The following is a 71,923-nucleotide window of genomic DNA, read 5'->3' as shown; positions in this document are numbered from 1 at the left end:
GGGAATGAGTGGGCACGTCTGTCCCGTAGGTATTTTTTGGCTCCTGGTGGATGCCAGGGAGAGGACCCAAAAGTGAGGAAGAGAGAACCAATCAGATAGAGGCACCCTATGGGCTCCCCTGGGTCTGGAGCCCAGTAGGGTTGGCCAGGGGGCAGTGGTCACGTTGTGCTCCCGGGTACAGGGAGGACGGACTCCTGAGCAGAACACAGGGACCTTTATTTCTGCAGCCTTGAGACATAGCTCAGTGTTCAGGTCTGTGGGCCGGGGGCGTCCACAGGGCTCAGGCACGGAGGCTGGGATGGTCTGGCACAATCAGGTTCAGGCATCATCAGACGCCCTCACTTGTGCCCCCACCATATGGAAGAGAGGGCATTCAGGGCCAGAAAGCCCAGTTTACAGACCCAGAGGCTGGAGGGAGACGTGAGGCACCAGCAGATGGGGCTCCTCCAGCCTCCGCAGCCGGCACTCAAGGCCCTGAGCCCCTGTGTGGCCGCGGGTCGAGGCTGGGACCTTCCTGAGCATGCGGGGGTGTGCAGGCGTCCTGCAGGCCCGCTGGGGGCCGGAAAGGTGCTGGTCCGCTGGACTTCTGTTTAATTTTTATAGGAAAAGGCAAATTTTATTAGAAATGTGAGTTAACTTCTAGAAGACTATGTAAAATCGCCATTGCCCCTAGGGAGAGGGGATGTGCGGAGGGAGGAAGATGCGGAATTGACTGTCTGCAGGTTTTAGTCATAGAATAAGTGCATTAAGATAATGGAATTTACAAAGGAGCACCTGGGGGGCTCGGTTGTTAAGCATCCGACTTTGGCTCGGGTCATGATCTCACAGTTTGTCAGTTCGAGCCCCACGTGGGGCTCTGTGCTGACAGCTCAGAGCCTGGAGACTGCTTGGGATTCTGTGTCTCCCTCTCTCTCTGTCCCTCCCCCACTCCTTCTCTGTCTCTCAAAAATGTATAAATGTAAAAACAAATAAAAAAAGATAATGGAACTTACAAAGGGACCGCCAGCACAATAATGGAAACGAGATGCATTATTAGTAAGTAAGAGCAAAAGACAACGTGGGAATCTAGGGAAGCACAGGTGAGAAATGTCTGTGATTGACCAGACACACACGTAACAGGAGGTGACTGGCTGTCCCTTTCCTGGAAAGACACCAAAGTGAACCCACACTCATGAATAGAGAAAATCGATATTCTGATGAGGTCAGCTCTGCCTAGATTGACCTATCAATTCAGCACAGCTATAATCGAAATCCCAACCCACATTTTCCCTGTGTGCGTTTTGTTTGTGTGTGGTTTGCATATGAGCATGTAACCACAGTGTTTATTGAAATGTGTACGGAACAGCAAAGGGATCAGAATAGTCAAAATATCTCGAAGGAATAGAAACAGCCAAGCAGCCCACTTGCCTTATCAGATGTCATGATGTCTTTGTTATAAATCACAGGAATTAAGACAGAAAGGCTCAGGAATGGGCAGAGCTACCAGAGGGACATGACAGAGACTCGAATCAGGGAAGCTTGATCTAGGGGTACCTGGGGGCTCAGTTGGTTAAGGGTTCGACTCTTAGTTTTGTCTCAGGTCATGATCTCAGTTTGTGGGTTTGAGTCCCGCATCAGGCTCTGTGCTGACAGTGTGGAGCCTGCTTGGGGTTCTCTCTCTCTCCCTCTCTCTCTCAAAATAAATAAATAAACTTAAAGATATGTATGTATGTATGTATGTATGTATCTATCTATCTATCTATCGAGAAAGGATTGATCTACGAGGGATTGGAGGACAATTTAGGAAATGAACATGGAGAATTTCTGAGTGTTTTGGGAAAAAATAAAGTGACTGACAGATACTGTCACACACAGGATGGACACTTGTGTGGCATGAGGGTGGCAGGTAATGGAGGGGAGGCTGCCCCACTCCGCCATCCCCTCACGCTGTCCCTGTCACCGCAGCCCAGGGGAAAACATAAATAACTCAGACACCCACTCATGACTTGTCTCCTGGCCACACTTAGAGCAAAACAAAACAAGTGACGTCAATTACCAAGATTTATTTCATTTAATCCAATACATCCACCCAACAGAGTGTAACTTCGACATGAAATCTGTGTCAGAAATATTGCAAGATGCCACTGCTTTGGAGCCTCATCGTGAAATCCGGTGGAATTGGGGCTGAAGAGCTGGGCTCCGGGTCAGCCGGCTGGAAAGGGCAGCGACCCACAGGAAGAGTCCAGTCCCGGAGGCCAGCCCAGGACCTAATGGAAGCCAGGGACAAATGGCAGAATGGCACAAAAGAGGCAGACATATGTAATTGGACCAGTAATAGGGAAGCGAATCTGGTGACACAAGCCACAAGGCACAGACAGAACTTCTCCAGATGCAAATATCCTATTGAATAAGGAAAAACGCTCAATCTCAGCCATCATCAGAGAAATTTCAGCTAGGACAATAGTCAGACACCGCTTTGGCACCGCACCGGGAGGGTGAGTGTGTCCCTGGTTCACAATCCTGTGGCATCATGTGACCGGAGCCTCCTTCAGCCCTCGGGGTGGCTCTCAGCTGGCTCCTCCCCGCCTCCCCGCCGGCCGGGCACTGGCTTGGGATGGGAGCTCTGTGGATAGAACCTTCTTGACAGCCTGGCCCTCAGGATCCTGGGAGCCAAGGGGCAGGGCTGAGCTCCCCCTGCACAAGTGGCCACAGCTGGCGTGCTGACCTGAGAAACGGCCCCCAGCCTTCTGTGGGCGGCCTGTCTGAGCAATCACATGATATTCTCCACCACTCTGGATGGAGTGCACACGACCCGGGGCAGGAGACGGGGCTGTGGTCTGCAGTCGTGTCCCAGAGCCTGGAAGGTGGGCATGGGGAGCTTTTAGTTTTTTTAATTTTACTTATTTATTTTAAGAGAGAGACAGAGAGCATGGACAGGGGAGGGGCAGAAAGTGAGGGAGAGAGAGAACCCCAAGCAGGCTCCTCACTGTCAGCACAGAGCCCAACATGGGGCTCAAACTCACAAATGGTGAGATCATGACCTGAGCTGAAATCAAGAGTCAGACGCCTAACCGACTGAGCCCCCCAGGTGCCCTGTGTCGCATCTGCTTCAATCTCTGGACTTCCGTTTGCGAGTTTGTAGGTCACGCGTCAGGCTCTCCTGCCTAGATGATCGTCTGTGCAGTGTTTTATGACCCGAGAAAGCTGGCCTTTCCCCACATCTCAGTTCTGCTAGTCCCGGCCCCCCGATTATCTACCTGGACTTGAAAACGGGCTCCCGGGCCTCTGTTATCGAGAGTGAGTTCAGCGTGACAAACGGATTGTCGGAGTCGCCTCTTGGGTGACATGTTCTAGTGCAGCGCCTTCCTCCAGATAGCACACTTCCTTCCAAGTTTATTACCAGGTATTTAATCTTTCTTATGATAGTTTTGAAGTTTAGTTTTTTAATTTATTTTGAGAGAGAATGAGAGAGAGAAAGAATGAGAGAGAGGGAATCCTAAGCAGACTCTGAACTGTCAGCACAGAGCCCAACACAGGTTTGATTCCATGAACTGTGAGATCACGACCTGAGCCATGATCAAGAGTGAGATGCTCAGCCGACTGAGCCCTCCCAGGCGCCTCCCGACCACCCCTGGGTTAGAGGTTGACCCCAGGGAGCAATTCGGCCCCCATCACATCTTGGTGAGTGTCAGACTGAGACTCTGTGGCTTTGGGGGTTGGTGATCCTGGTCCCAGATCTGCCTAATGTGGATATGATTGAAGGACATCAGGGTGTGTGTGGCTCAAACACGGGACACCAGCCAGGCGTCGGCCCCTGCCCACTGGAGACGCTGGATGAGCTGCAGATGGTGCTTGGAAGCCTCTGGCTAGCGTGTGGTCTGCCCGCTGCCCCAGCTGACACCAGTTCCATAAATGCCAAGGAACGACTTTTTCAGCAATCGCATGATAAAAAAATCGAAAGCCCAAAACAAACAGTCTTGGAATTTATCTAGACAATTTTGCAAACAAGGCTTCTTTTGGGACACGGATTTACTTTTGTGCAGAAAAATGGACCCCATTAACATCTGGGGGACAGGGGCTCCTCTGCCCGCCCTTCTGACTTTGTCTTTTTCTTAATTTCTCGTATTTATTTATGTGTGATGGGCCGGGGCTGGAGGCTAATGGACGCAAGTCTACTTTTGTTTAGTCTGGTTTGGAGGAAGGACTCGGTGCCTCCCTCCCTCTCTTCCCGGCTTTCCTGCGGATGCACAGATTCTTCATGGGAGGGTATGTAGGTTAGTTTTCAGCAAAGTGTGGAGGTAAGAGAGTCGAGGTGCTTGGCTGGGAGCTGCCAGCAGGCCGTGACGCCGTGGGTCCTTCCCAATACGCCGTGATAACACCAGACCTTCGTGCACGGGATACCCGGCTCCCATCTCTGGGGCCCTGAGAGAGACATGTTACCTCCAGGTAACAAGCCTGGAAAGCATGGCCACTGGGGCAGTTGGACCCAGAGCCCATTTAAGCTGTTGGGCAGGGTTTCAGAGTCGCCCATTTCTTGCTTTACCTTAATCGTGTGCCCTGTGTTTTCCTTCCCTAGCACGATCGCGGCCACGTGTTTGTGCCTTTTAAAATACTCTGTGCGTGTGATCTTCCCACGGGCGATCGTCGCTCTGGTGCTTCGGATATGGAGGGTGCACTGTAACCCATCTTCTGGTGTGTCCTCAGACACTCTGGGCCGGGCTCCTCATTGAGGGTTCTTGGGCCTCCTACGCACCTGTTAATTACCTTATAGATGCCGGACAAGGTGAGTTTTCCATCGCGGGGCCCGGGCGTGTCTCACCACTGTGCTGATGTTTGAGGTTCGTCCTGGGATGTAGAAGGGACTGAACACACCTTCATTCTTTCTGATCTTTAGGTCTGCTGTGTGGGGTCAGACCCGGGTCTGCGGCGAATTTCGGCTCCTTACCGATGCGTTTGGTGCTGTGACCAAAGCAGTCCATCTTCCGGCCTGGCTGGTGGGCGGCAGAACTGCTGTTGTCCATTCACTCCACCTGCCGTGTGAGCTCTGGGATCATTCCCAGCCCACCCTCCACTCTTTGCCATCCCCCCACCCCCCCGGGGATGCAGGGGCCTCTCTGCAGACCCCCTTCCCTCCCGGGGACTCTGCGCTCAGCCACGTGGCCCCCGGGACACCCGCTGTGTCCTCGGCCGGCCCCCTGCCCTGCACAGCGTGCCCAGGACTCATCCTCCCTCCCTGGGGGTCCCCGCTGTTGCGGTAATTATGCTCCATGCATTTTAATTATTTCAGTCATGAGGGTAAATCTGGTCCCTGGTGACCATCAGTTTCTTCCCAGGAGTCAAGAGTCTGGGTTTTTGTTTGTCCTTTTTTTCTTTGTTTTGTGTCTTAAATTCCACACGTAACTGAGATCATATGGCCCTTGTCCTTCTGTGTCAGTTCATTTTCTTTGAATACATATACTCACTTCCTGTCACTTCTGAATTTTTGTTGTGATCAGTAATTTTAGGGACACAAAAATTAATGTCAAACGACGCACCACTGGAGCGCATGCTGCTCTGCAGCTTTGAGCTCCTCGGCGTCGCCCGTGAGTTCTGTTTTCCTCCCGTTCCTCTGTCCCTTCGGATGTGATAAATGCCAGGTCTGGCCGCCCCCCGCCCAGATGGTCCACAGCATCAAGTGCTACACTTCCTTAGGAACAGCACACGTATCTCAAATGTGACATCTCAAAGGCTCATAGAGACGCCGGGCGGCCTTGGGCTTTTTCGGGAAGCGCGCAGAGAAGGTGTTATGCTCTGGGGAACGTTATGCACAAGTTCATGCAGTTTCAGGAGCGCCAGCATTCCTTTCGTGCCCGGAACACAGCAGGCACAACACACACCCATAAAAAGGAAGGTAGAGTTTGCTGGTGAGCCTGCCGGCGGGACGGCACGGAAGGGGGGAGCTTTTAGGAGGGAGGAGAGGTCCATGCAGCCAGGCACCGTGAGGCTGTTTTCGCGACAGCAAAGCGGCTGTCACCAGGAACCACAGAGCATGGGGACAAGGAGCTCCTGCCTCACCCCTACGTTCCTGCCCGCCTGGTCCCCCCAAGGCCAAGGTGAGGGTCCTTCTGGGATTTCTACCAAAGTAATTAAATAACCTTCCACCTCCAAGAAGAGCCTCTCTACCCCCACACCCGCCTCCCCAAACACCCACATATGGAGTCACACTCCTTCTGTCCCTTGGACCCACCAGTCTTTGGAGTCCTCCTCAGTCCAGGAGAAGCTAAAAAATTCTCCATCAGAGAAGTTTGGCTGGTGCTGGATGGAGTCCTAGTGAACAGGCTTGTTCCCAGGAGTCTCGGTGTTTGTGTGCTGACACAGTGGAACAGGTGGCCAGAGGTCCTCAGCCTGGACTGGCCTGGTGTTCTCAGACCAGGGCTGTGCGTTTTGTCTGAGGTGACATGCGCCCCCTCGCCCCCATCAGGTCCCGTGATATGAACACGACTTAGCGCCATGAGGTAGACTTGGCCACCTGGCTTGGGGCGCGCCTGCAGACATTCCCACGGAGCGCTCTGCTGTCCCTGCTCTGCCCTCGCCCACTGGCCCGGGCGTCCATGCCCTCCTCCTAGGAGGTGGGGGGAGTGTTCAGTGCTCCACATGGCGGAAAACCACAACGCTGACTGATGAGTATTTTGCAGGTGAGACTGAGGTGTACCAGCACTGCTTCCTCCCAGTTCTCCCCGTGGCTTGTAGCCTCCACGGTGGGCCTGCCCACAGCAGTTGTTACCGCCATGCTCTTGTGCTGACTCCGTCTCCTTTGTCCTTCCCGCTCATCGAATGGAGCTGCTCTGGATGAGAAAATGTCCATTCTTTTCTTTATTTTTATTTTTTAAATGTTCATTTATTTTTGAGAGAGACAGAGACAGACTGTGAGCAGGGGAGGGACAGAGAGAGGCAGACACAGAATCTGAAGCAGGCTCCAGGCTCTGAGCTGTCAGCAGAGCCTGACGCAGGGCTTGAACCCATGAACTGTGAGACCATTACCTGAACGGAAGTCAGATGCTCAGTCAACCAAGCCCCTCCCCCCCGTCCCCGCTCCCCCCCAGGCTCCCGAGGCTTGGCTTCTTGAGGGGAGTAGACATCTGTCCCCTCAAGGGGCGACTCGGCCCCTCTGGCTGCCTGGATCCCTGCTGTTCTGGCTTCTCAGTCCCGTCTTCCTGGTGCTTCGGCATTGATTCATTAATGCCTGTGCTTATGTGCCCGGGTGTGCCCATGTGTGCACATGTGTGGAGAACTGCTTTGTTTGCAGGAATTTGGAGATTTCCCATCATGTTTGAAAAAAAAGACAACATTTCAAAGATTATGTGTGTGTAATTATGACATCTCTAGAGGCTTAAAAAGTCCACCTCATTGAGGTCACCTGACTCACCATACGTTATAGATACATCACAACTCGCTGTTTTTGTAGTATGTTGATGCGTATGGAAACAACATCGCCGTGGAGACAGTAAACATATCTCTCCTACCCCATCGTCCCTGGTAGGAGAGATTGAAGCTCCCTCTCCACCACCCGCCTCTCTCCTTCTTAGGCAGCCACTGGTGTTCTCTTACCACTGATTACTTTGCATTTTCCAGAATCTTACGGAACCGAGAACATGCACCATGCACGTTTGCATCTGCCTCATTTACCTGACATCCCTGTTTGAGCTCTGTCCCTGATGCTGGGCTGTCTTCTCTGGCATGGATACATCCGTTGCTTATTCATCTGCTGATGGGTGTTTCAGGTGTTCATGGTTTTTGGCTGTTTCTGGTAAGGCTGCTGTGCACATTCCCGTACGAATCTTTACGTGGACATATGCATGATTTCATTTTTCTTGGCCAAATAGCCTAGGAGTGGAACGGCAGAGCCTTGAAGTGATAGCATATTTAACTTTATCAGAAAGAGAGACTGTTTCCCAGCATGGTTGTACCATGTCCATGCTTATCAGCCGTGCATGAGCCCCAGCTCCCCTATGTGCCTGTGTGTCCCTGATATGGCCCATCTTTTTGTTTTTAACCTGCATTCTCCTCAGGACTAATGACACTGAGCAGGTTTTCAAATGCTTGTCATCCGGGCATCTTATTTGACCAAGTATCTGTTCATATAATTGACCACTTTAAAAATCGAGTTCTGGCTCTGTCGATTAACCGGGCTCTTGGTTTTCTCTCAGGTCATGATGTTTGATCCCTGCATCAGGCTCTGTACTAATGCCACAGAGCCTACTTGGGATTCTTTCTCCCTCTCTCTCTTCCCCTCCCGTTCTTTCTCTCTCAAAGTAAATAAACTTGAAAGTATTTAAGGAAATAAAAATTGAGTTCTTTCTGTCTTACTGCTGTGTGTTGAGATTTCTTGTGTATCCTGGATTCAAGTCTTTATCGGACTTGTTAGCAATATTGTCTTCAACCTATGGCTTGCCTTCTCGACCTGTAAAGTCATCAGTTTAGCTAATTTTTATTTCATGTTTCAGCTCATCCAAAATACTGAAGTCCAAATTCTCATTCGTTGCATGAATTATGCATTTGGGGTTGGATCTAAAAACTCTTTGCCTCACCCAATGTCAAAAACATTTTCTCCCTGTGTTTCTTCTAGACGTTTTACCGTTCTAGGTTTAATGTTTAATCCTCTGGATAGAGGCTTGGGCTCTCTTCTCCCCGAGTGACTGTGGACCAGCCATGGCATTGGATCACCCACTTTCCTCAAAGTGCGGCTTTGAGATCGGGTGGTTGGTGGGACCTTGGATGGGGGGAGTGTCCTGTGCTGTCCACTCTCCCAGGTCTGTTAAGACTTTTAGGGACACATAAAGAACCACAGTAAAAACATCAAACATACTTTCAGAGTGGTGTCACTTCAGAAAAAATACACAACTTTTTTGAAAAGTCACACTGTGCATGTTTCGTGTAGGAGCCCGTGGGGAATGTCCGCGTAAGTGCGTGGTGCCCCCCACCCCCCTCGCGACAGCCTGCCTGGCGCCTGCTTTTGCAAAACCCGCCTCCAAGGAGGCTCCACACAGCCTGTCTGCACAGTCCCAGCCGGCTGCGTGCTGATGCTGCGCTCAGGGGGGCCCGTCCGTGGTCTGTCAGCAGACAGGAGCCGAGGTCCAGCAGACGTGGCTCCTGACCCTCCTCCCACTGCGGCCTCCTCCTGTGTGTGCGAGGCACCATGAGATTAAGTGTTTGCATGTTGCTAGAGCAGCTAAATAAAACTCTAATTATTTCTGTAGTGGCATTTTGGCTTGTACGGACACGATAGCAGAAAGCTATCTCCTCCATGCATCTCAAGTGGGACACTGGGATCATTTATATTCTTCTATTTCTGTTTGGAAAGGGGAAGGGGAGGAGGAGAAGGAGAAAGGGGGAGATGGAGGAGGAGGGGAGGAGGAGGAGGAGGGGAAGGATGAGGGGGAGGGGGAGGAGGAGGGGAGGAGGAGGAGGAGGAAAGAAGAAGAAGAAGATGACTTTCATCTTACTTTATTTCAGGTCACCAGTACAACAGCATAATCACGAGAAGAAGGACTTTCTCTGTCCTTGTCTTTCTGCAGGATTTGGCCATGGTTGTCCATATACAGATGACAAATACAGGCTGGACCTGTGCCAGGCAGGTGGCGAGGGGAGGGGGCATTCGCCCCCAGTCTGTGGAGTGTCAGCCCACCCAGCGGCCCCCACGGGACAGTCGTCTGAGAAGGAACCACTGTCGACGTCAGAGCTCAGTCCTGACAGCTGGGTGCCCTCTCCCTGAGTCGTGCGGAGAAGCGGCCGAGCTGGATCTCAGACACGTGGCACCAAATCCAGTGCCCGAACACAAGGACACATCAACTGTTGGGTTTACTTTTGGGCGGCATTTTCTTTTTAAGGACTTATTTCTGAGCAGCAGAAAGAACACCTTTTCTGGGCTCAAAGCATCAGGATTGGAGCACTGTGATTCCACTATTTTGGTGTGGAATCCAGGAGCAGACTTACCCCAGGCCTGCACTTTATAAAATAATCTTTAAATGTACTCCTGACCGAGCTCGTAGCTGGTGGCTGCCGTATGCATCAGGCAGCCAACTGTTTGCGACAAGGTCCGCTGTATGTGGCCAGATTGTTTTCAGTGAAAGCGTGGAATGGTCATAATTATTAATATTCAGTAACATTAGCCATATTTAATAATAATAGCCGTAATTATTGTTTTCTGGGCTCATTCTCCAAGGATAAAACAACCAACAATGTGAAATAATGTTGTTTTAACATCTGCTCATCAGATTCAGTAGAATAAGGAATAAATACATCAAGTACACTGCGCCCCGCAGCACGGAGCCCGCCCCCTGTGTCCTGCCCCATCCCCTGCTCATCTGCCTGCAGTGGGGGCTTCGGGCCTTGTGGGGAGGGGAGAGTTGCTTCTCTGACTTTCCAGTCATGTGGCCCTGCTCGGATCTGGGACTTGTCTCTTGCAGCTCAGGAGTGAGTCGGGTGGGGGCGGGGTGCACACACATTTTCTCCAGAAATGCGTGCTTGGGGCAGAACCCCTCAGCCACAGATCCAACCACAGAATTTGGTGGGGGGAGTGTTTATCACTTTTCAGATTGCCCACAAATAGCAGTAATCAAGTCACCCTGAGTTTTACTCTGTTTTATTGAGGTTTTTAAGTTCCCTCCACAATGCGCCCGGGGACACGTTCCCACCGCCCTGCCTCGGGGATGCAGGGTTGTTTTGAACCCGCAGACTTCTGGTGCTGAGTGGGTGGCAGTCCACACCTCTGGGGCCTCTGCTGTCCTGCAAGCCCGCCTCTGTCTTCCACCCGCCCTGCCTGGCTCCCCTTCAGCTTGGATGCAGATGCAACTTCCACCAGGCTGGGTTTCGAACCGCTGCAGAAGGAGGGTACTGGTGTTCAGATGTTCATCAAACGCTTTTTGAGGGACATGAAGAGGAGGCTTCGGTCGTCAAGGACCCTGAGTGAGCATGGAAGGCTCCAAACTCCAGGCAGCCGTGAGGCCCATGTTCATGGATGGCTGGGCTCGCGGGAGGAGCACACACATTGCACCCCAGAGCTACCGGCTTGCTTCAGGGCGGGGTGCGGGGCGCTGATTTAATCTCCAAAGACGCTCTCCTACTCTGGGCCACCATTACTCAGACACCCCCCACCCCCAGGAGCGTCACCTCAGGACCGTGTGACACGCCCGGGCGAGCACACGAGGTCCCATGTGACATGCTCAGGGAGGCCCTGGAGGGATTTCGTGTGGGGTGGGTGGTAATTACCCAGGCAATTACAGATCTCATCGCCTGGGAGTCCGCTGATCCCACCAGGCACTGACCTCATGCAGCCTTGCGCCCTGATTGTATCTGGTGTGGCCTATTTTCTCAAACACAAGAGATCTCCCAGTCGCATTAACTAATGGAGCCCCCTGTCCTTAATTTATCCACTGCAAATTCTAAACATATCTTGGTCTGTCCGGAGGCTGAAGAGCCACCGCCAGGCTTGTCCCTCTTCTGAGCATGCCCTGAGGTTATTTTCAGGACAGTCTGTAACGTTTACACTAAAACTCCGGGGCAGTAGAGGTGCGCTGAGCTGATCGCTTGGGGAACAAGAATCAGCTGCTTGTGCCCCAAGGGCACGAATCTAAAAATACCAAGTGTGGGTAAGAGAGAATTCCTGACCTGGAGAACAAGCCCCGTCTGGCCCCAGCAGCTGGGATTACCCATTTTATGCTGCGAAGCATTCCTGTCCCTAATTAACAGGGACTCCCCCTCCGTCAGCAAGGCTCATGCCCTGGGGCCCGAGGTTGGAGGTGCGTGCACCTGGCGGCCGGGATCCACCGTGGACTGTGGCTCAGGGGAAAGGGACAGGGGTCTGCTGGGTGTCCCTTCCTCTCGTGGGCCCATTATTTCTGTTACTGCTGTGTCCCTTCACCTACCGTGCTCCTGAAACTTGGGGCTGGAATTTAAACATCTTAAAAAGCCTCATAAATGAACAGACACAAGAGGTGCATATTATACTAATTATGGCAACTCTGCTGTTGTCGACAGGAGAATGCTTTTTAAAAAGAATAAAACCACCTTGGTTCTGCTCAAAAATAGTCTTCAAAGGACAGATCACATAAGCAGACGGTTCCACCCAGGGGACTTTACCTATAGTTACAAAATCATGCCCACGTGTGCCGGGGCCCCAGGGGCTCTCAAACAGCAAACCAGTGAGTCTTGTTTAAAATAAGAAAGTTTGGGGGCGCCTGGGTGGCTCAGTTGGTTGGGCGTCCGACTTTGGCTCAGGTCATGATCTCACGGTACGTGGGTTCGAGCCCCACGTCGGGCTCTGTGCTGACAGCTCAGAGCCTGGAGCCTGCTTTGGATTTTGTGTCTCCCTCTCTCTCTGCTCCTCTCCTGCTCACACTCTATCTCTCTCTCAGAAATAAATGAAACATTAAAAAAAAATAAGTAGGTTTGGGGAAAGGATTTGTTCTCTGGAGAAGCAGGACGGGGGTGTGTTTCTCACTTTATTTTTCTCTCATGTTACCTGATGCAGTTTCACATTCCAGCTGCCAAACATGTTGCATTTTTGAAGGCATTGCTTGTAATGAAAACATTAAAAGTACATGATTCAAGTGTATCAGCAATAATACATACATGGGGCGCCTGAGGGGCTCAGTCGGTTGAGCATCTGACTTCAGCTCAGGTCACGATCTCGTGGTTTGTAAGTTCAAGCCCCACGTCGGGCTCTGTGCTAACAGCTCAGAGCCTGGAGCCTGCTTCCGATTCTGTGTCTCCCTCTCTCTCTGACCCTCCCCTGCTTGTGCTCTGTCTCTCAAAACTAAATAAAAGTTAAAAAAATGAAAAAAGAAGGAATACAGGAGCAAGCGTGTCTCCCGTCGGCCCCTGCTGTCTCTCTGTCATCCCCACATGACTCCACAGTCACCACGAGACCTGAGGACCTGCTTTGTACCCCCCTCCCTCCCCCCCCCCCGCCCATTCCCTCATCAGGGAGAGTGAAGCTTTACACACTTTCCCATCCGGCGCCCTTCAGGGAGTTTCTCTGGGGCATTTGGAGAATACACTCCTGACCAGGTTGTGTTTCATCGTTTCAATGAAATCTAATTACTTAACCACGACGCATAACCTCCTGCTGAATATTTGGGATGTTTTCCAGATATTTTCCACCCCACGGAGTCCCGCTGTGCGTGTGTGTGTGTGTCTCTGCTCACGCGGTTGTGTGTATGCAGGTAATAAGTGGTCAATGGAGAGTGTCTCAGACCAAGGGGGCACAGGCACACCTCCACGCTGCTAGGGCTTCCCAGGGACAGCTGCCCATGTTGCTGGCTGACTGGTGGGTGCACGGTGCCCGCTCCTGCCTCCGAGTGTTTATACCCGGGGTTCCCGCTTTCCAGTAACTTCCAAACGGCATCCCCGAGCCTGCTGGTGTCTGTAGCGTGAGTGAAGCATGACACTTGTCCTTGCTTCCATTCCATAATGATAAGCAAGTTTAGGTCCTTTTGCAAACCTCGAAGCCGCCTTTGGGTTTCCGTTTCTGCGAGTTGCCTGTTGCGTGTTCTTAGCTCCTTTTCCACTGTGTTCCTGCCGTTCGTGCTTCTAATACCCGTAATAGCGCGCCCCACGCAGACACTATCTCTCTCTCCTCCCTTTCTGCCACAGCCGCCGGCATGGAATTGCGTGTTTACACGCCTTCCCGCGTGCGTGTGAGGAGCACACGGCCTGCGGCTCGCCTGGCCCACGCCCTCCCACTCACCACCACCCAGTTGACGTGGCCTGACTTCCCAGTAACGACCAGGCTTCTGTTTGCTGAGGGCAGCTCTAAGTCACAGGACACTCTGGAAGGTGGTGGAAGGAGGCAAGTGAAGGTAGGCACTCTCCTTCCCTAACGGGTGGGAACCCCATTTTCTGCTTGGAGACACCCCTGAGATGGGCAAGGAAGAGAATGTTTTGCTCACAGCCAGCAGCCTGGTCCAGGGGACCAGGGCAGCCCCACAGCCCCGGCCCTCCATGCCGTTCAGACAGGACAGGGGTAAAATCCAGGTAGTGAAATCCCTCTATGCTTCCATCCCAATGGTCAGGCTCCGGGTCACCTTCCACCCTCTGGCAGCACATAGGGACCAGCGGGGACCCAGCGACATCGGATGAACCCAGGTGAGCAAACACAGAAGGCTCTGAAAATGTAACTGCCCCTTGCAGGTCATGAAGGGCCAAACCAAAGCAGGGCGACCGCCTGAGGAAACAACAGTGTAAGTAGGACCCAGCATCTGCTTGCGTAACCGCCAAAATATGCAGGACGCAGTACACATCGCCAAGAACCAAGAACATCACAGCGTGGACGGGAAAAGACAGTGAACTGACGCCCACACCAGGATGAATCAGTCACTGGAATTATCTGACAAGGGTTTTAAAGCAGTCTTCAGAAAAAAAAAAAAAGCTACAGTAATCCATTGGAAATTCTTTTGAAACCAATGAAAAAATAGAAAATCTCCGCAAAAAAATGGCAGTTCTCTATAAAAACAGCAAAACAGCAAAAAAGAAAAAGATAAAGAAAAACCAAAACAAAAGCCCCATAAAAGTCAAAACCGAAGGAAACATATAGAATTGGCAAATAACAGAAATAAAAAGAGAAACGTAGTGAGGGGGTCAGTAGTGGAGGCGGGTGACAGAGGACGGGACTGAGACACGTGGCGAGGATCGACAGAGTTCAGTCGATCTGAACAATAGAGAGTGATCGGCTGAAAAACCTGAGCAGAGCCCCGGGGATGGGGTGGGGGGACACAGTGAGGGCTGAGCTTCTCAGGAGGGGTCTCTGGGGAAGGGAGAAGGTGGGGCAGACGGCAGGTTTGGACAAACGTCAGGGGACAGCTTCCCCAGGGGGCACATCACACACATTCAGACCCAAGTAGGAGAAACCCAAACACACCCATGAATAAACTTTTGAAAATTAAAGTTAAAGAAAAAAGTCTCGAAGAAGCAGGAGGGAAACAACACAGGACTGTAGTAGGGCTGCCTGGGGAAGCTTGGCTTACTCGTTGGACACAGTCAGGGCTCCGAGAGGGCAGAACTTTGTGTAGGTGCCAAAGGGAAAGAAGGTTGAAAACTATAGAGACCTTATGAAGGAAATTGAAGAAGACACAAAGTAATGGAAAAACATTCCATGCTCATGGATCGGAAGAATAAATATTGTTATAATGTCAATACTACCCAAAGCAATCTACACATTCAATGTAATCCCAATCAAAATTGCACCAGCATTCTTCTCAAAGCTAGAACAAACAATCCTAAAATTTGTATAGAACCAAAAAGACCCTCAATAGCCAAAGTAATATTGAAGAAGAAAACCAAAATGAGAAGCATCACCATCCCATACTTTAGCCTCTACTACAAAGCTGTAATCATCAAGACGGTATGGTACTGGCACAAAAACAGACGCATAGACCAATGGAATAGAATAGAGAACTCAGAATTGGACCCACAAATGTTTGGCCAACTAATCTTTGACAAAGTGGGGAAGAGCATCCAATGGCAAAAAGACAGCCTCTTTAACAGATGGTGCTGGGAGAACTGGACAGCAACATGCAGAAGAATGAAACTAGATCACTTTCTCACACCATACACAAAAACTCAAAATGGATGAAGGACCTGAATGTGAGACAGGAAACCATCAAAACCCTAGAGGAGAAAGCAGGAAACAACCTCCTTGACCTCAACTGCAGCAATTTCTTACTTGACACATCCCCAAAGGCAAGGGAATCAAGAGCAAAAATGAATTGTTGGGACCTCATCAAGACAAAAAGCTTCTGCACAGCAAAGGAAACAATCCATAAAACTAAGAGGCAACTGTCAGAATGGGAAACGATAGTTGCAAATGACATATCAGATAAAGGGCTAGTATCTAAAATCTATAAGGAACTCACCAAACTCCACACCCGAAAAACAAATAATCCAGTGAAGAAATGGGCAGAAGATATGAACAGACACTTCTCCAAAGAGGACATCCAGATGGCAAAAAGGCACATGAAACGATGCTCAGCGTCCCTCCTCATCAGGGAAATACAAATCAAAACCACACTGAGATACCACCTCACACCGGTCAGAGTGGCTAAAATGAGCACATCAGGAGACTCCAGATGCTGGCGAGGATGTGGAGAAACGGGCCCCCTCCTACGCTGTTGGTGGGAATGCAAACTGGTACAGCCCCTCTGGAGAACAGTGTGGAGGGTCCTCAGAAAATTAACAATAGAACTCCCCTCTGACCCAGCAATAGCAGTGCTAGGAATTTACCCAAGGGATACAGAAGTGCTGATGCATAGGAACACATGAGCAGCACTCTCAACAATAGCCAAATCATGGAAAGAGCCTAAGTGTCCATCAACTGATGAATGGATCAAGAAGATGTGGTTTATCTATACCCTGGAATACTACATGGCAATGAGAAAGAATGAAATCTGGCCATGTGTAGCAACATGGATGGAACTCAAGGGTGTTATGCTACGTGAAGTCAGTCAGGCAGAGAAGGACAGATACTGTATGTTTTCACTCATAGGTGGATCTTGAGAAACCTAACAGAAGACCATGGGGGAGGAGAAGGGGGAAAATATAGTTACAGAGAGGGAGGGAGGCAAACCATGAGAGACTCTTGAATACTGAGAACAAACTGAGGGTGGATGGGGGGCTGGGAGAGAAGGGAAGGGGGGTGATGGGCATGGAGGAGGGCACTTGATGGGATGAGCACTGGGTGTTATATGGAAACCAATTTGACAAATTATATTAAAAAGTTAAAAACGGGTGATATTCATATCTGGTTAAGTTGACTTTATTTTTTATAATGTTTAATTAACTTATTTTGAGATAGAGAGTGTGTGAGCAGGGGAGGGGCAGAGAGAGAGGGAGACAGAATCCCAAGCAGGCTCTAGGCTCCGAGCTGTCAGCACAGAGCCTGACATAGGGCTTGAACTCATGAACTGTGAGATCATGACCTGAGCTGAAGTTGGATGCTTAACGGACTGAGCCACCCAGGCTCCTGGTTAAGTTGACTTTGGAGCAAAGAGCATCCTTAGCAGCAGAGAAGGAAGCTGTGTAATGATAAAGGGAAGGATCCACAGGGAGACAGAACCCTAAGTGTGTGGCCATCAAACCCAGGAGACACAAGCTGATGGAAATGGAGGAAGTGATGAGTGTAGGGTCTCAACTGGGGACCTGGAGGGAAGCATCCAGGTGGACAGGGTCCCAACAGCCAACGCACTGGCCGACAGGGCCTGCGCGACAGTGGAGGTGAGCAGTGGAGATCGCTGCAACTGCGGATGCTAATTGGCAAGAAGAAGGGGCACCCAATGACGCCAAGAGCTGGGGGAATATTCAGGAAGTGCTCTGAGTGGCACAAATGCCACAGCTCACAGAACTCATGATTCTATGTATGTTGCGCTTTCCACAGGACAGAATTCACAAGGGATGAAAGATTGTCTACCAGGACGCATGGCCGCGGGGACAGTAGGCTGGCACGCAGGATGCTCAGCGTGGACTGTTCAGTGCCTTGACGGCGGTGAAGATGCAGAACTAACCTGCTGGTAAAGTCATGTAGGATGGTGCGTGTGCACGCACACACACACACACACACACACACATTGGGACACACAGACATATACTGGGACCCTCCTCCCCCCACACACTGGGACAGACAGACACACAGACACAGACACACACACATAGACACACCCACCCACACAGATACACCCACCCACTGGGACACACAGACACATACTGGGCCCCACAGACACAAACACAGACACACACACACACACAAACACACACTGGCACACCCAGACACACACCGGGACCCACAGACACACAGACACACACACACACAGACACACACACACACACACTGAGACACACACAGACACACACCGGGCATCCCCCTCCCACATACACTGGGACACACAGACACACACTGGGCCCCACAGACAGACACACACATGGACACACACACATAGACACACCGGGACACACACACTGGGACACACAGACACACACATACATGGGGACACACACACACAGATACACACAGACAGAAACACACACACAAATACACACACAGACACACACACACACACAGAAACACACAGACACACATACACAGTTAGGATTTCTGTGTGTGGCACTGAATGCAGTTTCTGGGTCCATAGTTGTTTTGTCCCCCAGCTCAGGGGCTTTCCTGGCGACCGTCCTTGCCTCCCGTGCCTTCCCTCTCTGCTTTGCTGCAGTGACGGCCCCCAAGCCCACTGTTGACACTGCTGTTCCCGTCTGTCCCCGGGACAGTCCCGAGGGGACACTCTTGGGTCCAGCCTGATGACCTATGTTTGCAGAGTGACTGTTACAGGTTCAGAAGTTTCCCTTCTGGGGACTTATTTATTTATTTATTTTTTGTAAATGGAGGTTGAAGTTTACCAGATGCCATTTCACCTTCCATAGAGAGAAGCCCCCAGGATGCTCCAATTTCTGGTCTGTGCCTTTGGCAATTTGCTACCAGGTCCATGGATCCTGTGAGCTCAGTTTAGTCTCTCGTACGATTGCTCTCTCTGGTGTGTTTGTTGCACATGTTGCTGCGTTCAGCTTGATAATATTCCTTCCCAGCACTGCTGCTGGGCCTGGGTCTCAAGGTGTTTTTGAATTGATTACACATTTGTTTTATTTTAACGTTTACTAACTTATTTATTTCGAGAGAGAGAGGGAGGGAGAGAGAATCCCAACCAGGCTCTGAGCTGTCAGCACAGAGCCCGATACGGGGCTTTAACCCGTGAACCGTGAGATCATGACCTGAGCTGAAGCCGAAAGTTGGACTCTTAACCAGCTGAGCCTCCAGGTGCCCCAATTACACATTTTAAATGAAACAATTTCACTGTTTTCTCGTTCCACCTGTTGGAAGTGACACTCTGTTTCTTCTGTTTAAGGAGGTGCTGCCGACTTTACAAAAGTTGGAGTTGCCCTGATGAAGCCTTGGGGTGGTCGACAGCCTTGTGCTCTCACACTTGGTGCCTCAGGGCCTTTGCATGTCCCAACGTCTCTACTGTGCTCCCTCTCTCACGCCTTATTACCAGTCCCATGGATTTGGATTCCGCCTTCTGGTTAACCTCACACACGTTACTGATGCTATTACTGTCGCAGATGGTCAGTGTTCATTCATATTGTTCCTTGACCTGCCAGTTTCTTTGTTCCTTATTCTTTCTGGTCCCACCCAGGACTGCTCTGCTCGGCCTCACGTGTGTCTGGGAATTTCCCAAAGCATTAGTCTTCCAGGCACATTCTCTCAATGTTTGTTTGCCTCAACGACTTTATCTGCCCCCATTCCTGGGAGCTGTTCTTGTGAGGGCTCTGGTCTGGCCGGCACCTTCTGGGCGCTCCGTGTGCACAGCCTGCCTTGGGCTCCCACGCGGCCCCCTTTGAAGATTTCTCTTTGATTTTTACTGTTCCGTCTGTATTTTTGATAGGATATATCTTGAAAGGAATATCTTGTGTGTGTCGTCTTGGGGATTTGAGAGGATCCTTGAGTCAGTTCTGGAGAATTCTCAGCATTCATCCTTATCCGTCCAGTCCCGGTGGCCCCTTCCCATCTGTCTCCCCCTTGCCCTGTGGGTGCCCTCCTCCCTCCCCTCCTGCACGTTCTCTGCCCGTTCCTTCTTGGTCCCCATGCTGGGTCTCCCTCTGGGACCCACAGTCCTCCCAGAGCAGAGCTCCTGGGAGGGCGGCGTCTTCACGGGCTGAGAGTTTTTCCTTTCTCTTCCCCCCAACTCAAGTGCTGGGACCTGGGCTCCCGTGTCCTGTGAGGGCCAGCTTTTCGCTGCGGTCCCTCAGCAACTGCTCTCCCAGTATGCACCCACGTGTGCGCACACACACACACCCCCCTCTATGCGTGCACACGCACCCCACACAGTATAAACAGTGCACACACCACACGTGGACATGTGCACACACACCACACACGTGCACACATGAACACAAGCAGACACACGTGAACATAAGCACACATGTGCACGTGCATGTGCTGCAGTTCCCGCTGTCCACATGTGCATGCTGCCCCGCACACACGTGGCTGTGCCCAGGCCTGGGGCATTGACACGTGGGTCCCAGCCCTTGTGGGTGGGATGGGCCCACTGACTCCCCTGACCAGAGGACTCCCCACGTGGGCCCCCTTCCCGGTGGTGACGCCAGCTGACCAGGGCCCCGAGCTGTCACACTTGGAGTTCAGCTCTTCCAGGAGAAATGGGAGCCTTTGTGTCCCAGGTCGCTTCCCTGCCCCTTGTGTCTGTCTGTGTCCCCCCTTTCTTTGGACCCACACCTTAAGTCTTGTAGACGCCACGTGTTTACACTGGTGTCACATTTAACCCAGCACTTCCAGCCCCGCTCAGTAGGAAAACTGGTATCAATAACCTAAACCCACTAGAGTTCTGGAAATAGATGCATTATTTCTTTACTTTGTTTTTGTGTATTTATGTATTTATTTTGAGATAGCGAGAGAGAGAGAAAGAGAGAGAGAGCAAGAGAGCGAGCAAGCACAAGCAGGGGAGGGGCAGAGAGAGAGAGAGGAGCAGAGAAAGAATCCAAGCAGCTCTACACTGTCAGCGCAGAGCCCAACGTGGGGCTGAGTCCCATGACAGTGAGATCATGACCTGAGCTGAAATCAAGAGTCAGATGCTCAGCTGACTGAGCCGCCCCGGCGCCCTGCCTTTACTTCGAACGCTCTTTCCATTGCCCTTAGTGGTGCTCAGAATGCCAGTGGGTCACGTTTGGTTCTTTCTCAGCAGCAGACTTGCCTGGATTTGATTTCTGATCCCTGTGGACCTGCCTCTGGCTGGTGCAGTTTTGGGTGTGGCCCTGCCAGGCTTTGGGTCCAGCGAGTGCTCTCCAGGGCAGCTGTGTGCAGGAGCTGAGCAAGCAATTATTGAGCACCAGCTGTAAGCATGGTGATATTTACACACTATGTGAGATTAGAGGTGTCCCAGAGGAGGCTGCCCCTTTGCCAAGGGTATGTTTAGTTAAGGGAACGAGTCTAAGATGAGATTTTTAGAAACTAGCTCAGGAAAGTCCAGGAAAGAATGTGCCAAGCTTTATTATCCTAGGTGCTTTACACACACCGTCAATTTTCACTCAGCAGGACGTGTGCGTGGCTGCCTTCTCTGTGCACGGAGATGAAAGAGCCCAGCATTTTCAAGCCAGTGCCTCTGCCCGGGTCAGACCCCAGCCTCACAGCTGGCTCTGTTTCATCCCTGTCCTCGGTAAAGCCCCTACAACGTGCTCTTCCGTCTGTGAGCCTCTTCTGGTTCATAGTGTTTTCACCCACAGTGCCAGGGCACCTCTGTGCCACCTGTGGGAACCGGGTGTCACAGGAATCCCTCTCACCAGTCAGGAAGCAAATCTCATGGGCTACAAGTTCACTGGGAAGGTCACAGCCTTATAGCTGGACTTTCTGCATGGGGACATTCGGATCCCCAGGTGCTACCTTACACATGAGGACATCAGCTGCAGCCTCTGTGAACCCAAGATTAGGGGGAGCCCCCAGGGCCAGCTTACAGGCCACAGAGAGTCATGCAGCATGGCATGGGAGGTGGACATGCCCTGGAGTTTCTGGGCGGGCTCTGGGCACAGAGCTCCGGGGTCCCCAGCTCTGAGGCTCACTATCTGCATGGTCCTGGTGGGGCGGTATTACTATTCCATTGCCTCATAGGTCAATCAGGGTAACAGTTGTGACACCATAAGGTTTCTCTTTCAGAATTAAGGCCGTCACTGTGTGCAAAGCACTGAGGATGCTGCCTGGCAGGGAACAGAGGGCCGCTGGAGCAGAGGCTTATGCATTAGCCGATGCCGGATCCCATGTCGAGAGAGATTCTGAGTGTGAGCCCAACACACAGACGCTGGGAGCCACTGTAGTTCCTGCACAACACGAGGTGGGTGCTGGCTGCCATGGGCTGGACTGACAGATGGACGAATGGAGGGATGGATGGATGGGCAGACGGATGGATGGATGGACAGATGGATGGCGGAGGGATGGATGGGTGGATGGATGGATGAGTGGATGGGTGGATGATGGGTGGATGGATAGATGGATGGATGGATGGATGGATAGGTGGACAGATGGATGAATGGACAGAAAGACAGGCAGACATATGGATAGATGGACAGATGGAGGGACAGATGGATGGTGGATGGATGCATGGGTGGGTGGATGGGTGGGCTGATGGATGGATGGATGGGTGTGATGGATGGATGGGTGTGATGGATGGATGGGTGGGTGGATGGGTGCGATGGATGGATGAATGAATGGATAGATGAGATGGATGGATGGACAGATGGATGGATGGATGGATGAGGGAGAGGGGGCCCAGCAGGGAAGTGACAGATGCTCAGGTGGATGGCTATGCGGTCCAGAGTAGGGGGTGGGGTGGCGCCCCATCTTCGTGGGACCCTCAGCACTTTACAGCTGCTCTGCTTCCTGTGGGTCAATGACTGATATAACAATGGCCCAAGGGCACCTTGGGCGTGCATGTGGGAACACTTCCTGAGCTTACAAGAGGAACTGTTACTCCAGACAGGCCAAGTTTGGAATCAGTGTTCTTAACATAGTGGAGACTGTTGGCTGCTCTCGATTTCTACTTTTCCTCTTCTTCTCCTGGAACATGACATGATTTTAATTCAAGTGACAATGTCCCAATGGAAGGCCAACCTCTCCTCGTCTCCTCCCTGCCAAGTGTCATTGGTGTGGAGTAAGTATAAGTCACCAAGTGGGGCTCTGAGTACTTTTTCAAGAGGTCCTGTCCCGGCTAGGACATGTGCTCTTTTACCCTCACTCCTTCTTCCTAGCTGGAGCACCGATGGAATGGCTGGGGATCTAGCAGCCATTTTGGAATATGAGGCAAATTAGAAGAACCACGTTCTAAGGACAGAAGGGTCCGGCTTACAGAGAAAATCATGGAGTTGCCCCACCAGCCCTGGACTTCCAACTCCAGACTTCTTTTCTGTGAGAGACTAACCTCTACATTTTTGGAAACTACTTAGAAAAGCTGTATTTTTTCTTCCTTCTGACTTAGCTCACCTTAGGGTGCAGGAAAAGTTTGCTCAGTGTGGCCTGGAATGGAGGAAACCCTCCGAAGCCCAGGGCCACGTCACTGTCAGTGAGTAACTTCATGTTACAATGTGCTTTTGTTACCTCTGAGCCCTGTTCCCTTTCCTGGGGGATGCAGACTCATTACCAGCAAGGCGGTTCGGAGTCCTAACAGAGATACCTGAATACGCACGTGAAATACGTGTATGATACCATGTCACCCTTCTGATATCTGTGTTACAAATGTCCTCCCTCCTGTGACCACTGGGGAGGCAGGCTCACAGCCAAAGAGGGCTTGTCGAAGTTGCACAACCAACAGATATCACAGCTAGCATCTAGGCAGCTCCAGACCAGCTGTCTCTCTTAATCCCTGACAAACCTAGATTCCTCTGTGGAATTGGGGGCTCCACATTGTACGGATGTTCCCCAGACGCCCTTGTGATGGCCTGGCACAGGGTGGATAACCCTGCAGGCCTACAGAAATGTCAGACACACCCACAGCGATCACACTGTTTGATTCAGCCTTGAGGAATGTTCCCAAGTCCGTGTGAAGGACACTTACTTCCCCTCGTTCCTGGAGAGTCCCAGACGGGCACCCTTCCCCTCCACCCTCTCCCACCTATGCCACTCAGTCCTTTCATGGCAGTGTGCAATGCTGAGGGTGAATTTTGTCTTTGCAATTCTGTCTGAGGCCGAGCCAGGCCTTCTAGCTTCGTGAAAGGAAAGGAGCCGGGGGCCCATGTTGGCGCAATGTCTCCTTCCAAGTGATTCTCTACGAGGCTGGAAATGTGGGATGGGGCACTGAAGATAATCTGATTTGTGGAACTGGATTTGGTCATGACGTTAACTTGTCTAGACAATGCACATCTGGCTTGTATATCGCTTGCTATATTTCTCTTGGCATCTTCGAGCCCCTGTCATTGTTTCCATGACGGTGCTCGGTCCATGTGTGGGGCTGGGAGGGATGGTCTGGTGCATAAGGCATGGAGGTCGCTCCTTCGGAGGGCCTGGGTTCACTCTCTCCAGAGCCCACGGGGAGTCTGGGCCATGAGCACAATGTGGGAAGAAGGACCACAGCCATCCGCTCGGGTGGGGAGATCCGTGTCTCACCAGAAGAGGCAGATCTGGGCCACATGAGACTCCAGATAGCTCTGGAGTCCTTATTTTATTCACTCCCTAGAATCCCAGTGAGGTAGGGATCAACCTGATCAATCTGGTTAGGGATGAGCAAGGGGAGGTGTGTAACAGGACCAGTCAAGGTCACAGAGCAGGTGCACGGGGGAGAGGGGTTCCACCAACACTAACCAACACCAAGGGTGCCTCTTATTGCTGAGTTTCCACATTTGGCTCCAGAGACCTTCACGCTGGAGTCTGGGGCCGCCCGTGCCATCCTCTGAGATCAGGCAGGGCACGTCCTAACCTCTGGGCCGTGTGCATGTCAGCACCAGACATGGTCATGACCAAAGGAGTGCTGGGCGAGGGGGCCGTGGGCATTCTAGACGGAGAGGCATCGTGGGGGCGAGGGGGTGCTCATGGTTTTGCACAGATATGAGTGACGCCAAGGGTGTTTCCCTCACCACTGTTCAGCCGCTGTCATTCCTAAGTGGCTTCCGTACGCCCCCAGAGGTACTTTGGTGAGTTCATCTTCCTCGCTCGACTTCGTAAGCGCTTCGAATGGAGCAGGGACAGCCACTGTTATGTCCTGGGTACGATGCTCAGATCTTCTTGATTGTCACCCGTCTACCTTTGTTTGGGCCTCATTTGGCACCCAAGATTTTGCCGGGAAGAAAGAATAGATTAGATTAAGATGAAAGACACAAGAGTTCTGAGCTCAGTGCCAGGCCCAGAGCCCATACAAGGTAGTCCCTCAGCTCTGCCCCCTCTGCATAAAGCTCTCTACCACCACCTCCCTGAGAAGCCGTGCCTTGAACATGTCAGCTGTCACTCCTGTTCTGTGGCTGAGTTTGAGGTGTGCACATCCAGGATCTAGAAGAGGAATCTCCTTTTCTTTGGCAAGAAATCAGAAGAATAAATGCAATCTGCCAGGATGACCCTGCACGTCAGCCAAATGCCCGGACATGTGAGCAAAGTGTAGTTCATATTTGGACAAGATGCCAACAGTCTGCTCTTTTATGTTTCCTGCAGTTTCTCGAAAAGGATCTTAGAAACGAAGGAGACAGTTTGGGCCCATGTTTCACGTCTGAGTGCCTGTGAAGCAGGGTCGGCTCGTCTCTGTGGCCGTGGACCCTGGCATCTCTTCACATTGCATGGATAGCACGATCATCCCCAGGGTCCGGCTGCATGTGCAAAGTGCCAACAAGGTTCAGGCCATCCCTGCCTTCTGTAGGCACACAGGCCATTTTAAGTGCCATTGGAGATAGGAAACGCAGTTTTGCTCGCATGGCATGCCCAACTATTTCCACAGCTGCTGTCCCTTTTTCTTAACGTTTATTTATTTATTTTGAGAGAGAGAGAGGGAGGGGGCAGAGAGAGAGGGAAAGAGAGAATCCCAAGCAGGCTCTGCACTGTCAGCGCCTAGCCCGACGCGGGGCTTGAACTCATGAATTGTGAGATCGTGACCTGAGTGGAATTCACGAGTCAGACACTTAACTGGCACCCCACCCTGGCTCCCCAACAGCTGCCATTTCTAGCTGAGCACCCGTGTTTGCTGGAGACAGACAGCGGCCCTTTGGCTGACTTAAAAGGGTCTGCTCATCTTGTCCTGGACTCGAGGCTCCATATTCCTATGTTTTCATGCATCCAAATTATTTGTTTTTTGAAGCCTAGTTAGCACCCAGTGTGGTGTTGGTTCCAAGTGTGCAACGTGGTGATTCAACACATCCCCACGTCTCCTGTGGTCATCACGACAAGTACTCCTTCACCCCGTCACCTGTCCCCTGTCCTCCCTCCCTCTGGGCTCCATGGTGTGTTCTCTGTACCTACAGTCTGTTTCTTGGTTTGCTTCTCTCTGTCTCTCTTGTTTTCCTTTGTTCATTTGTTTCTCAAATTCCACATATGAGTGAAGTCATATATTTGTCTTTCTCCGCCTGGCTTATTTCACTTAACATAACACCCACATTGTTGCGAGGGGCAGGACTCCATTCTTTCTGATGGCTGAGTAGTATTCCTTCGTATATATAAACCACATCTTTATCCACGCATCCGTCAGTGGGCGCTTGGGCAGCTTTCCCATTCCTTCCCATGTGCCGTGGCGCGAGCTCTGTGATCTCCCTGACCCAGTTGCGTGGCCCCCCTGGACTGAACCAGCCTGCTTGCCCGTGTGTGAGCTGATGTCTGGGTCACGCCGCCATTAGGCTGTCAGCACCTTCGTCTCCACTACCTGCACTTTAGAGAGCACGGCCACAGCGTTTATGGGGGAGAAACCAAAGTGGCAGTACTTCAGTGGAAATCACCACGGTCAATCCAAATCCACAGGCAAAGTCAGATAGACTGCTGATCACGGCACACGGTGTCCTAGGATGGATGTAGCAGGCAGCTGAGGGGAGAGGCTAGGGGAGGCTGGGAGGCTGGGAGGCAGGGATCTCCACTGCCCTTTAGCCCCAGGAGGCCGGCCCAGTGCAAGTGGCCCTTCGTCTTGTGCTCAGGCTGCTTCACAGTTTCCTTTTATCGACTGACAAGTAGGTCAGCAGAGGGAGGCCCTCAGGTGCCTGCACCTGAGAAACCACCTCGTGGCTCCAGCTCCAGAATCTGTTTTACTGCCGCTCCCTCTTTCCATCCCTACTTCTGCGAGGTGCCTTCTTTCCTGGTCACCAGCTTGAAAGCACAAAGATCTGGATGTTTAGGCAGTTTCTAGAATGTTCTCTCAAGGTTCAACAGCAACTGTGGATGTTGTGTGGACGGGTCAAGCCTGAGACAGGGACCGTCCACATGGCCAGCAGGGACGGCCAGCGCTCGAAACCTCTGTTTCAACCTACAAGCAGTGCAAGGGCACTGTGTCCAGGTCCCAAGGAGTCTCAGGAAGTCACGGGCCAGGGAGGCAGCAGAGGCCGGGGCCGTTCTGGAAGGAAACCCAGGATTGGGGTCTGGGCGCCTCTGCCCTCCAGTGCCCTCCACCCGCTGTGGTCACTTCCTCGGACTGGCCTCCTGCCGCCGCTGTGCTGGAAGGTCCAGGGATGGAAAGTAACAGGGAAGCCATCACTGGGTCAGTTTAAGTCCGAAAGGGGAGGAGAGAGTTCTGGCTTGTGGATGATGCCCATCCTCCTGGGAAACCGGAGAGGAATTTCAGAGCAACTATGGCGGTGCAACTTTGCGAGAGAGTTACGTAAAAATAAATGTACACACATAAAAAACTCCCCACGTCCTTGTCAGAATCTGCGGGTCAACGAGGTCGTAAGATGACTCCTTCACCCGCAAAATGATACATGATCTCCAGAGAAGTGAAAAATACATAAATAACACATTTTTAAAAAACTTTATTTATTTTGAGAGAGAGAGAGAGAGAGAGAATTCCAAGCTGACAGCTCAGAGCCTGGCTGGGGGCTCGAACCCAGGAACCATGAGATCATGACCTGAGCCAAGATCAAGAGTCAGATGCTTAACTGACTGAGCCACCCAGGTGCCCCTGGAAGTACATGTTTCTTGAGAAATGAATAGGACCTATATGGAAAAAACCGGATTTGCTAAGCCCCATAAAAAGTCCAGCCTCCTTGGTTACATCTGAGGATGGGCAGGAAGTGCTCCGGCATTAGGGGACATGTTCACTGCACAGGGTTGGTCCCCTCAGTGTGAAGCACAGCAGTGTGGTCCCGACAGGCAAGTGGCACCTGATTCTCTCTGGAGGAGTGTCCTGGTGCAGCTCCCGGCAGGTGCAGTGGCCCAGGAGGGAAGTGTTTGGAAGGAGGGTCCCCGAGGGGGTGGAGGGAGAGGGGGCAGGTGGCGGTCTGGCCCAGCGGCCGGGGAGTGGCTCTGCACACGAACAGATGGATTATGCCACCAACACTGGAGATAATGGTCAACCTTTGCAAATGAATTTATTTGCCATTCCACCGTGCACCAAAATAAACTCTAAGTGGATTGAAGGTTCCAGTTTGAAGACAAAAAAACTGTACAGCAGTGAAAGAAAAACGCATGTTGAAATAATCGTGACGTGATGGGAAATACCTCAGCGTTGCTCAACATCAGAAAATGTGAGATGAACTATATGAATACGTTTTGCAGTGACCATGGGGGATGGGCACAGGGGAGGGCACTTGCTGGGATGAGCGCTGGGTGTCGAACGTGAGTGATGAATCATGGGAGTCGACCCCCGGAACCAAGAGCACACTGTGCACACTGTATGTCAGCCACCTTGACCATACATTGTATTACAAAATAAGATAAAAATAAGAAATAATACAGTGACATGTAACTAAATATAATACATATATAGCAAATATTATGAATATGGGGAAAAACCCCTCACGGCATGTGTACAAACGACCCAGGGTGGAGGAGCTCCTGTGTTTCTGCTGAACACAGAACCTACAGCACAGAGTCTGGTTCCTGAGCCCCGTGGCAGCGGTGAGTGCTCAGTGACTGAGCGCTGTCCAGGAGCAGGCATGCAGGGAGGACTCCCAGACAACGTTCTTGCAAGAGGGAGAGCAGGCTCACCGTCCTTCCCTGCTCCCCCACTTCCTTGTGCTGATGTCCTGGAAGGTGGATGTGATGGCCAGAGCCCTAGTATATGAGCTGTCCCACGAGGCACTCCTGAGCATGGAAGCCACCAGCCGAGGTCAGCGGTGCAGGAAGGTAGGCGGTGGGTGCCAGGCCCCTGGGGCCACCATGGGAGCCGTCTGCTGCCTCCGTCTGGGACTCTCTCTCTTCCCAGAGAATTAAATTTCTGTCTTGGGGGAGCCACTCATATCTTGGGTCTTTCTGACACTCACCAAAAACAGGATGACTAACTGTGGCTTCGTAACCTTCAGGAATTTTTATAAACCACCAGCCCCAAAGGAAATCTCTATGGAAAAACAAGCAAGAACCATGAGAAAAATTCAGAGGATTATCATAAGACAAAAATACCCTTCATAACTAAAAACTTCAATTTCAGGCAGAAGCTTTTCCTCGACCCAGGGTGTAAATACATGTGTAAGTGGTGATTTCAGGGACAGGAAGGACGCAGGGCAGTTATGGGGAGAAGATCCTGTCATGAGCTCTCAGGAGGGCACTTTCCGTCCCAAACCCTTCCCGAGTCCACTTCCTGTTTTGTTTGGCTGTTTCTTCTCTCCCTGGAAAGATGTGATTAGCGCATGTACCCAGGGAAGCAGCACTCGAGGGATGGTGGCGGTGAGAAATAACAGAACATCCAGGGAGTCCGTTAGAGGTTCGTGCCTCCAGCCAAGAGAGCTGCTATTATCCCTCGAGTTGTAGAAGGGAAGTGGGTGAAATAGGGGGATTTTCAAAACGCGTTGTGAAGGTGTGAGATGAAACAACATGCAGAAGGCTCCCGCGCGGCGCTCTGTGGGGAGGAGGCACCGCCTACAGTCTGTCACCCCTCCCTCCCTCCACACCGCAGCTGCCCTGGGCTCTGCCTCCCTCCGCCCTTCAGGACCACGATCTCTGAATTGCTTTCCTGTATTGATTGTTTCCATCTGCATTCGTGCCTCAGCCCAATGCGGCCTGACTTTTGTTCTTATCCCACCATGGGGACCATCCCTGTCTGTCTTTTTGGCTCAATTGTCTCTTGAACTCTCTGGCCACCTGCTCACCCTTGATCTCTGACCGACCCTACCCACCGCTCAAGGATGATAGCCCCGGATCCGCGTGCCCCCAGGGTGCCTTCCTCTGTCCCAGCTGAAGAATCACCTTGTCTGGAGATACGTGGACTTGGACGCTCTTCAAGGGCAGGAGAGAGTGGAGGTTAGCGCCCAGGCCAGCAGCAGAAGGACAAGTGGGTTGGCAAAGTAGGGGAGTCCAGGTCCGGATGGAGATTTAGGGAAAAGCATTCACACAGCCCTCAGGAGTTTCAGCTCTTTTTAAACATTTTAAAACTTTTTAAAAGTTTATTTATTTATTTTGAGAGAGATAGAGAGACAGAGAGAGCATGTGATTGGGTGAGGGGCAGAGACAGGGAGAGAGACAGAGAGAACGCCAAGCAGGCTCTGCATGGTCAGCACAGAGCCCGCCGTGTGGCTCAAATTCAGGAACCATGAGATCCTGACCTGAGTTGAAATCAAGAGTTGGATGCTTAACTGACTGAGCCCCTCAGGCGCCCCTGCAGTTAGGGTTCTTGAGCTCTGGACAAAAGTCAAGGCCAGATCTGTGGATCAGAAAGGAGGTGCACCAGAGTCCCATCCAGCAGGGGGACACGCACACTTGGAGAGAGAGAGAGGAAGAGCAGAAATGAGGGATGCGTCCATCCAGAAGCAGGCTGGGGAGGGTGGCCAAGACACAGGAAACAGGTAGGTGGTGGGATGGCCAAAAGGGAGGACATGAGGCAGAGAGGAGGGCGGGGGGTGGAGACATCAGCTGCGGGGGGCTCCGGCTGAGGGCCTTCAGGAGCAGAGGCAGCGTGGCCAGGCCATTCAGAGCCCCTTAGCTTGGGCGGTGACGCGCTTGTGTCTGCGGGGCCCACAGGTCCAAGAGCACAGAGTGTAAGTGCTTCGGGAGACAATGGGACACCCATTTCCTAAGTGTTGGGGAATTTGGGCCAAGCGTTCCAACTGGTTCATCTTCCCAAGTCCCAGCAGCAAATCTGCGTTGTGTGATTGAAACCATCTGAGACATAAATTCCAGCTCAGAGGAGTGGATATAAGAAGTAAATGTTGCTAAGGAGGAAGCAGAGGCTGGCCGTACCTGGTCTGCGTTTTGCAAAAAGGAGCCGACATCTACCCTGTTTAGTCGGAACTGAACTGGAGAAGGAGAGCCGCCAGCGTCTGGAAGCTTCCATGCCCAAACCTGGTTTGGTAACTGTCGTTACGGCGTTGGGCGAACTACCTGTAAATGTGTTTTACGGCCTGTCGGTGGGGTAATGAATGGCTCACTGCCACCCCGAATGGGGTTTTGTTGCAATAAAATGAGCTAATGAGCACAAACGGGCTGTGATCTGTAGGACTTGTTCCAGGGATCCGTGCATTCTAGGAAAATCGGGGTTTTTCTAGGGATGGAATCTTTGAGACGTTGGGCAAAGTTATTCTGGGAGGTGGGGGTGAGAACTTTCTCTCCTCAAACCACATACTGATGTCTTCGACGCTGAGGGTTTGCATGAGTATCACCAGACAGTGGGACGCGGGGGGTCCTGGAGAGGAGTTAGCAGAATAAGTTTGCTGATCCAGGCTCCTGTGTGAGGTCCTGTGCTCTAGGGACAAGAAAAATGCAAACTGGGGACTCACTGGGCAACTTAATGTTGCATATTATTAAGCAAATCAGTCTTCATCACATTTGGAAATTGGTACAGAAACCAAACCTGGTCCTGTATCCCACGCAATCTGGGGAGGCTGAGTGTCAAGAAAATAATAAATGGCATTTATACTAACCTCCCCCAGAAAACAGAATTCGTGTGAAATATCATTTCAACATTGAAGGAATAAAGAACATCACAGATAGTGTTTAATTTGACTGTAGGTATACGTGTAAAACCTTCTGCAACATAAGGAATGTTACATTGAAATTTATAGGAAAATGCTGTGGTGTAAAGGGTATTCTGCCTAAAAAAGGTATCTTGAGAACAGGTACAAAGCTGAATGAGGCCATTAAACCTCCAAGAACCAGCCCAACAAAGGCTAAGGGGTGATTAATCTCACAGAAGGAAGTAGAATGTATTTATGCGAAGAGCAAATTACTGCCTAATACCTAAGTAATTCTTATGAATTATATTGAGGTGTTGCTTTAGTACAAACCCAAACAACAAAACCACCACGAAGTCATGGTGAGGGTTGTAACTCTTAGGAAGCCTGGGCATTTTTTTTTATAGCACATATACCTTTTAGATAAGGACAAAAAGTAAAAACTAAGGGAAAAAAACACCTACTTGCCTGAATTCTGACAGACACCTGCCACTGTCTAGCTTGGAGGAGAGTCTTACAGCATACTGCATTTACTCCAAGAACGTTTATGAAGCTTTTCTCTGTTATGTGTGTGTGTGTGAGAGAGAGAGAGAGAGAGACAGACAGACAGACAGACAGAGGTGAGTAGGGGAGGAGAGAGAGAGGGAGACACAGAATTAGAAGCAGACTCCATGCTCTGAGCTGTCAGCACAGAGCCCAACACAGGGCTCGAACTCACGAACCATGAGATCATGACCTGAGCCGAAGTTGGACACTCAACTGACTGAGCCCCCAGGTGCCCCAGGAGCAGCTCGCTTTAGATCTACGGAGACGTGACATCAGGTGACACATCCTCTCAGCCAGCCCACCGTGCTGCCCCAGAGGTCATGGCAGCGACAAGGTCCCTGAGTTTCCCTAAGCCATGGGGAGCTCATTACTCCCCCTTGAAGCCGTTCTGAGAGCAGAGCTGGTGGACTGGACCTGTGGCAGAAAGCCGCATGGCTCCGACGTGGCCCTGACATGGCTCAGGATGGGAGGCAGAGGCTAGGGGCTCTGACCGGCCATCTTACCTGCCTGGGGGATGTGGAGACTAACAACAGGCTCTCTGATTCCTGGTCTCTGAAGGAGCAGGAGGAGTTTTGAAATTTCAAAAGCACAGCTTTGCTTAATTTGACTTAATTGCCTTAATTTTACCTTCATTTGACTCCAAGCCGTCATGGAATTTTGTTTCCTATTTTTATATTTGAAAACCATCCGTAGCCTGTCTTTCCCACAGAATACAAATTGAGAGACAAACTCATCCCTAATTATAACCACACCGAGGAAACGTGCCTTTGGCGATGGAGTCCGGAAAAGCCATGTGCGTGTGGGAACAGTGTCGTGGCTGAGCCGCCAGCCCTCACGGCGGGTGACGTTAGCTCACCCCTGGTTGGCGGAATTGAGGGTTTCAGACCAGCTCCTCCAACGCTTCTTTGTTAAAAGCTAGAGGAGGTACCAGCCTCCCCGGGGAAGACGCAGCCACTCAGGTCCAGAGTTACATTTCCAGTGTTTCTTTGTGAGCTCTGTGATCCATTTGCGGCCTGATGACCTTGAACGCGAACTTAGCCGCTGGCGGCCTAATTTCCCTGTTAAGGGAAGCTGGGCATCCTTACTCTGACTGTCTACACAGCAGGGCAGCAGGGAACCGAGTGAATGAGGAGCGTCCGGGCCCTGACAACTGTCCCTGCAGGAGGGAGGGACTGTGCTCCCTCACCGAGGACCTCAGAACCTCAGCAGAATGTCTAATGCTACAAATCTGGACAACAATGGACATGAACAAGGGAACTTGTCTCCTAATCCCAAGTCCAGTGCTGTTTCTATCACATCGTGTTCACCATGACTGTGTCTGGTAGGATCTTAGAAAAGTGACCCACTGGGGGGGCAGATGACATCCCCCCTTCACAGGGCATTGCACAGTGACAGAGAGGGCAGGCTTCCATGACGGGGGCCGGGGGGAAGCAGAGAGAGAGTCATTCCCATTCTTCCTCCAAGAACAGGCCAGGGGCGCCTGCGGGGCTCTGTAGGTTAGGCGTCCAACTCTTGATTTTGGCTCAGGTCACATCTCATGGTTCTTGAGTTTGAGCCCTGAACTGGGCTTTGCACTGACAGCATGGACCCTGCTTAGGATTCTCTCTCTCTTTTCCCCCTCCTTCATTTGTGCTCATTCTCTCTCTCTAAAAATAAAATAATAAATAAACATCAAAAAAAAAAAAAAGAACCACCTGGACCATGTGCAGAATATGGACTTTCCTTGGACCCAGGAGAGCTGAGGTCACAGTGCAAACAGCCAACATGAGATGTGGAGACAGACAGGTGCCCGCAGGGAGACCTGGTCCCTGAGCATTAGCTCCTTGTGCTGATAGCCTGGTGCCACGTAAGGCAGAAGGGAGGTGGGCCTGGTGCCATGTAAGATGGGAAGGAAGCAGGGCTGTTGTCACATAAGATGGGAGGGAGGTGGGGCTGGTGTCATGTAAGACAGCAGGGAGACGGAGCTACAAATTTTGAACGAGCCTCTCAAGGTGCAGCATGAGGGAGCATGGTAGCTGAGATCCTGAGGATTTCAGACATAGGGGTTCCTTCCTGGACCCCATTCACATGCTTTTACTTCAAGGTCCCCAAAACATGGGACACCAGGGGGATCCCGAGAACCCTCTGTGGGGTGCTCTGTGACAGAAGGGACAGCAGCCACGTCTCCACAAGACCTATGGCTCCTGTGTCCTCTGTGGATCACGGAAAGGCAGCACACCTGGCCCGTGAGCACATAGGAAACTGATTGACGTGGAGGAAGACGAGGAAACCAGCTGCCCCCTGGAAAGTCCCAGGACCCAGCACTGGCCCCACGTCACATCTGCAGGAGACCCAGCTGCACGCCGACACTGAGGCTCTGTCGGACGGCAGACATGTGCCCCCAGCCCAGCGCACACCCAGCGGCGGGCTGAGCAGGGGCGCCACCAGAGACGTCTCTCTAGAGCACATGGGGGGCTCCTGAAGATGTGAAGCTCCCACCAGAAGCCCAGAAGAAGAAAAAGTGTGCTCACATCCCAGCATCAAAACCACTGATTTCATTATCTGGTATCCTAGATGAAATACATTGTTTCCAACAAAAGATGATAAGCATGCAGAATAGACTAGAATGAAGGGACACAGGGTTGGCAGGCACAGCTCCGGTGTGGAAACAGTGCCCCTAAATGTGTCTGCTCCTAACCTCACACCTATGAGGCCACAAGACCTCGCTGACAAAGCTGAAAGTAGAAACATGAGCCCATGTCCACCTGGCGGCTGCCACACCCTCTCCACGGCGGACAGAACGGGAAAGAAAAGGTCATCAAGGGTGAAGGGTCTTGGAAAGGCGCCGTCCATGGCTTGATCCAAATGAAGTCACCTCCAGGTGACTCCTCAAGGGTGCAGGGGACATCTTCCAGGTGGCCACGTGTGGGGCCACCAAACACACCTGAAATGAGGTCTGACATAGACTGAGTCTTTTGAAAATGGGTGATGCATTTTCAGGTGACCTGTGGGAGGAAGAGGCAGGCCCAAGAGAAATGTAAGAGACTGTATAAATGAAAATGAAAATATAAGAAGGCATAACACTGACGAAGGGAATTTAAATGGAAATCTAAAGAAATGGAAACACACACTGTAGTCTTTGCTGGGAAGACTAAAGAGCACGAGGATGTCTGTCATCTTCTCCCCATCGGACCTATTTGAGGTGCGCTGAGTGAAGATCTGGTAATGTTTTCTGCCCATGTTGACAAGTTGACTCTAACATTTAAGTGGGAAGGTGGAGGGCTCGTCTGGCAAAGCAGCTCCTGGAAGGGTGCCCAGGTTGCGGACACCACCAGCCCGTCTGAGACGCCCACGGGGCTCCACTTGGCAGAGGAAGGGACACAGTCCTGGGCGGAGAGTGCAGTGCCGGCAAACAACCCCCAGAGGCCAGCCCCCTTGTTTCCACGCAAAGCAGCAGGTCTACCCTAGGGAGGACGTAGCCTCGGGTGTCCAGAGGCTGGGGAATCCGAGCCTCGCTTCCCTCACAGAGGCAGCTCAGGTGCATCACGGACGTACCCGTCAGGCACCAAGTTGAACAACACCTACAAGTAACAGCTGAACATCCGTATGACTTTGCATTTGGGGATCAGTTTTAAAGGCAACATTGGATACAGCACGACCCGTGGGGGAAAAAAGCTGATTTAGATTCCATCAAAAGTAAAACTTTGGCCTTGAAGGCATTGTGAGGAGGAGCCACAGACGGCAGAAAACACCTGCTGGTCACACATCTGATAAAGGGCTCGTTTCTGGGAGGCATAAGAACAGGTGATGCTCAACCATAAGAAGAACAAACAAACAAAACCCAATGAAGACGGGCAGATACTTGAACGCACGCTCCTCAAAGGGGCTGTCGAGAGATAGGAAAACATATGAGAAGAATCGCCACGTTGTTAATCATCAGGACAAAGCAAATGAAACCACAACATGATCACACTGCCTACGTGTTTGGAGAGCTGGAAGGGTTTGTAAGACATGACACAGCCAAGATTTACTCATAACCACCCAAACCTGGGAACAGCCTAGATATTGTCCAATAAAGACTGAATACACATAGTTGGACACATCCACGCTCTGTGAGAAGGAACAGCTATAAATTCACAACAACATGCATGGTTCTGTATTCTAAGGCAAAGAATCCAGACCCCAAAGGCTGGAGGCTATGATCCCTGTTATACATTCTGGGAACAAAAAGTGTTGATGGACAAAGCCCAGATGAAGGGCTGCCAGCGTTTTGGGGAGAGAAGAAGCTCCCAAAGGCACACTGTCCTGTTGGGAGTTGCACAGTGAGCACAGGAGTCCAGCATTTGTGGAAACCGGGGAGCTGTATCCCACAAAGTACATGGCAGGGGGAGGGGGGCAGGGGGTCCCCACCCCAACGAGCAAATCTCCATCGCAGCTGGGGCTCCTACAGTTCACCTCCACTCAGACACCATCTACCCGGAGAGGCAGCGTCAGACCCCCCGGGCTGAGGGCTCAATGCCCCAGCATGGCCCCTCCCCCACCTGACGCCAGTCCACGTGTCACCTGGGTTCTGACCGACCAGCTATAGACTAGAGGCGCCCACGACCCCTCCCTGGGTTTGGTGAATTGGCTGGAGGGGCTCACAGGACTCGGGGGACAGATCACTCACTAGATCACTGGTCTGTTTTAAAGGGACCTAACTCAGGAACGGAGGGAATGGAGAGCTGCCCAGGGCGCGGTCTGGGGAGGGGGCGCCGAGCTCCCACCTCTCCCAGGGACCCCTGTGCTCCAACTCTACGTGCTCACCAATCCGGAAGCTCTCGGGACCCTGTCTGTTGGGGTTTTATCGGGTTTCATTACAAGGACGTCATTGATGATATCATTGGCCATTGGTGACTGACTCAACTTGCAGCCCCTCCTCCTGAGGTCGGGGGCGGGGCTTACAGCTCGGCCCCTGTAACCACCTGGGCGGACTTCCTGGCAACCAGCCCCCATCCTCAGGTGCTTTCCAAACTCTCTCCTTAGCACAAATCATACCTTACTGCTCCTCCACTTAGGAAACCCCAAGGGTTTGGGGAGCCCTGTGCCAGGAATGGGGAGGAAGGCCAAACATATTTTTTTATTATAATCACAATGTCACAGGGGCGCCTGGGTGGCTTAGTCGATTAAGCGTCCGACTTTCGCTTAGGTCATGATCTCTCGGTTTGTGGGTTCGAGCTCCGTGTTGGGCTCTGTGCTGACTGCCAGCTCAGAGCCTGGAGCCTGTTTCAGTCTGTGACTCCCTCTCTCTCTGACCCTCCCCTGCTCACGCTGTCTCTCTCTCTCTCTCTCTCCTAGAAATAAATAAAAATCATTAAAAAAAAAATCACAATGTCACACAGATGTGTGGGTTAGCATTCTTGAATGCTAGGGTTAAACAAACAAGTAACTAATATGTAGAAGATTTAGAACTCTCATTATCAAATAAAGAATTGACAAATTTAGCAATGAAAGAAATATTAGAAGCCACAGTGCCATTGGATTAGTCAGAAATAACAGCATTAAGCATGTGTGTATGTTTTTCTCCCATTTTACTGGAAAATAGTCGGCCGACAGGCCAACATCTCTGTGTACGCTGAAGGTGTTACAGTGTGGAATTTTGACTGACACATAATGTCAGGGGGTCACCACAATGGGGGCAGCTAACACCCGCCTTCTCCTAAAGGTACAAGAAAAAGAAAAACAATTCTTATGGTGATATCTCTTAGGGTCTACCCTCTTAACCTCCCTCTGTAGCCTATGATGTCTCGGTCCATCTGGGAGGCTCACCTACCTGACTGCAGCCAGTCTGTACCTTGGCTCCCTTCTCTCTGAGTCCCCTGCCCCACATACCCTGCGTCCGGTAGCTACGGAACTGATGTTCTTTTCTATGAGTTTGGTTTTGTTTTATTTGGATTCTGGGTAAAAGTGAGATCATCCATGGTTATTTTAGTATCTATTATTAATACTAATTACTTTATTTTGTCTTATTTTTTAAAGTATTTATTACTTTTTGAGACAGAGAGAGAGATAGAACATGAGTAGGTGAGGGGCAGAGAGAGAGAAGGAGACAGAATCCGAAGCAGTCTCCAGGTCTGAGCTGCCAGCACAGAGCCGACTTGGGGCTTGATCCCACAAACCTTGGGATCATGACCTGAGCTGAAGTGGAACACTTAACCAACTGAGCTCCCCAGGTGCCCCACTCCACTTATTTTAGTATATTTATACATGTCCTATTATTTTCAAAATATCTAGGATATATGGTGTGTTATACACACATGCAGAAACACACAAATAGCCTGTGTGCTGGCTGGTTGACATCTTCGTCTCCAGGCTCTGTCCCCTGAGAGCCGACAGGAGGGGCAGCAGGGGGCTCCCAGAGACCCGACCTTACTTCCATTAATCTCTCCTTTTGTACCTACATTTCCAAATCAGTTTCCCCACGTTTACACCGATGCATGGTGCTGATGTATTTCACGGTGTTTGCTTCGTCCGTGTGGAGTGTGTCTCCTTTTCTGGGTGTTTGATGCCTGTAACGATGCTTTCTTACATTCTAAACAAAAACACTGCGTTTTTCAAAATCCTTCAGGAATGGACTTCTCGGTGAGCAGGACATTCCCACCGTAGATGGCATTTTATTGTCTTGGTGCTGCTTTCAGCTCTTTATGATCACTGTGGCTGAAAAGTATTTAATTTTATGTATAAACTGTCTGGTGATCTGACCACTCATGCACATGCAACAGAAGAATTGTAAAGTACTGTCGAATGTTGAAAATAATGCCATCTTAAAAGTTGGTCACTAGAGATGTGCGGTGTAGACAGAAGTGTAGAATTTACTCTCTTTCTCTAGACCATTTTGTAAATACCTTCGCTGTGGGTAGGTATTTCACTGACATATGACATCTGTGTACATATTATAAATTATGCATACCAGTATGTAGGGCGAGTAGACAAAGACTGATTTAGCAACATATTTTGCGGGAGAAATTTCAGTTTATGTAACTTACTCTCATTCTTTCTCAGCAGCTGCTCTGTTTTACGAAAAGTGTTTGTATAACACGATGCTAAATCAACCAATTAATGGGCTAGGTGCCCTCATACACAATCTTGTGCATGTGCGCAGGCAAATTCCACACATCTGCACACTCAGGCCTGAGTCAGCACGCCGCCCCCATGGCAGGCGGTGTGGGCCTTTTCTTTTGCCGCCAGCAGTGGCTCAGATCGCCCTTCTCCCTCCTGTCCTGAGTGTGGATGCTACAGTCACCAGAGATGCCACTTCTGTTTCAGCCAGCAACCCTGAGCTTTGACGAACCCGACAGGCGCAGAAAGATACATGGTTGTGTTTATGAGTCTGTTGTGAGTTTCCATGAATGACTTCCGCAGGAACCATCTCTGAACCAGAGGAGAAATCAGAGACCCGCAAGCGGGGCTGCTTGGAAGTCACTGGCCCAGGAGACTTGACAAGCTTTTTATTATTATTTGAAAGAGAGAGCAAGAGGGGAGGGGCAGAGAGGGAGAGAGAGAGAGAGAGAGAGAGAATCCCAGTTTCCGCACTATCAACACAGAGCCCCACATGGGACTCAATCTCATGACCCTGAGATCATGACCCAAGCTGAAATCAAGAGTTGGATGCTTGATGGACTGAGCCCCCAGGCGCCCCGGTCCAAGTGACTTTGGGCTTTCTGTCCCTCTAGGAGTCCACGAAATGTGTGTGCAAGGAGCTGGTTCTGAGCACTGTCTTCCTTGTGTTCAATGCTCACAAGTGCACGTCTTGAGTAGGGACCAGGTGTGCTCAGCCTTCTCTGTATTTCTGCGAGCCCGCTGCAGGCCTCGGCAGAGCTGTGGCTAATGTTTGCGCGGACTGATAAGTATCGAGTCAGGACCAGGAAGCCTCCCCGCCCTGTGAGCAGTGGCTGAGTGCACGGTCAGATTACTCACACACACTGCAAGGGTTACCAGTTCTGGGGAGAGCAGGTGAAATCAGGCGTGAAAGCCCGGGAGGTGAGTCAGCCAGAAATCACCCCTGACGTCACCCCGATTATGAGGAGTTCCCCGAGATCGCTCAAGTCCTGGCACATGCGACACCCCCCCGCCCCCCGGGGAGCCACGCCTGCCCTACTTTCAGGACTGCTTCGTGGCATTGGTGGTGACGATGCCCACAGCTTTTGCTATTTTGGGGGGGCTGTTTGTGGGATAGATGTGATGTGGAAGAAGTTGTTCTATAGCTGTTTTAGTTAAAAAAAATCTTTCCCCCGGGGCTTGGAGGTCTGGAGGAGACAAAAAAATACTTGAGCAGAACTAATTACCACCTACGACACACTAATGCTCACAGTGTTGTGAGTTGTGCCTGGGGATTCTGGGGGCATGGCAATGGGGGATATTTATAAGTGGGAGAGGAAAGTGGATTTGATTACTTAGAAATACACACTTTCAGTCACCTGGGAAAGGAGGGATCTTCCAGGCATCTGTGAGGAATCAGATGAAAAACAACAGCAACATTAAACTGCCCCAGAAATGTGGGGCTCTCACCGTGGTTCTGGAAGGAGGCTCTGGGAGGTGGGTGTTTTGGGCACCATTTTCAGAAGACCCCCCAACCCTCCTCTGTTGGGATCTGTATAGGTGTTTGGTGGCCTCCTTGGCGTATCTCGAGCTCCAGAGGAACCCTGACCCCTGCCACCAGGGTCTCCTGACCCTTCTTGGTTCTCCTGCTCTGATGAGGCACACTGCCGTTTGGAGGGGCCCCCGCGTCAAGAACGGAGGCCAGTGTGTGGTCAGGGGCCAGTGTAGACGTGGTTCCCCTTGAGCTCGGAGGCAGGTGCCTCCCGCGTGGAGCCTGCAGACGGCTGCAGCTGTACCAACACCTGTAACAGACCGGACACCTCAGGTGACCAGTGTATCCCAGGGCCGGGGGGTTTCCTGCTGTGCAGGACTCTGGATTCTATGACTGAAGTGTCCCGGGGAAGCCATCCCGGGTGGTGTCAGTGTCACACCAGGGAGAATTGCAGAGGATTCAGAGGATGGCCCCACGGTCCTCTGGGGCTGAGGACCCAGCCCAGGGGTCCGTGGGTTCCTGAGCCACATGACTTGTGGGAAGGTTTTGCCGGCTGGCAGGCCATCTCTGGGTCTCAGAGGAAAAGCACTGAGCTTGACGAGCATGTGTGGGCATCAGTCATCATAAATCAGTACACAGAGGCCTTAGTACATACCAGGCTCTGTGGTCTTTCAAATACTCAGTCTTCCTCAAAGGTGCACATAGTTTTGCATTTCAGAGACAGGAAAGTAAGGCTGAGAAATGTGGAAGATTAGGTCTGCGGTCACTGGGCAGCTGGGGCTAAGGGACCTCTGTCTATCAACAGCAAGGGGGACAGTCAGACGTGAGGACGGTTGAAGTTTCCAGGTGCTGAGCAGTGGGTTACATTTTCAAGTAGCCTAAAATTTTTTTAATGTTTATTTATTTTTGAGAGAGAGAGTATGAGTGGGGGAGGGGCAGAGAGAGATGGAGACACAGAATTGGAAACAGGCTCCAGGCTCAGAGCTGTCAGCACAGAGCATGAAAAGTGACATCATGACCTGAGCCAAAGTTGTACACTTAACCTTCTGAGTCACCTGGGTGCCCTGAGTAGTATAAATGTCCTTAGTATAAATATATATAATTATTTATCAGCATAAATAACAGGATTTAGGTCTTCATTGAGGAAACAAAGCAGGGAGGGATCTATCGCCAAGTTGAAGGTGAAACCACATGCCTGAGTGGCTCCCTTGGAGGCTCACTGAGCAGCGCTCCTCATGGACACTGTGGGGGTGGCTGGGACGTGAAGGCTGCTGCTGGGACACAGATCTGGCCTGAAAGACACCAGCGGCTTGGACGCAGCCAGGCTGTAGGTGAAGTAAGAAAAATGAGAATGACCATGCACACAAAATGGGAAGATGGACGGAGACCCAGAGCCAGCTCCCAGGACACCCAGTGATTGTGCCCCAGAGTGACACAACCCTGCTGACTTTAGGGAACCGTAAATGCTCAGAATGATCCCCCCAGACAGATGCGAGATGGTAACAGAGCCCTCGTGTTGGAAAGAAAGAGAAAACTTTCAGATCGATTCCCACTATCGATTCCCTGAAGTGTCCGACTTCAGGGGCGCCTGGGTGGCTTAGTCGGTTAAGCGTCCGACTTTCACTTAGGTCATGATCTCGCGGTTCGTGGGTTCGAGCCCCGCGTCGGGCTCTGTGCTGACTACCAGCTCAGAGCCTGGAGCCTGTTTCAGTCTGTGACTCTTTCTCTCTCTGACCCTCCCCTGCTCACGCTGTCTCTCTCTCTCTCTCTCTCTCTCTCTCTCTCTCCCCTAGAAATAAATAAAAATATTAAAGAAAAAAGTGTCCGACTTCAACTCGGGTCATGATCTCACAGTTCGTGGGTTCGAGCCCTGCATTGGGCTGTGTACTGATAGCTCGGACCCTGGAGCCTGCTTGGGATTCTGTGTCTCCCTCTCTCTCTTTCTGCCCCTCTCTGTCTCTCAGAAAGAAACATTTAAAGAAAGTAAAAAAGGGGAATAGAATTCAAATAACAGTGTAAGAATGCATTTTATCTCACATTGGCAACATTTGAGAAGTTTTATAACATTCTGTGTTACTTTCAATGAAAATGCAAACTTATTTGACACGGCAATTCCAACTCTTTCTGGTCATCTTGTAAATTCCACACATGAGTGTACAGACTGGGGAACTTCTGTTGGGGACCGCAGAATACTGGCGATGCCCGGACGGTATGCGTGAGGGTGCTGATAAGCCACCATGATGCATGTGCCCCCAGGACCGCAGCGTGGGTGCCAGAAGGATGAGGCCAGGTGATCTGAGCTGATGTGGACACAGTGAAGCGAAGATAGATTTTGCTCTTTTGTTGCAATACATCTGACTGGTAACACTGTAGATTTAAGACGTGCTGCATTTTATTTTTATTTATTTTTAAAAATATAATTTATTGTTAAATTGGCTTCCATACAACATATCTCTGGTACTGTTTCTTTTTAAAGGGGATACAAAGGTGGAGAAAGCCAGAAAGACAGACATGGAGATGGGGGTTGGGGGATGGGGCAGGGTGAGATCCCAGCTCACAGGTGCGGCCTGACAGCAGCCGACCAACAAAAGCTTGGCTTTATATCATGTAATATGTCAAATCCGTAGGCAGATGAAGCATCACACAACAGACATCACTTGTATGCCTGCTTACAAACTAGAACATTCCCGAGACCCCGCCCTGCGTGGCTTTCAATGACCACGTCTCCTGTCTTGTTTCTGGAAGGAGCCATGGTTTGGGGGGGGGGGGGGGTTCACAGCAGTCACGTGGGGTGTGTCACCTGTGTGATCTGGGAGGGTCTGAACTGTCAGGTGTGGGGGCGGTGGCTGGCACTGTCCTTACGTCCACCNTGTATGCCTGCTTACAAACTAGAACATTCCCGAGACCCCGCCCTGCGTGGCTTTCAATGACCACGTCTCCTGTCTTGTTTCTGGAAGGAGCCATGGGGGGGGGGGGGGGGGGTGTTCACAGCAGTCACGTGGGGTGGGGCACCTGTGTGATCTGGGAGGGTCTGAACTGTCAGGTGTGGGGGCGGTGGCTGGCACTGTCCTTACGTCCACCTCTGCGGCTCTGACAGCCCCACCCCTGCCTGGAAGCTTCTTCTCCTTATGCTATGCTTCTTTTTCTCACTTGCTTATTTTTTCTTCTGTTTTTCACACGGATGTGCGCATTTGTGAGGCATGAAGAACCTCCCGCATGTACCCCCCCAACACTGTGGCCTTCCATTTGCAGCCACGATGCTCTCAGGCTGTGTCCATCCTTCTGTCTTTCCGGGGGACGCAGGCAGAGGAGAGGTTTGCGGGGTCTTGCAATAGCGGCGCTTTCCAGTTTTCTCCACGCCGCCCAGTGTCTCGTGCATTTCCAGAAACACCTGGCCGGCCGTGCTTTGCCCTCGCCCCATATTTGGGCCTACGCTTTACCCCACACGGAAACCATTTCTGTTGTCCAGGTTCATGACACAGCATCACCAGTTTCCATGCCTGCCCCCCCTCCCCCCCTGCAATCCCCAAGGCTGGTGTTGCTACTGTCCGTCCATGTCTGGGCTTCCTTGGGATTGGGAACGGGGATCGGTGTCTACATGGCTCTGCGTAGCCCGGTTTTCATCCTCAAGAGTGAAGGGTCGAAGAGACGATCTACCCCTTGAAAGTGGCTTTGCACCTGCTTTGGGAGACAGGAGACTTTTCATATCAAGAAACCCTATTGCTCTGAGTACCATCTTATTAAAGAGTTCCTTACCTTTATATATCAGATGATTTTCTGCATAAACTGTAAGAAATCGTGTGGTTTTTCTCTTTAATTCTGAAAGCGGTGAATCCCAGGAGTAGATGGTCTAATTGGGAAGTAGCCTGGCGTGCTGGGAGGGACCCAGTGTGTGACCACACTGTTGGCTCAGTTTTGCTAAAACTCTCAGGATGCAGCCATCCATTCCCATAAATAATTTGGTCTCTAGTTTTCCTTTCCCTCATACCTAATTCTGGATTTATTCTGTAATTGCACTCCCTTCTTAAACTTAGTTGGGAAATTTTGCTTACTGTTTTGTTTTTGTAAAAGGCTCACGTACGTCTAGAATGTTATGTTCCTTGCATCTTTGATACAACACAGTTGGTATTAACTGCTCTCATTGTGGTTTTCTGTGCTCATCTTCAATGTCGGTTCAGTTAGTTGCACAGTGGTGGGTCCACAAGTTTCCTATGTCACCTGCAGTGAGTTTTCGAAGTTGTGTTTCTGGAGGAAATTGTCCAATCTGTTCACTTAAAGTTGTTTTGGGGGGCTGCTGGAGGTCCCCACGATGACAGGGACTCTTCCCTGCCCACTGCTCCCTGTGACCCATAGTCACCAACCCTGAAAGTCCTGAGACCATCCCAGGAGACTGCGTAAGGCCCCTGGATGGGAGGAGCTGGACGACGGCAGGGACTCTCACTTCCTTCCACGCAACGTGTTATTCTTGCTGGTTTTATTTACAGCCCACACTTGGATAAATTTTGTTTTGGTTCATAATTACCTTTGGAATATAGACACATATATTGAAAATATACTTAAGCACGTACTTAAGAAGACAGGTGAAGGAGAAAACTGGCAAGTGCAAGATCGATCTTATCTGAGAAGGAGACAACGGAGGCAGGCCTCAGGGAGATTAGAATGGTCCTGAGTCAGTGAAAGTCTCCATCCGAGGGACAGTCTCCGTAGACGTTTTCCTGGAAGTTTTCCGGTTTCTTCACAACATGTTTATGGTAAAAGGGGTAGAAAACAGTGTGCTGAGGGGCGCCTGGGTGGCTCAGTCAGTTAAGCTTCTGACTTCGGCTCAGGTCATGATCTCATGGTTCGTGAGTTGAGCCCCACGTTGGGCTCTGTGCTGACAGCTCAGAGCCTGGAGCCTGTTTCCGATTCTGTGTCTCCCTCTCTCTCTGCCCACCCCCCCTCAAAAATAAGAGACATTAAAAAAATTAATAAAAAAGACAAAGGTGTGGCTTGCAAACAGGACCATGTGTCATTGCCCCGCCAGCCAGGGAAGGTCTGGTTTGCTGTAGTTTTCTACAGAGGGGCTTGACTGGCTGGAGCCGACCCAGCCACGAGGCTGGACCAAGGGCTGTTCTTCAGCAACAGCCCACATAGCAGCTGTTAATCCCTGCGTCCTGCAGAAAACAGCATTTTTATGTGGCTGCATTCAAGAACCACCCAACTGCTGGGCCGACTTCTCTCTCTCTCTCACACCCAAGCCTCCTGGGCCTTTGCTTCTTCACCTTTCCCAGAGGCTCTGGCAGCACCGACGAGGAGTTATGCACCTGCCATGACTAAGAAGGCCCGTGGCAAATGGATCATGAGGTAATAGTCGCGTGGTCCTCCGTGGACAGAGACAGACAGAAGAATGTATTAGAATGCCAAGTGAACTTGGCACAAGCCTGCCTTTAATGAATTGTTCTTAAACACCACAGGTCTGGTATAAGACCTGTGGACACAAGGGCCACGGGACGTTTTACTGGAGAGATCGAAGGGAAGTCCACACACATTAGTGGGAGAAAATGTTGCTTGGTTAGAAACCAAGGACGTCCAGTGTTTAGAAACTGGACGCTAACGTTCCGTTCTGTGGCTTCAGCTCCCGAGCAGCGCTAACCCGCGGGTTGGGAGGTGGGAGCACTTTGACCGAAGCGGTTCTTTGCCATTTGCCTCCCTCTCGGCCAGTCTGATGCTGCCTAATGAGTGACTATACTTCCTCCAGCCCCTCTTCTGGTCATCACGCCGCTGAACATGATGATGTCGAATTATAAAACACAAGTGATAACGGTCTATTCGCCGACTGGGTTTTGTCACTTCGCCTTCCTCTTCAGAGTGAGAAGCATCTCCAAATACGGACCCCCTGTACGGGTCCGGGGTCACTTCGATAGAACAACACTGGCACCTAGTGGCACGTGTTGTGAAAGGAGGTGACTTCCAGAGAAAACCCCACAAGGAGGGCAGACCCCTCACTCCTCCAGGGGTCCTCTGGGCCCTGATTTACTCTGCAGGACAGTACACTTTTCAGTTGCGCACGTCCTCAAAATGCGTTGGGAAAGATGGAGTGTTCTGCTGACTTCTAAGAACGCAGGTACCCGTTTGTGGATTTATCCTCCACAGAGTCGTGGGAAAGAGGCTGATGACTTTATCGACCATCTACATCATCCTAATGTATTCAAGCAGACACTGTAAGGGAGTCCCTTCCCCCAAACCAAGCCGCTTCTCATGTCCTAGAAGCAGTGAGGACCCGACAGGGTGATGATGGGACATGTATCCAGGTCTCCATTTAAACCTGCTGACGGGTGACTTCCCTGCTCTGTCTGCCCTGTGGCTGGAAGGGAGACAGATTGGAGTCCCGAGCACCCTCAGTCTCTTGCAAGCAACTCAGGCCGGGAATTCTCTGCCCTGTGGTGTAAAGGGATAAACCGGCTGAGCATTACAGCAGCAAGTGTCCGGCGGGCGGCGGGGAGAGGACTTTCGGCTGAGGGAGATGGAAGGTTTCAGGACCTGGTGGTGTCCTGGAGGGTCCTGAATGAGAAAGTCAGGCAGTGTAGACCCGAGATAGAGGCGGAAGAGTGTGTGGGTGGTGGGGGCTTCCTGACCCCAGTGCAGGAGGCAGGGAATCGTGTATAACGGCTCATGCTGGACAAGGTTTGCAGGAAGGGTGCACGCGGGGGCCTCACGCTGGGTGCCTGGCAGGCGCACCGCTGGGCCCTGTGGACAGGGAGTCCCCTCGGGTGCTGGGAGCCGTGAGTTCTCTGACCTCCCTCCCTGACGGGTCGGACACTGGCTTCTACCCTCTTCTGGCACCTTCTGTGCCCTTCCAGGACTTTCTTCTCTATGGCGAGAGCAGCGTGGCCCTCAGTCTCAGTTTGCCCTGATCGCAGAAATGTCAGACGTCCGTCCTGTTACCACATCATGTGACTGAATTTCCACTTGGGAAGGAAAAAGTCATCCTCACTGGGGAGGGCCCCGGTGTACACGGCTCCTGTGAAACGGCCGGGTTGTTTCTGGGAAGATGGATTCCATCCAGGGGCTAGAAGGGTGGTCGGTGGGTGTCTGACATCCCCGAGGACGGTGCTCACTAAGACCCAGTGTCCCTGTTCTGGAACTTACCGTGAGGGGATTTTCCGGCTCGTGCTTCTTGCACGAGTGTCATGGACGTGAGGTTCGCCGACGTTCACAGCTGTGGTCTCTCCGCCCAACGCAGCACGGCGTGTCTGTTCCCTGCTGCTTCGATGTGGATGCTCCCATGAACTGTGTTACCTACGGATTTAGTCCAGGGAAGCGCGTGTTTCTTGTGGGTGTGTAACTATCGGACCTGCCGGCCCTGGGACTGGCCAGGGCTCAACCTGCACCTGATTCTTCTTGTGTTTGTGGTTTTAAGTACACTTCCCTGCTGAAAACAGACAGTCAGCATTCAGCCTTGTCCAGGGGGGAAGGGGCACCTGCACCCTGTCACTTACACATGGGGAAGACGGTAACTATGTTATCACAGTTGAAAAGAAAAACAATTAAAGACAGAAAATAAATCTGCCCCTTGTCTTACTGTCCAGGAATTGCTCTCAAGTCAGGACCGCAGGATTCCGGGGCAAGCTCTGCTCACAGAAGGTCGGCTTTGGGTCCTTCCTTCCTCTGCAGTCATGGCCACTCAGCCTGAGTCCCCCTCCCCCCTCCCCCCAGCCTCCCACCTGCTGTCCCCACGGCCTGCGGCCACACGCTGGGTCACAACCTGCGGGGCGTCCAGGCCAGCTTCTCCCACCTCACTGGAGAGAGCAGAAAACTCGTGCCCAGAGGATCCCCCCTCTCCCCATGTTTGTCATGTTTGCGCCTCATTCAAGTGTCCTCCACACCTTATAGCTCGTCATGCTGTTTTCCGAGGACCCACTCGTGCCCACGTCTGTGGGTTCTCACCTGGCTCCACTGCTTTCTTTGCCTCTTTCCTTCCCTTGGGGATGATAGACCAGCCGTGACTGCTGAAACCTTGAGCCACGAAATCTGACGGACGCTCGTAGAGCATGTAAGGAACACGTGTGTATTGTTCTGGAGGCTGAGAAACAGAGAGAAAGAGGTCCTGAGAAACACACCCCCCAGCCTGGCTGGGAGGCACCCTGGAGGGAAGCTGAGGTACGTGCACTGTCTGATGGCTGGAGCGTGTATGTTCATAAGTCCTTCAGGAGCCTCGAACAACTATGATCCCTGCTGAGTAGACGGGCAGCAGGCAGGTGCAGAGTTTCAGGGGGATCTAGGCTGTTCTGTGCGCCCTGCGCCTTTCGGCCACCCCTCCCCCCCAAGTCATACAAGAAGAGGAACATAAGCCCATGACGTTCCTGGAGCTCAGATGCGGGACTGGGACTTGGAACTTATACAGCTTTTTGCCTACTTCTTGTCCCCCAACTCCCATCCTATCAGTGTGAAGACTTCAAAAGGATGTTGAGGAGCCGTGGTGCCATCGTGCTAATCACCTAAAATGTGTCAGTGTCAGTGTTTGGGGACACAGCCTCGGCAGTTCCACTCGCCAACAAACTCAGTGGCTGTGGCCCTCAGGGTCTCCCTGAGCAGCTGCCTCTCACCCGCTCACACCTGCCAGTCTGTACCTGGATCAGGCGGGAGGAGGGACGTTCAGGACCCAGCACTGGGTAGGCAGCAAGACATGTAATTTGGGGCAGTTAGGACGTCAGGGGATCAGGGAGCATGGGTTTCAAACTCCGCCTTAGGCTGCTGCAAAAAGCAAATGAGAAAAAACCCGATGTGAATAACAGGCAAGGCCTGATCTGTGGACGTGGACAGACAGGAGCCCAAGTCATCTCAGAGGCTTCTGCTAGAACAGAGCGAGGGAGAGAAAGGAAACGTTTTGTTCTGGGTTGGACTGTTGAGTAAGGACAAACTCCAGGGCCCGGGAACCTCAGGATGTGGCCTCACTGGGAAACGGGGCTGAGGCGGGCGTAACTGGTGCCATCAGTTAAGATGACATTCGGTGGGAGCAAAGTGGGCTCTGCATCCAAAGCTGAAGAGGAGACTTGGACACAGACATGTGCACATGCGCACATGCACACCATCAGGTGGACATGCAGACGGAGACTGGGGTGAGGCATCTATGTGCCAAGAAGCACCCCCGATTTCCAGCAAAGCCTAGAAGCTGGGAGAGCCTGGGGCAGGTCCCCCTGCCCATCCCTCCAGAAGGACCCAGCCCTGCGGCACCCTGATGTCATGCCCACAGCCTTCAGGACACGGGAGAAGAAATGCACTTCTTTTGCGTCAGGTTGGGGGGCTGTGCTACCTTGTCGCGCCGCCCTAGAAAATAACACCGTGTTTCAGCTCGGATCTGAAGCTCGAGAGGGTCTTTGGTGAAAGAAAAATGGAGAAAAGTGCTGGTGTGGGTAAATGCTCAGGGAGCAAAAGCACAGAAGGGAGCCATGTGGGGACGGGGGCACAGAGTGAGCGAGGGGTAGGAAGTGGGGAACAGGGTGCACGTCACCCAAGCCTCGGTCACATGGCAGGGGTGCGGGCTGTGGGGTGTGGGCAGAACATTGTTGGGCATCTTGGGCAAGACATTCTGGAGACAGTGCAAGGGGATGACAGAGTTTAAGGACAAAATGTGGGGGCACCTGGGGGGCTCAGCCCATTAAGTTTCCCCCTTCAGCTCAGGTCATGAGCTCATGGTTCCTGGGATCGAGTCCCACGTCAGGCTCTGTGCTGAGAGTGTGGAGCATGCTGGGGATTCTCTGTCTCTCCATCTCTCTCTGTCCCTCCCCTGCTTACTCTCTCTCTCTCTCTCTCAAAATACATAAATAAACATTTAAAAAATTTTAAAGGACAGAGTGTTGGAGGAGACCCTGGGAGCAGATTCAGTCTGCAGAGGACGCTGGACGGATCACACAGTGAGGGCAGAACAGGGTGGGGCACGCAGGGGCGGGGAGGGGAGGATGCACAGTACCACCTCCCGGGCATTGGTCTGCTGAAGCGGGAAGGTCTTCAGTGAAATGACACTGACCTTGAGTGTGCCTGTGTGTGTGTGAGAGCACGTGTGTGCGCACGTGTGTGTTGAGATGTCCGAGGCACGGAATCCAGTTGTGAATCTCAGGGCATCGAGGGAGAGTAAGGACAGAGCTGTGCCCAGAGCCGATGCCTTGGGGCTTGCACTCCTGGTCAAACGGAATAGCGACAATGTACAGAAATTAAGATTATTTATTCTAAGTTATTGAAACAATTCCATTACTGAACACTGAAAACTACAGAGAGAACTTTTCCCTTAAAAATTATTTTTTATGTTTATTTATTTTTGAGACAGAGACAGAATGCAAGCAAGAGAGGGTCAGAGAGAGAGAGGGAGACAAAGAATCTGAAGCAGGTTCCAGGCTCTGAGCTGTCAGCACAGAGCCCGACACGGGGCTCGACCTCACAGACTGCGAGATCAGGACCTGGACACTTAAACGACGGAGCCCCACAGGTGCCCCCAGAGAGAACGTTTCTATTATTTATGAAGCAGAGAACACGATGCACACCTCCGCATGAGGTTCCTGAGCTCTGCTTCCCTGGGAGAACCACTGCTCACCCAGACACTGGCCCATGCAATGTGTTGCCCTTGACCTCGTCCATCGGCAGGAAGCAGGTATCTGCTTTATAAGAGTCTGTGCACGTGATCAGGAGGGGTGAAGATGGGCCCGAGCTGGGTGGTTCCCAGAGGTTTTCCTCGTGGATCAGGACGTGGGAGACAGAGCTCCGGTGTCGCGAGATTACCGGTAAATGCCCCCATGTCCCTGTAAGTGGGTAACTGATGGCCCTGAATTGGCTGGAATTCCGCAGTGTCCGCAGTGGGGATCAGGTGGCAGCGGGCAGCCCCGGTTCCCCTCCGGGCCCCTAACCCCCTCATATCAGTTGTGACAGCCACACACGAATTAGATTCAAGCTGAAACGGAGATTAAAAACCCAGCGCAGGTGTCGCTGTGCCCTTCTGTTGGGAGACAAAGAAGGCCCGGCCATTTCCCCTAGTTTTTGGACTTGAGTGGGAATGCTGATCACCGTGAGGGTCTGTGTTCTCATCAGAGGCTGCGCATGCTCGTGGCCTGGGGCTCTTCTCTCTCTTACTCCCTGAAATAGTTTTATAGAGAGAAATCTCACCTCCACCCACTGTTCGGTACCCTAAGCTGTAGATCACGTTATACACAAAATATCTGAGTCCCGGGGACCTTCCTAAGGGGACCTGCAGGACGTACTGGTGTGTGTGTGTGTGTGTGTGTGTGTGTGTGCACAAGGATGCTTTTCCATGCATGACAACTGTGGCCCTTGTCACTGTCCCTCACGTCCCATCTGGAAAGCTGGGGCCTCTTCAAGCTGGCTTGCGAGTCCTTTCGACACAACCCAAGCTGTCCTTGATGCTTCTGTGGCTTCTGGTGAGACAAGACTTGTCGGGCTCATTCTCTAGGTCTTTCAGAGGGACCTGAGTCAGGGACAGCGTGTGGCGTCATTGATCTGGGCGCTGGGACAACAGTGTCTTTACATTCCAGAAGTTCAGCTGGTTTCAGGCCATTAAATGGTGTCCGTAAAACGTGATGATTAGTAGACAGTTGTTTCTTCTGGCGGTGACTCACATGTCCCCAAACTGTGGTGGCTCTGGGTGTAAGAGAAACATTTGAATATGGGTGCCGTTCCTTCATGCTAATGATTAGAGTCTATCTGACAATGACCAGCATGTTTCTGAAATAACTTTTTGGCTGTGTTCGTATGAATATAATTTTTTTCTTTTTTTATTGCTTTTTGTTGTTTCATACCACATCTGCTAATAATCACCACTGGCAGTCTTTTATTCAGCGTTGTACCCCGTTTTTTTCCCCTTAAAATTATATATTGCTAAGAACAGCGAATTAAGAAATCTAAAGATTTTATTGTCACAATATATCCCATACTCAAGTCTTTTTCAGAGTATCGCATGGCACACATCAGGAGAATATCCGACTTAATAAAATCTGGACATAGTTTCTGCCTGGAAACGAAGGCGGGAAAATACACTCCCACCCTCTTTACATGGGTGGTGAGTTAAGGACTCGGTGGGTCCTGTCCTCCCTCCGGAGGCTGGGACCAGAGGGCCAGAGGGTGGCTGTCCTGTTCAGCCCCTTCCACATATGCACTTTAACTGCACTCCAGGCAGATTTCTAGGATAGTGTGCTGTACTTCAAGCTCCCCTTTGCTCTCCCTGCAAACAGTTTTATCTCCTTTCTGTGCATACACTGAAAGTTTGCTTTACAAGTGGAGAGACTAGAACACGGAATCCAGGGTCAGTGTTTTCTTCCCCTCTGGCTGTTTGCTCCAAAGGCAGGGCAGGAACCCACAGCGCCTGGTGACACACGCTGGTCCAGGGCTTTCATCACCATCACGTAATTTATCATCAAGTCGTAAAATTGCACCGTTCTGCATTCTACACTCTGCACATTTGGAAAAGCCTCTCCCCCGAATGAGTCCAAATTCAGAGCAATGGTTTTGGAAACGTAGCTGTGTTTGTAGCAGCATGGATTGCTAAATCTGCTGTCCTAACGGGTCAGCTAACGGGGCGGCGTGTGGGACCACAGACCCCCGCTGTCCGGATTTGCTTGCATTTTCCTCAGCCACATTGGGGGTCGGCTGCGTCACTGGCAATGTGCTGGCCGGGCCCCAAAGGCCGTTCACACCCACATAGACGCGCTGCATTCTCATGGGCGCCGGGCCAGGTCCAGAGCTCTTCCCAAGGTGGAGAGTGGGATCCAGCCTCGGACAAGTGGGCCATCACAGGGCACGGCCTCCCCTTCTCTGTGAAGTAGGTCTTCAGGCGGATCTGAGACGGGGGAAACCTCAGGGTTGGGCCAGCGCCCCAGTTAACGTCTGACCTCTGCGCCACGTGGCAATCGGTGACGTTCGTCACCATGAACGAAGGGAACCTCCTGTTTATCCTGGCAGATCTCGGACATGAAGTTACCTCACCTCTGAGATTTCTCCCCTTTGTAAAACATCCATGGTGGCACCGCCTTGAAGGTATATTTATTTGTTTATTGATCCATTTGCCTTTATTTTATTTTTTCATCATGATGAGTGCACCCTTTCACCCCCATCACTGTTTCCCCATCCTCCACCCCTCTCCCCTCTGGGGACCATCTGTGTGTTCTCTGTAGTTAAGAGTCTGTTTCTTGGTTTGCTTCTCTCTCTCTCTTTTCCCTTTGCCCTGCCTCTGTTCCTGCTTCTTTCCCCTCCCCACCCAACCTCCACCCCGGCTCCACCCAGCCCTCCCCCCTGCCCCCACTCCTGCCCCTCTCCCTTGCCTCTAGAACCTCGGTGGGTGGGAGGTGGGCAGCAGCGCCCTGGGGTCGTGGGATGGACCACCAGCTCATGACCTGGGCAGGTCCTGGAGGAAAGGCGACTTTGAGTAAGATCAGAGGTTTTGAGTTGTGTCTGGAATGAGCCCCAGGTTCTGCGCTGCTCCAGGTTTGAACTTGCATACTCTTACGCCGGCACGGGGGCGCCTGGGGGGCTCAGTGGGTGAAGCGTCCGACTCTTGGTCTGGCTCGGGTCCTGATCTCAGGGTGTGTGCGTTCAAGCCCCAAGCCGGGTTCTGTGCTGACAACACAGAGCCTGCTTGAGATTCTCTCTCCCTCTCTCTCTCTCTGCCCCTTCCCCACTCATGCTTCCCTCTCAAAATAAATAAATAAAGTTTAAAAAATAATAATGGTGGTAAAAATGATACAGTCGAAGCAACAGGGGTCAGCCCTCTTCAGTGTGACCGTCCTTTCCTGTATGTGAACAAAGGGTCACCTTCAGGTATATATGTGAATACCCACGTGCCTCTGTGAAACCAACTACTCTCAGTGGAGATCACGGAGGTAAGTCCAAATGCCATCTTCAGTTCTCAGTGCAGTTCCTTTAATAAGCAAACAAAATAAATAAGAGATCATTTTGTTACTTTTTCAAAAAAGACGTCCGTGGCTGTAACTTACACGCTCTACAATTGCACGAATGTTCATGCCACACTTCCAGGACTTTTCACAAAGTGCATGCATCCATGGAGCCCACACCCAGAGCAGGAAATCAGACACACCATGGCCAGAAGCCTTTTCCTCATCACTGACTCTTGGCAAAGATGCCTTTTCCCGGGTTTCCAGTCCTATAAACTAGTGTGACCGATTGCGGAAGTGTCTATAAATGGAATTATTCAGGATGTGCTTTTTCCGTGGCTTATTCTAATTCAGCGAGACCTCTGTGAGATTCATTCAGGTCGTTATATGGAACATCGTGCTTAACATCGTATGCTGGAAGTATACCATGATTCACTTCTCCGTGGGTGGACATTTGGCCTATTTCTGGTTAGTGCCATGCTACCGAGGGCACTCTTGCAAGTGATATTATAGATGCAGATGCCTGACCAAGGGGCAGTTCTGCTGGGCTGTAGGTATGGGCACATTGACGTTTGTTTAGTATATAGTGTGAATCGTTTTCCAAATTAGTTTTATGCACGCGTGTTTCATCTCGTCTCTGTCCTGGTGTCACCCAGCTTGCTCATCCCACCCTCCCTACGGGGCATGTCCTACATCACCTGCTGGTTTGACATTGTGTTTTCATAATGACTGATGTCCCTGAGTGTATTTTAGAATGTTTATCAGCCACACAGGTGTCTTGTGAAGTACCTGTTCAAGTTGTATGCTCATTTAGATGTGACTGGCTTTTTTTTATTGGTTTCTAGGGTGTCTTCAGGGTTTCTCTTTAAAAAATTTTTTTCATGTTTATTTATTTTTGAGAGAGAGAGAGAGAGAGAGAGAGAGAGAGAATGAGTGGGGGAGGGGCAGAGAGGGCGAGACACAGAATCTGAAGCAGGCTCCAGGCTCCGAGCTGTTAGCACAGAGCTCGACATGGGGCTTGAACTCCTGAACCGTGAGATCATGACCTTTGTCTCCAAACATATATAATTTGGGAGGCTTATGATTGTTTTCCATTATTCCAGTAAGTAGAACATCTATTTATTCATCATTTCCGAAAGTCTAATGATAATCAATACATTTGTTCTCTCACTGATTAAACCAGGAAATCCTTTGGAATGTTTATACATTTCACCACACATGTCATTGGGGGGTATTTTCCATCCACTTAATGTTTGAAGGGCCAGTTTTTATTCTGTGTCCAATTTTTGTTTTTCATGTCTTCTTCTGTCTTTTGACCTTTCCCTGAGGTCATTTCCCTGGTGTCCGGAACCGATACTTAAGAATTTATTTCGTGTGGCACGCTCGCCATTTTATCTGTCTAAAAATGCTTTCTCTGACCTTTCCCCACTGAGAACACACCTCTATGCTTCCCTCACCTCCACTCTGTGCCCGCCTGCTTCACCCCCGCGACCCCTTCCGTTGGCCGAGGCTTCGGCTCTCAGGGGACTCTCCCTGCCTCCCAGGTGTTTTCTTTCATCCCGGACCCACTGAGTCACACACTGCCCTCTCGGCTTTTGTTTCCAGCGTTCCCAACATAACGTGTGGAGGTGTGACTTTCTTGGACTCCGCAATGGTTTCCCGGGACCCTTGGACGGCTGAAGCAGGATCTGGCGTCAATTCGCTGCCATTATCACTTCACAGATTCCCTCTGCCCCATTCACCCCTCCTGGGACCCCAGTTACATCCAGCCATCCCACTCTACCCATTCCTGAATCCTGCCCCCTTCTCCTCCTCTCTTCCCCAGCGCCTCTCTCTGTTGCTGATTATCTCTTCAGCTGTGTTTATCGGCTTTCTTTTTCTGTGCTCCGAACCCCAGTGCCAGCGTTTTCCTTCCAGAATTCCTGTTTGGTTCGCTCCCAACTTTGCAATGTCGTTTTGTTCTGGTTTCTGGTTCCCATATTAAAAGGTTGGCCTCCCTTCTTTCCTGCATGATAAGTCGAGCTCTTTTATAATCAGAATCTTTCGAATTTAATATCTTTAATCTGTTCAGTCTGTTTTTGTTCTCCGTTGCCCCGCCCCCGCCCCGTGGCCTCCCCCTCCTGATTCCCTTGTGACAGCTTGCCTTTTGTCCCTTTATAGACATTCATCATGTCAGTTTTGGGGGGAATGATTGGATCTCAGGGTCATATATTCCTCCTCTTGCAGAGATTTTGTTCTTTGCTTCCCAGAGGGGTCTTGGGTAAACTTATCAGGTTTTCCGGTGAGAGATTTCCCAGTTTTATGAAAGCGGTTTGTAGGGCTGTGTGTTGAGTTATTTCCTCCTGTTTGTCCTTGGGCGAAGATTCAGGCCCTTCAGCACATCCTGGAAGGGTAGACCCAGTCTTCACCTTGCCGGCCTCCTCGCTGCTCAGCCAAAGCCCTGACAGCCACTAGAGCCTTGAGTGCCGAGCTCACCACTCTGAGACGTGCAGCTAGGTTTTAGATCCGTAACCTAGGGCCATCCTGCTGGCATCTGGGGGCTTTGGAGGAGATTACGCACTCATGCAACACCCCCCCACACACACCCCGTGAGGTTGCGTATTTGTGCTCAGCAGAGGGAGGGCTGTGAGTAACTGATTCCTCTCCCAGAGCATGCAGTGACTGTAAATTGCGGGAAGTCCCCAGATTCTTCTTACATTCACATTTTTTCTGGGTGTTCCGGGAAGCTCAGATCACACAACTGTACAGTTTCCTATGCTCCACAAGCTGTGCCCACCAGTGCTTCATGGGATAGTATGTGGAAGGAGAGCATCTCAAGTAAGATTTAAAACATTTTTAACATGCCTATGAAGAGAAGGACCTCCAGGTTGCTGACTGGACTAAAAACTCTTTTATTTTTCTTTAACATTTATTTATTTTTGAGAGAGAGAGACAGAGCATAAGGGGGGAGGGCAGTCAGAGAGGGAGACACAGAATCCGAAGCAGGCTCCAGGCTCTGAGCTGTCAGCACAGAGCCTGATGCTGGGCTTGAACTCACAAGCTGTGAGATCATGACCTGAGCCAAAGTTGGATGCTTAACAGACTAAGCCACCCAGGCGCCCCGCAAACAACTCTTTTTAAAGAATCTGTGCTCTCTTTTGAGTGAAAAGAGGTATCTTGACTTCAGTACCTCTCACTCCTTCTAAAATAACTTAAATAGGTTAAATCAAAGAAGTTTAAACTCAAACATGGATATTAAATTACAAGTTTTGCCTCAAATTTAATTAGTGTTCCTAATGAAGTTTTGTATACAAAAATGTGGAGAATATTAACCCAGGATTAGAAAGCAATTACTACATTCTGCCAAATTTTGTTTTATTAGGTTTGTTTCCTCCCTCCCTCCCTCCCTCCCTCCCTTCCTTCCTTCCTTCCTTCCTTCCTTCCTTCCCTCCCTCCCTCTTTCTTTCTTTCTTTCTTTCTTTCTTTCTTTCTTTCTTTCTTTCACACAAAAAGTGGGAACTCAAGGAACAAAAATATTAGAGATTTTTCTCCCTCAGAATTTCCAAAATTTAGTGAAGAAGGACAATGTGCTACATAAATTCTATTCAGCTGCAATAGTCCAGGAAGCCCCATCTCAGAAGGACTGGGGCTGTGCGAGCGAGTGAGAGGTTGGCTGAAATCTGACAGTTTCTGGGGAATCACATAGATCTCCATCTCTTGCCTTGATGGGCTTTAAAGAAAAGGAAATGGAGTTTGCAGACCACACACATTTGAAGGGTTTTCTGAGAAGATTCCAGCACACATATGCACACCAGGGGACTACAGCTTTCTTCATCCTGAGAGGGAGTAAGAAATAAGACACTCTATAGGAGAGCAGCACATGCACCTGCCTGCCTTGACCTTCCTACTCCTCTCTGTCTCATTCTCTCTCTCTCTTTTTAAGTTTACTTATTTTGAGAGAGACAGAGAGAGTGCAAGTGGTGGAGGTGCAGAGATAGAGGAAGACTCCCAAGCAGGCTCTGTGTGGGCTCGAACTCACAAAACCGTCAGGTCATGACTTGAGCCGAAATCAAGAGTTGGACGCTCAACACTGAACCCCCAAGGCACCCCCTTCCGGTCTCCCTTCTTTGTGGCCTTTATTCCTAGACATTTGAAGCTTTTATGCTATTACCAAGTGTGCTTCTTTATTACTTTAGTTTTCAAAAAAATTTGCAACTTTAATGTTAAACTCTTTCTACAAAACTCGGTACACTTGCTAATTAATTCTAATAACTGAACTGCAGATTTTTTGGGTTTTCCAATGTATGATTTTAATGCCTGAAAAGGATGAGTGTTTTGGTTCATTCCTGATGATGTTTCTGTCTGTTCCTTATTTCTTCCTGTCTTTTGCACAGGAAAGGCCCCGCAGAGTACAGGTGAATGTATTGATGTCAACTTGTATCCCACCGAAGGAAAATTTTAAACATATTTCAGAGTAAATGCGATGTTAACTATAGGATTTAATGGGTCATTTATCATATAAAGAACTTTCCATTAGCTAGAGTATTTGTTGTTGCTGGTTTTAATTAGAGACAGAGTGAGAAGGGGAGGGGTAGAGAGAGAGGGAGACACAGAATCCAAACCAAGCTCCAGGCTCTGTCAGCACAGAGCCTGACGTGGGGCTCGAGCTCAAGAACCATGAGATGAAATTGGACGCTTAACTGACCGAGCCACCCAGGTGTCCAAACATTGGGTATTAAATTATATCATTTGTTTTCTAAGCATCCTTTGAGATTATATTATTTCCTTAAATCTATTTTTTTGGGAAATCATATTGATTTATTTTATGACATTAAATAATCTTACATTCATCAAATAACTATATCTTGGTCATTTTTTATCCTTTTATATTAAGGAGCCAGTATTTTTAGATGTTCATTTATATTTTATGTCTCTAATCATGAGTAGATTCCCCTGTAGCTGACTTTTATCCTAAAATGGTTTCAGTTTTGGTATCAAAGTTATGTATATCTCATCAAATGTTTGAAAATTGTCCCATATTTTCCTATTCTTTGGGAGAGTTTATAAAAGGATTAGTGTTATTTCTCTTTTTAAATATGTGCTAAATTTTGCTGGTGACACCAGCTACTCTGATTTTAGAAAAGATTCTAATTACTAATATAAATACATATATATATATACACACATTATGTATGTACTGTAATACATATACATTAGTATATATACTATATATATATATACACATTATACTAGTGTATAATGTATATATATATATATTGTATATATACTAGTATATATATAATATTTATACTAGTAATATGCATCTATCTATATACATTATACTGACACTAGTAATCTGAGTGTTTAGATATTCCTAGTAATCTGAGTGTTTAGATATTCTGTTTATTCTTGTGTCATGTTTTAATAATTGTATTTTTCTTGACCTTGCACACTTCATTGAGGTGCTTAAATGACCTATATTTGCTCATGAAAGCCTTCAGTGCCCATGGCATTTGCAGTAGTTAGCCTGACATGGTGATATTTAGTTTCTTTTTTTTCTTGATTAAAATTCACCAAGGATTACTCATGTATTCTTTAAAAGTATGACAATTTATTTTATAGGTCATTTCCATTGTTCATTTTTTTCTTTCAAAAATTTCTCTTTTTAGGCTTATTATTTCCATTCCTTAATTCTACTGTTCCTTTCTATTACATTACATTTTAGACTTTCATCCTTTCTGAATGTATGCATTTCCTATAGTCGCTTCTCAGGAATTTTATGTGGCATTTCGTATATCAGTTGATCCAAGTATTTCTAATTTCTTTTGATTTCTTCATCGGCCTCTCTGGTATTCAGAACTATGTTTCCCAATTTCCAAACACACAGGCATTTTCCTAGTTTCTTTAAATTGTGAACTTATAGCTTCATTGTGTTAAGGTCAGGAAACAACAGTCTGTGTGATGTAAGCCTTTGAAGTCTGCTGAAAACTGCTTTCTAGACCAGTTTTTGGTCGATTCCTAAAATGCTCCACATATGCTTGATGAAATGTGCGTTCTTTAGTTCCTCCATAAGGCATCCTGTATGTGTGCAGTTGGTAAAAAACGTTAGTCAGTGATTCAAATACACTTTATCATTATTGCCTTTTTTGGTGTTTTAACTTGGAGTCATTAAGATGGCGTGTTAAGACCTTCCAGTGAGGTTTTGGGGAGTTGTGGCTTGTACAGTGACCTTGAACCCTTCGGCTTTGGCAAGCTGACCCAAGAGTGCTAGTTTCTTGTTTGTGTGTCTGAGTGTTTTCATAGGTCCCCTGGGGCTTTCTGGGTGGGTATTGATGTCACCTGCCATGGGGACACTTTTATTTCTTCCCTGCTGCTCTGCATACTTTTATTCCCATTTCTGAGCTTACCGTACCAGCTGCGCTTCCCACTCTGACATGTAAGAGCACTGAGGGTGGACGTCCTGGCCTCGTTCTGAACCTGAATGAAAAATCAAGTCTCACGAGTGGGCTTCTCGGAAGGGCTTTGCCAGCTGCTTGCAGGCTCCCCGCTAGCCTGGAGGAAAGCAGTGACTTTCAGAGATTGTAGTGACAAAGAAGGAGTGAGTCTTCTTGAATAAAGTAACCAAAGGTCTTGTGAAGGTTCAGAAGGATCTGAAGGGTGAGTGCCCCGGGGGGGGGGGGGGGCGGAGTCTCTATGGACAGTAATGCATAAAATTACAACGCCACACTCTCTTTTTCCACGGAGGGCTTTTGCGTGACTTTGGTCTCACCAAGTGGCCTCGTGTTTGGAGAGGACCTTTCAGCATAACATTATCCACACCCAAGTATCAACATTCGCTTGTCATGTTAGGGTACACGTTTACTCTAAAGATTACTCTGTAGAAATTTGGTTTAGACGTGTGTGTCTGTGTTTGAAATAAAGGACTTTCTTGGGGCGCCGGGTGGCTGAGTCGGTTAAGCGTCCGACTCTTGACCTCAGCCCAGGTCTTGATCTCGCGGTTTTGAGGTCAAGTCTTGCACTGGGCTCCATGCGGGGTGTGAAGCTTACTTATAAATAAATAAAGGACTTTGTCTTAATCATCTAAGTTGGTTTTCTTGTTGCAAGGATATGTACAGCAACAACCCAGGCTAGAAGTGGCTTTCGCAGTGGAACGCACCAGAGCGATGAAAATGCTGCAGGGATTTTGGGTTGGGAGTGGGGCTCCCGCCGCATCCGTGACCTTGCAGAGGGAAATAGCGGAAGCCTCTCCAGGTGGCTGGCCAGCACAGCGGTGCTCAGGGCCAGGAGCCCTCTGCCTGTGTTCCGCCCTCCTGTCTTTCGGGAGCAAGGCACCTACCTACAACACAACAAGTTTGCTCTTCTGCTTCAAGGTTTCCATGCAAACTCTACCTTTTACATTTCCATATGGGCTTTTAGGATCAACTAAAAACAGTTTCCACTAAAAACATCTGCGGGGCTCTGATTCGGGATGGCGCATAGACCTTTTGACTTCCACTGACATGTCACCACAGGGGTGCTTAGCTAGTGTCTTGCGGGCTCCCTGATGCCCCTGCTGGAGGTTATGAACGCCAGCAGCAATGCAGGGGTTACGTTCTCCTCCTCTGATGCTCTTTTTTTTTTTTTAAATAGTTTATTGTCAAGTTGGTTTCCATATAACACCCAGTGCTCATCCCCACAAGTGCCCTCCTCCATGCCCATCCCCCCTCTTCCCCTCCCCTCATACCCATCAGTCTTCAGTTTGTTCTCAACATTCAAGAGTCTCTCATGGTTTGCCTCCCTCCCTCTTCCCCCTATTTCCCCTCTTCTTCTCCCCCATGGTCCTCTGCTAAGTTCCTCCTAATCCTCCTATACGTGCAAATATGGTAGCTGTCCTTCTCTGCCTGACATATTTCGCTCAGCATAACACCCTCAAGTTCCATCCATGTTGCTACACATGGCCAGATTTCATTCTTTCTCATTGCCATGTAGTGTTCCATTGTATAGATAAACCACATCTTGATCCATTCATCTGTCTCAGCTAACATCATCCTCAAAGGGGAAAAACTGAGAGCTTTCCCCCTGAGATCAGGAACATGAAAGGGATGTTCACTCTCACCACTGTTGTTTAACACAGCGCTGGAAGTCCTAGCATCAGCCATCAGGCAACAAAAGGAAATAAAAGGCATCAGAATTGGCAAAGAAGAAGTCAAACTCTCTCTTTTTGCAGATGACATGATACTCTACATAGAAAACCTGACAGACTCCACTGGAAGCCTACTAGAACTGATCCAAGAATTCAGCAAAGTTGCAGGCTACAAAATCAATGTACAGAAATAGCTTGCATTTTTATACACCAACAATGAAACAACAGAAAGAGAAATCAAGAAACTGATCCCATTCACAATTGCACAAAAATCTGTAAAATACCTAAGAATAAACCTAACCAAGGATATAAGAGATCTGTATGATGAAAACTATAGAAACTATAGAAAACTCATGAAGGATATTGAAGTAGACACAAAGAAATGGAAAAACATTCCATGCTCATGGATTGAAAGAATAAATATAGTTAAAATGTCATTATTACCTCTGATGCTCTTAAAGCCCTGGTGTTCTCTGGGGGCGGTAAGGACCCGGGTTTCATGACTGCTGCTTTAAAGCTCCCAACGCGGGGCACCTGGGGGGCTCAGTTGCTTAAGTGTCCGACTTGGGCTCAGGTCATGATCTCTCAGTTCATGGGTTCGAGCCCTGAGTCAGGCTTTGCGCTGACAGCTTCAGAGCCTGGAGCCTGCTTTGGATTTTGTTTCCCTCTTTCTCTGCCCTTCCCCTGCACGCAATCAATCTCTCTCTCTCTCAAAATAAATAAATAAACTTAAAGAACAAATAAAGTTCCCAACGCAACCCAAATGCCTCTGTGTCTGTCCCTGTCCAGGACGTCAGCACACATCCAGCCTTTGCCAACTTGAATACAACGTGTCCTTTTTGTCTCTGGCTGTTTGGGCATGTTTTTCTTTGCTTTTGCTCTTCCAGAGTTTGGTGTAGTTAGGGGTTTTTTTCTTTAAACTATTATTATTTTTCTTCATCTGACTTGGGCTCGCAGAGCTTCCCAAATGCGTGGGTGGGTTGCTCTCCAACAGTTCGGGAAAATTTTTAGCCATTAAAAATATTACTTTTATCAATCTCACCTCATTCCTGCTGCACCCTCCTTCTGGAACACCAGTTAGGGGAATGTGGACTGTCCTGTGCGTCTTTTACTCTGCTGTGTGATTTTTCTCACAATTTGTGCTTGCACTCTGTATTTCTGTCTGCATATTTTCTATCGATCTGATATTCACCTTATCATCCTGTGCTTTTCTGCAACGAATCTTCTACTCAGCTCACAAACTGAGTCCTTAATCTCTGATACTGCATTATTCAGTTGCAGAGGACATCTTTTATCCTCTGTCATAGAATCAATTTTCTTCCAATTAAATTCCCATATCTTTTTAGTCTATTTTGTTTTTTTATCCTGTTTTCTTGAAAATAATAATCATGTTTAAAATTTTTTTTAAAGTTATTTATTTGGAGAGAGAGAGAGCATGAGCAAGGGAGAGGTAGAGAGAGAGAATCCTAGCCAGGCTCCCCACTGTCAGCATAGAGCCCGATGTGGGGCTTGAATACATCAACCGTGAGATCATCACTTGAGCTGAAACCAAGAGTCGGATGCTTAACCGACTGAGCTACCCAGATACCCCTCTATGTGTGTGTTCATAGCACAGGTTTCTTGTAAACAACAATAGGTTGGGTGTTGATTGCCAGTAACTCTGACCTTCTCAGTCTTCTAACTGCTGAATTTAGACCATTGATATTCAAAATGATAATTCATATAGTGGGTTGATATCTAACTGTTTTCTCTTTGCTGTCCTTGGTGTATGCTTCTACTTGGGTCTTCTGCTCTTTCTTTCTCTTTTGTGGTTTTCACTGAGCATTTTCGATGATTCTATTTCTCCCTTTCCTGGCATGTCAGTTCAATTTCCTTTGTTTCTTTTCTATCTTCCTTCCTTCCTTCCTTCCTTCCTTTCTTTCTTTCTTTCTTTCTTTCTTTCTTTCTTTCTTTCTTTCTTTCTTTCTTTCTTTCTTTCTTTCTTTCTTTCTTAATGGTGACCTAGTGTTTGCAATATACATTTAGAGCTAACCCGAGTTCACTTTCAAATACAACTGTAGCACTTCATGGGCAATGGGAGTACCTTGTAATAATCATGTGATCTCAGGACTCCGGGGGGCTCAGTTGCTTAAGCATCCGACTCTTGATTGTGGCTCAGGTCAGGATCTCATCGTTTATGAGTTCAAGCCCCACGTTGGGCTGTGTGCTGACAGCTTGGAGCCTGGTTGGAATTCTCTCTCCCTCTGTCTCTCTCTTTCTCTCTCTGTCTCTCTCTCAAAATACATAAACATAAAAACAGAGGAGGTGTCAAACCCCAGATTCGAGATGAGACTCCACAGTGCCCACACCAAGGAGAGTGGGAGTGTTAGAGGCTGGCCCCGACCCCAGCTGGCAGGCTGCGCTCCCGGCCACAAGGGAGGAATGAAAGACTCTGTTTTGCTCCTTTTTCTGGCTCCGGGAAGGTCGAGGTACTAGTGCTCATCTTCATCCAAGTAAAATCTTCAGCGAGAAAAGAAACTCGTTTAGAAAATGTGTTTTTAATAATAGGTCCGTGTGATTTAGGACAGCAAGTGCGATCTTCCAAGATCCAAGACCAAAGGGAAAGAGTCAGAAACAAATCATAATTTTTAACTTTCCAAAAATCATAAAGCATTTAAAGGCTTTAAGGAAAATAGATACTAAGAGAAGAGCTGGGTTTAGTTCACTTATAGAGGGTTTTTTATTTTTATTTTTAAATGATCCTGAAGTTATACTGCTCTATATTCATACAGATTGAAGCAATTACAGGGATTTTTCTACGAGTGACCATTTGAGGACCCCGTTACAGCCAGGAGACTGTAGCATTTCCTGCTTCGTGGAGTCTGTGGTGACATCATGTTTGTTTTCTCTCTCGGAGGGGAGAGGAGGGGAGAGTGTGGGCCGCCTGGGACCCGTGGGCACAGGACGCAGGTGAGTGGATCCACAGCCGCACGGTGTGGGGAGGTGTGCTTCCCCGAAGCCGGGACCTTCCTTGCGCGTCCTGGTGCCATGTTTGTCTTGAGGCACCTCATCCAACAAAGCACCCCTGCCGGGCCCGGGGAGCAGCTTCGAAGGGTAGTGGGCTGTGCGCTCGGCCGGCGGAGGACTCCGCACAGTTGTGTTTTAATCCCCCTTCTCCTCTCTGCTCTTGTTCTCACATCGTGTGTAATTTTACACTCACTATAGCTTCATTTACAAAAAGCCAAGCGTCTTCACGTGGATGAATATATCCTGGGGTTGCTGAATGTACAACTCAGCTCAAAAGTTATTCCAGGCATCTGTTGGAAAAGCAGGAAAACCTGACTGAGTTCGAATCACTGTGTTGGAGAAGCACCCAGGATACGGGAAGGTAGGTCAGGAAATGCTCACATCCCTTTGACCCTCACGATGGCGACAGGAGTCTCTAGGGAGGACGTGTGCGGGACCCTGGGCTGGGCGGCCGGTGGAAAAGCAGACAGGGTCCCGGTCAAGAGGGGCTGTATGGTGACTCCGCAGTCCCCGGAGGGGGGAGGGTGGCGGGCAGCACGGGACAGTGAGACGGTGTGCAGAGGCGGCAGTGCCCGAAGCAGGAGTGAGCAGAGGAAGTGGAAGGAGTCCCCTCCGACCACGGGGAGGAGGTGGCTCAATGTGAGCATGACGACGGGACGGAAACGCCCAGTGGGAGGTGGATGGACGGTCTGTAGAGCGGAAAGCAGTGGTTCTCTACGCAGGGGAGCAATAGGGAGTCATGGGAGGCTCCGGAGCGGCGAGGTCAGAGTTCAGAGATGCTTCTGGGGTGGACTAGTGTGGAAGGCCAGCGGGAGCGTGCAGGAAGCCACTGCATCCTCAGGGAGCACTGGGTGTGAGGCACGCGGGGTTTCTGTCACAAGCGTGGTCCTTGGCAGCACGGTGGCAGAGAACTCGGGCCTGTTAACGCGGAATCAGCTACCAGCACGGCACGCGGCCAGGAGTACGGTGACAAGCGGCAGGGGCCGAAACCCCCCAATATGCACCATCTCCCCTGAATTAAAATGGGGGCCTGAGAGACTGTCGGAACTGCTTCTTGCTTTTGCATCTCTGCGGAAGTCCGGATGGCGCACTCACTGCTGACCTCTGTCACCCAGTGCAATTCTGGGGAAGGCTGCCATTTCCAAAGTCCAGAAAAACACGGAGGTCAGTGATGGCGTTCATTTCATGGATAAACAGCAGGCTGATCGTGAGATTATTACTGTATCCAAGTCAATGGCGTTAAAGAGAACGGCCACAGAATGTATTAGGGAGCTGGTTTATGATATATTTGCATATATATCATCATCTCTTTTCCCTGGGAAAGTTTGGATTATTAAATGGTTGTTGGCACAATTGTCTGGGTACTTAGTTTCCAGGGGTGCCTGGCTGGTTCAGTCAGTAGAGCATCTGACTCTTGATTCTAGGGTCATGAGTTAAAAGTCCACGTTGGGTGTGGAGCCTACTTAGAAAAAAAATACAAAAAAACTTCACATCCCTCTCATTACACTGATATGTTCGGTATGGCTCGAAGACGTGCATGACTTAGAAACACACCCCCAAACACTGTAAGAAAACATGGGTAGGAATTCGTATAAACCAGATAACATGGAAACCCAAAGACCTATGAGGTTGACAAGATTAAAACCTCAAAAGAACAGCCTTGGCTTTATTTTTTAATTTTTTAAAAACATTTATTTACTTTTGAGAGAGAAAATGAGATGAGCAGGGGAGAGGCAGAGAGAGGGAGATACAGAATCTGAAGCAGGGTCTGAGCCGTCAGCACAGAGCCTGACGTGGGACTTGAATCCACAAAGCGTGAGATCATGCCCTGAGCTGAAGTAGGACGCTTAACCGACTGAATCCCCTAGGCGCCCCCAGAACAGCCTGGTTTGTAAAGTGAAGCAGACACGATCAGCCAACAGCTGTGGTGCGGCGGTACACCCGTGGCACTCATCATGCATGCGGGTTTCCTGCGTGGGTCAGTGGGGCTGGTCTGCAGGACCCAGTCATGCAATCAGACACCAGCAGCCGCCACAGGAAAGGTGTTGGCAGGTATGGTTAACGTTGACGTCCCTCAACTTCAGGTAAAGCAGACTTTCGTCCAATCAGTTTAAGGGCTGGAGAACAAAAACGGAGTTTCCCAGAGAAAACAAAATTCTGCCTCAAGTCTACAGCACGGAGGTTTCCAGCTTACCCAGCTGGTCCTACCAATTTCAGACTTGCCAGATTTCAGGTCACCACAGTCTCTTGGGCCAGTTCCTTAAAATTTCTCCCTCTCTCTCTCTACACACACACACACACACACACACACACACACACACACACACACATTGCTTCTCTGGAAAATTCCGACTGATAACAACACTCAACATAGGAACTGAATGTGTTTGATTCTAATCTATACATGCATCTCAAGCGACTTTTACAAATTGGAAAAGACACATGTAACAGAATATTAATTTCTGTGTTCTTTATGTGTTGAAACATCTGGTAATACCTCATATGTTTATTTCTTAAGAGATGGTTAATATTCACTTAATCAAAATCATACATGTGGAAGAATGAAACTGGACCACTATCTTACACCGCATGAAAAAATGACTCAAGTGGATTAAAGAACTCAAATGTAACTCCTGAGTCCATCAAACTCCCAGAGGATAAGAAAATAAGTGGTCAGGTCCTTGACTCGGTGATGGGAATGATTTTTTAGATAGAACACTGAGGGTAAAGGCAACAAAATTAAAAATAAAAAAGCGGGAATCTATCGAACTAAAAACCTTCCATCCGGTGAAGGAAACCAGCAGCAAAGTAAAAATGCAACCTACTGAAAGGGGGAAAATATTTGCTAATCATGTATCCAAAAAGGGGTTGGTATCCAAAATATATTAAAAATTCATATGGCACAATAGCAAGAAAAAGAAAACCGTACAATTAAGAAATGGGCAGAGGATCTGAATAGACATTTTCCCAAAGAACATAGCTGGCCAACAGGCACATAAGATGCCCAACATCACTCATCACAAGGGAGGTGCGAGCCAAAAGCACAATCAGACGATACTTCATTACCTGTTAGAATGGTCATTATCAAAAAGACAAGAGTAACAGGTATTGGCGAGGTTGCAGAGAGAGGGGACCCCTCGTGCACTGTTGGTGAGAATGTAAACTGAGGGGGGAGGGGGCAGCCACTGTGGAGAACAGCACAGAGATTCCCAAAAAGATAAAAAACGCAATTACCATCTGACCCAACAATTTCGCTTCTGGGTGTTTATCCAGAAAAATGGAAATGCCAACTCAAAAAGATACATACATGCTTGTGTTTATCGTTTATCACAGCGTTATTTACAATGGTCAGGACTGGGGAACAACCCAAGCGTCCATCCGCTGATGGAAGGGTAAAGAAGATACGATGTGTGTACACCACACGATGTTGCTCAGCCTTCAAAAAGGAGGAAATGTTGCTATTTGCAACAACATGGATGGACCTCAGGAAAGTGAGAAGGAGAAAAACAAACTGTAGGATCTCATTTATGGGATAGATCATTTCCAACCCACTGTGGCTGCAGACAGCAGGAGCTCATACTTCACACTGTGTGCAGAGAGCTCAGTTGTGTGGGACTTGTTTTCATGTCGTATAAATTTACCCTTTGAACTCGCTCACACCGAGAATTAATTCTACATCTTTTCTCCCTGAACCCCACTAATGCCAACCCCTGGCATCAACATCGTGAAAATGCTCACCATGGGGCCCACTTCTCCAAACACATTCTGGCTGTCCCCTGCCCCATGGAGATGGGGCCCGCGGCCGCCCACAGGTCTGTGTATAAGCAAAGGAGTGCCAGTGCCTGCTCACTAGCCAAGACCTATTCCCTGCTTCCATCACTGGTCTGTCCTCAGCACGGTCCTAGAAAGAACATGTGCTATTTCTGGATTTTCAACGGCTCTACCATTTATTACGAACAAAAAGTGAATGAAGAGCAAACCTGATCTTTAATGAGAGTAGGGTGTAAAGGACAAATGTGAAAAATTTGCATTATTGATTTGGAAAATGACACTACTAGGAACTTGCCTCCTGTTAGGCATCTTTTCGTGACTCTGTACTGTAACAAATCAAGAAAAATATAGTGAAAAGTAGAAAAATAGAGGGGCGTCTGGGTGGCTCAGTTGGTTGAGCCTTTGACTCTTGATCTTGGCTCAGGTCACGATTGCACGATTCGTGGAATCGAGCCCCGTGTCAGGCTCTGTGCTGACAGCTCTGAGCCTGCTTGGGATTCTCTCTCTTTCTCTCTCTCTTCCCCTCTCCTGCTCATGCTCTCTCTCTCTCAAAATAAATACAAACAAAAAAAGTAGAAAACGAGAAAAGTCAAAGCCACACAAGCATTGCAGTGGTCTCGTGATCTCTGAGGAAAATGTCACCTGAGGAGATAATAGAAGCACAAGTAGAATCTTTATGATTAAATCTTGCATATTGGGCTGTTTTGTTGTAAGACTGTGCCCCGGAGTCACCACAAACTCCTGGGCCAATGATCCTAATACTAACACCCCTAATCACAGGGTCACTGAAGGACAGAGCAGCCTCCTTGATCCTTACACATATAAAACTTGGGGCCAATATCACTCTTGATGCTTTATGAGGATGCCGAAAATTACCGTCCAAATGATTATAACAAGATGTGAAATGGACCATTTGGCTGAAACATGTAGATATCAAATTCCAAGTTATTGGTTTGAGGAAATTTATAAAATATGTGGCCAAGAAGTGGTCAGATGGCTCTTAATGCAGAAACTACTGGGGTCACAGAGGTGGGTGTCCTTGGGCTGCATGCCCACCCAAGAAGGTTAACTAAGTGTGGGATTTGTGAACTCGACCCCATCTGCAGGGAGCCAGAGGGAGGCTGATGGCCTGGGGGCCATGGGAGCCGCTGTGACTTGGTGGTACATCCCGGCCCCCAAGGCTCTCTGTCCACAGCATGTGCTCTGTCAGCCCTGATGCTGCACTCACCGTGTCTTCAATTCTTGACACATCTGGTGCTTTTACATCTGGAGCCTCGCTGGCCCCTCCCAGGACTAGCCAATCCCTAGGGATGGCATGGGATCCGTGTGCAAAGGGTCCACTGAAGGGCCCATGCCCCACCCCTGCCTCTATGGGGCCCTCACACTTGGACCCCTGATCACCCAAGAGCCAAGGTACAGACAACGAGGGACAGCCCTCTGTCCCAGAGCCCCCTGGAATCATTCAAACCAACCAAACCTAGACCAGCTCAGTCTGCCACACCTCTTCCCTCCCATGGAAGCCACAATAAAGGCCTATGCCCACATTTCTCCTCTCCCCTGGGCCTCCTGAGCAGCCCTGGTGCCTCCCCGTTTGGGCCTCATGGCTGTGGTGGGCTCCCTTCCCTTGGGCACTGAGAGCAACGCGCCATTGTCTCAATGGCGGCCATCTCCTGGCCTGTTAGACTTGTCACCCTCAGATTCTCTGTTAACAGACTCCATGTTAAAGTCACGGGAAAACTCCGTCAGAGTCCACAAGGAGGAGTGCACCAGCCCACTGGCGGGAGGTGGAGCACCCAAAAGGTGAAGGAGCCTTGGATTGCATATGGGGCAAGAATGTTTTAGAGTCAATATGGTGGCCTTAGGAAGGCCTGAAGTTGTGGATGATCATATTCCTTGGTTGTAAGCAGTCACCCCATAACTGCTTAGCACTCTTGTCAGTGTTTATTCCTGGAAGATTCTTTCGTGTCCCATGAGTTGTCACCCCCTGTTGATTGTCACGTCATGTATCCTTCTGGAACCTTCCCTGGTGAGATCCAACCAGACCTACGTGTCTGGATTGAATTGCTAGGCATTGATTATGCTGTACCTCCAGCCAGCTAAGTCTCCCATTGTCCACCTGCAAGTGCTTCACCCTTTCCAGCACAGTAGCCAACCTCATTATCGGGGAAAATAAATCCCAAAGGATGCTCTCCTGCTGACGTCACTCACTCGCTCCTAGGACGCCTCTGGCCCTCGCCAAACCCCTCACTCAAGAAGCCCTTGGAGCCCCGCCCTCCCCTTCAGTCTTCTGGGGGCAGATCTGTCCTTATTTGCAAACTTCAGGCCCTCTGCCTTAAAGCCACTCTTTCTAGAAACACCCACCAAAGGGCATGGACAAAGAGCAGAGAAAGAGTCCTCCAGACGGTGAATGTGAAAACCTGGAGATTGATTAGCCCTGCGAGTCGTCACAATGTGAAATCTATGAGATCCCCGCCACCCAGGACTTACAAAACTCTTTAGAAAAAGTAAAAACAAACAAACAAAAAAACC

At 49.9% G+C, this 71,923-nt stretch overlaps 1 long non-coding RNA gene across 1 annotated transcript; it reads left to right on the top strand.

Annotated features, from left to right (window-relative positions):
- The first annotated feature begins 13,768 nt into the window (after window positions 1–13,768).
- Window positions 13,769–21,887, top strand: LOC120238913. The gene is made up of 4 exons (XR_005530328.1): window positions 13,769–13,817; window positions 14,031–14,103; window positions 17,387–17,519; window positions 21,719–21,887. It is a non-coding gene; the product is annotated as an uncharacterized LOC120238913 (long non-coding RNA).
- The last annotated feature ends 50,036 nt before the right edge of the window (window positions 21,888–71,923 follow it).

The sequence above is a fragment of the Hyaena hyaena genome, unplaced genomic scaffold, assembly GCF_003009895.1.
Source record: "Hyaena hyaena isolate Hyena2069 unplaced genomic scaffold, ASM300989v1 scaffold_218, whole genome shotgun sequence".
NCBI classification, from domain to species: Eukaryota; Metazoa; Chordata; class Mammalia; order Carnivora; family Hyaenidae; genus Hyaena; species Hyaena hyaena.
This window is presented reverse-complemented; position numbering and strand designations above follow the sequence as displayed.